The following is a 72,089-nucleotide window of genomic DNA, read 5'->3' on the forward strand; positions in this document are numbered from 1 at the left end:
CCTGCAGGTTATTGGTCGAACTGGAGGCAGCTGTGTAAAAGTTGTTTACTCCTCTCCCAGCGCCATATTATGGGAGAGCAGATGCATAGAATAAGTCTTAATTCCAGTAACTTAGTCTAGTCCGAGTTGCTCCCCACACCTTGCCAGCATTTGTTTGTTGATTTCCTTATGAAAGCCATTCTAACTGGGGTGAGGTGAAACCTCATTGTGGTTTTGATTTGCATCTCCCTGGTGGCTGATGATCCTGAGCATTTTTTCATGTGTCTGTTGGCTGTTTGGATTTCCTCTTTTGAAAAATATCTGTTTAAGTCCTTCGCTCATCTCTTAAGTGGGTTGTTTTGTTGTTGTAGAGTTTCTTGATCTTTTATAGGTTCTGGTTATTAATCCTTTATCAGTTGCATAATTTTTAAATAATTTCTCTCCCACTCTGTCGGTTGCCTCTTTACTTTCCTGACTGTTTCTTTTGCCATACAGAAGCTTCACAATTTGATGCAATCCCAGGTGTTAATTTTGGCTTTGGCTGCCTGTGCCTCTGGGGTCTTTTCCAAGAAGTCTTTGTACCAATATCTTGCAGGGTTTCTCCCATGTTCTCTAATACTTTGATGGTGTCAGGTCGTAGATTTAGATCTTTAATCCATGTTGAGTGGATTTTTGTGTAAGGTGTAAGGTAGAGGTCTTGCTTCACACTTTCGCATGTGGAAACTCAGTTTTCCCAGCAGCACTTGTTGAACAGATTGTCCTTGCTCCAGAGATTGGTTTTAGCTCCCTGATCATATACAAGTTGGTTGTAGATGGTTGGATTGATTTCTGGTATTTCTATTCTGTTCCATTGGTCTATCCATCTGCTTTGGTACCAGTACCAGGCTGTTTTGATTATAATTGCCCTTTAATATGTCTTGAAATCTGGTATTGTGACAAAGCCTCCGGCTTTGTCTTTGTTGTACAAGATTGCTTTAGCTATTCGAGGTCTCCTGTGTCTCCATATGAATTTCAGCATCATTTTTTCTAGAGCTGAGAAGAATGTCTGGTATTTTCACTGGTATTGCATTGAATCTATAAATTGCTTTTGGAAGAATGAACACTTTGATGGTATTGATCCTTCTAATCCATGAACATGTAAGATTTTTAAATTTTTTGTTATCTTCTATTTCTTTCTTTAATGTTTTATAATTCTCATCATAGAGATCTCTGACATCTTTGGTTAAGTTTATTCCAAAGTATTTGATTTTTTTTTTGTAGCTATTGTGAATGGGATTGGTCTTAGAAGTTCTTTCTCAGCTGTGGCATTGTCTGTGTATACCAAGGTTGTTGATATATGTGTATTGATTTTATATCCTGCTACTTTACTAAACTCTTCTATGAATTCCAATAGTCTCTGAGTGGTTCCCCCCCCCCCTTTTTTTTGACAGGCAGAGTTAGACAGAGAGAGAGAGAGAGACATAGAGAAAGGTCTTCTTTCTGTTGGTTCACCCCCCAAATGGCTGCTACGGCTGGAACTATGCCAATCCGAAGCCAGGAGCCAGGTGCTTCCTCCTGGTCTCCCATGCAGGTGCAGGGCCCAAGCACTTGGGCCACCCTCCACTGCACTCCCGGGCCATAGCAGAGAGGTGGACTGGAAGAGGAGCAACCAGGACAGAATCTGGTGCCCCAACCGGGACTAGAACCCGGGGTGCCGGCGCCGCAGGCAGAGGATTAGCCTAGTGAGCCACGACGCCGGCCATCTTTTTTCCCTTTTAAAGATTTATTTTATTTATTTGAAATACCGGGTTACATTGAGAGGGAGAGACATAGAGAGAGAGAGAGAGAGAGAGGTCTTCTATCTATTGATTCATTGCCCAGATGGCCACAGCAGCTGGAGCTGAGCACATCTGAAACCAGGAGCCAGGCGCTTCCTCAGGTTTCCCACATGGCTGCAGGGGCCCAAGGACTTGGGCGATCCTCCGCTGCTTTCCCAGGCACATCCAGCTGGGAGCTGGATCGGCAGTGGAGCAGTTGGTATTTGAATTAGCACCCATGTGGGATTCTGGCACTGCAGGCCAGGGCTTTAACCTGCTACACCACAGCGCCTGCCTCCTAACTCTTTTCTTATTCTGGTTAGGAATAGTTTTGAGGGGCTTCCTTTTAGTTGAAGTTTCTCTAGCATCAAGTTTTGTATTTTTCTGTGCTCCTACTTTTAGGAAAAACCAAAGCTATATCTTGATTAGTCAGGATTTAGTTAATATAAAGGGAAGCTTCTGGAATTCAGGAAACCTTTTTCCCCCTCTTAAGTGCATGGTTTTGTAGTTAAAAGTCTATTGCTTTTCATGATTAATATGCCTTTTATGACTCTAAAAAGGCTATTTTGAAGGTTGAAGTTGAGCAAGGGCTTCACTTGTTTTTCAGGTGGGTTCCTTCCTCAAGCAGTGGATGATTTAGCGTCAGTGATTTGAGGATTGCAAAGCAACCAGACTTATCCAGCCTGTAGATTTACCTGTCAGTATTCAAAATGCTGTTTTATTTGATTAATATTAGTGATATCAAAAAACCATGATAATGGCACCACCCCAATGTGATGTTTGTGTGTTAGTTTGAATTTTATAAACCATTTTCTGATGAAGTTCTTCATTATTTTCACAACTTTGCAATGCAGTTTTCTTTTTTAAAAAATATTTATTTATTTGAAAGAAGAGTTACACATAAAGAGAAGGAAAGACAGAGAAAGAGAGAGGGGAGAGAGGGGAGAGAGGGGAGAGAGGAGAGAGAGGGGGGAGAGAGAGAGAGAGAGAGAGAGAGAGAGAATGAATGAATGAGAATCTTCCATCTGCTGCTTTTACTCCCCTAATGGCTACAATGACTGGGGCTGAGACAGGCCAAAGCCAGGAGCCAGGAGCTTCCTCTGAGTCTCCCACATGGGTGCAGGGGCCCAAGCACTTGGGCCATCCTCTGCTGCTTTTCCCAAGCTCATTAGTTGGGAGGTAGATTGAAAGTGGAGCAGCCAGGAATTGAACCAGTGCCCATAAGGGATGCTGGCACCGCAGACCCTGGCTTAATGGACTTACAGCACAGTGCCAGCAGCCTCAAGGTAGTTTTTTTAAAAAAAAAACCATTTTGTAAGAGGGAATTAAGATGCAGAGGAATCCAGGGGCTAACCCCAGGCCAAAATGTGGTCAAGAGTTTTTGATTCCAGACTGGAACTGAGGCATTGTGACTGTAAGCACTCTCTGCACTTCACCAAAGTCTTGGTTCATGGATCAACAGGACCCTATAGGCACTTCGCTGGGTTGCTTCATTTTTCTTCTTGACACTTTCCCATGCCTGGTGGACCTTGGCTCTTTCCTCCATTATTGACTGATTTCCTCTGCTTATGCTGAGCTTTTCCCTCTGATTCTAGACTTGATGGTAGGTGTTTGCACCAATTCATGCCTTGCTTGGTTTCCAGGAAATCTAAGACAATCCCCCACCTTTTACATCTCCATCTGTCTTCTTACCCTGTGTATTACTATTTCTTAGTAGTGGTAATATATTGTACAAGGTTATAAACAGATTTCCTGAATGATTAATGTTGTGAATAGTGAATGCTGCCACTTTATGAAGTTCTGAATTTTAATTTTGGAGCCCAAACTTAATAACTTTACACAGAGATCTTTATTATTATTTTGGGGCCTGTTGATTTCAGTCTAGCATGGAGCTGAAGCGTTGAATTAATGCTCTTCTTAGAAATATCAAGAACATCTTAGCTCAGAGTAGACTGGGCCAAATATAGAAATAGTAGAAAACATGTTCCTTTTTTAAAATTATTTATTTGAAAGGAAGAATTACAGAGAGAGGTAGAGACAGAGAGAGGTCTTCCATCTGCTGGTTCACTCCCCAGTTGGCAGCAATGTGCTGACCTGAAGCCAGGAGCCAGGAGCTTCTTCTGGGTCTCCCATGTGGGTGTGGGGGCCCAAGGATTTGGGCCATCTTCTACTGCTATCCCAGGCCATAGCAGAGAGCTGGATTATAAGAGGAGCAGCTGGGACTAGAACTGGCACCCATAGCAGCCGGCCCTTCAGGCCATGGCTTTAATTCCGCTGTGCCACATCACCGGTCCCAAAAACATGTTCCTAAAAACTATTATCTTTCCTGCTTTGGAAGTTGCACAGTGAATTAGTTGTCCTTGTCTTCAGTACCACTTCTGCTGCTGACTCATTTATTTCACCATCTGGGCAATGGTGCAGTGCACGTTGTATGCTGTATGCCTCTTTGCCATGTTGTTTTATTAATTGTATGAGCCCATTTAAATAACATGATGGAAATTAATATTTTTTAAAGATTTATTTATTTATTTGAAAATCAGAGTTACAGAGAGAGAGAGAGAGAGAGAGAGAGAGAGAGGTCTTCCATTTGTTGGTTCCCTCCACAATTGGTTGCAATGGCTGGAGCTGCACCAATCTGAAGCCAGGAGCCAGGTGCTTCTTCTGGGTTTCCCATGCAGGTGCAGGGGCCCAAGGACTTGGGCCATCTTGCGTTGCTTTACCAGGCCATAGCAGAGGGCTGGATTGGAAGTGGAGTAGCTGGGATTCGAACTGATGCTCACATGGGATGCCAGCACTGCACATGGTGGCTTTACCCACTACACCTCAGCTGTGGCCCTGGAAATTAATATTTAAAACAGAAAGTCAATGTATGGAGATGCCTTGAAACCAACTGCTCATGATAGGTACTTAAAGCTTCAGAGTTACTTATAAACCCTGAAAAAAAAAATGGTTAAAATTCAGTTAAAACAAATGATGGGTTAAGAAAATATGTAATTAAGAAATAGATCCATGGCCTACAGAATTAATGCTGCACTGGGTCCCTTTTATGTTTACCTTGTTCTTGTGTCACAGGGAAATATGGAGATGTCAGGATTTGGGGGTGCTTGTTTAACACTTTCAGCTTAGTGATTTCTCTTGTTGGGTTGTGAAGTCTCTCTTTTTTTTTTTTTTTTTTTTTGGACAGGCAGAGTGGACAGTGAGAGAGAGAGAGACAGAGAGAAAGGTCTTCCTTTTGCCATTGGTTCACCCTCCAATGGCCGCTGCAGCCGGCGTGCTGCGGCCGGCGCACCGCGCTGATCTGATGGCCAGAGTGCTGATCCGATGGCAGGAGCCAGGTACTTATCCTGGTCTCCCATGGGGTGCAGGGCCCAAGTACCTGGGCCATCCTCCACTGCACTCCCTGGCCACAGCAGAGAGCTGGCCTGGAAGAGGGGCAGCCGGGACAGAATCCGGTGCCCCGACCGGGACTAGAACCCGGTGTGCCGGCGCCGCAAGGCAGAGGATTAGCCTAGTGAGCCATTGCGCCGGCCATGAAGTCTCTTTTATAAAAAGTGTTGAAACAGAGAGAAAAGCAAAAAGCTTAGATGACAATGGCAGTTAAAAAGGAGTATTAAATGACTTTGTGAGTTGTTAATGAATCCTGTATCACAAGGTCATATTCCAAGGCCAGCTGTTACACAAATTGTAGGCAAAGATTTAGAAATTTAATTACTTCAGTGGACAAAATAACAAAAGGTTGTGGGGTGAGAGAGAAATATTTCATCAGAGTTTTCTGTCACAGAAACAAAGGCAGAGATGTCCTCAGCAGAAATAATACAAACCAGCAACTGATTCCAGAATAATACTGTTTGCCAGAATAAAAGTGGCCCTGATGATTATCAAAAGTGGGGGGAAAAGCTGCTATAATCCAAAAGTTGTACTTTGGAAATTTATATTTATTAAATAAAAGTTGAAAAAAAAAGTGTGGGTGGACTCAGCAAGATAGAACTCGGTAGAGAGTACAGGATCAAGTTTTCAGTAATCTACCAGAATATGTTGATTCTCATAGAGGTTAGAAATTTAAAATATACTTTAAATAGCCTCTGCACCTGCCTGGGAGACCAGGAAGAGGCACCTGGCTCCTGGCTTTGGATCAGCGCAGTGCCAGCTGGCCATGGCAGCCATTTGGGGAGTGAACCAACGGAAGGAAGGCCTTTCTCTCTGTCTCGTTCTCTCACTGTCTATAACTCTACCTGTCAAATGAATTAAAAATACATATATATATATATATATATATACTTTAAATAGTAGATACACACTGCTACTTAAAAAGTTAAAGGGGCTTGCGCTATGGTATAGTGTGGGGAGCAACTCGGACTAGACTAAGTTACTGGAATTAAGACTTATTGTATGCATCTGCTCTCCCACAATATGGCGCTGGGAGAGGAGTAAACAACTTTTACATAGCTGCCTTTCACCAACTTGACAAGCTGCAGGACCTGCTCCTGATTGGAGGAGAGCAGCGTACTCGGCGTGTGGGTAGCAGAGTTGGGATTGGTGGAAGAGGACTATAAAGGAGGAGAGAGACAACATGCACCAGGAACATCTAAGGGGAACATCCGGATAACATCTGAGCAGCCCCCGAGAGAGCCGGCCGGCGGTGTGCCGCTCCCCCACGGAAGTGGGGAAAGTGGCAGGGGGAGCCGCCCTTCCACGGAGGTGGAAGGATCGGCAGCCAACCCGGGAAGAACCAGCAGCAAACCCGGGAAGGGCTGAGCAGACAAAAGAACAGCTCAGGGTCCTGTGTCGTTCCTCCACGAAGAGGGGGAGCGACATAATGGTGCCGTGACTCGGATAGGAAACCTAGACAGGGTCTTGTGTTGTTCCTCCACGAAGAGGGGGAGCGACAGTATAGTGGGTAAAGCCGCTGCCTGCAGTACCCGGCATCCCATATGGGTGCTAGTGTGAGTCTGGCTGCTCTGCTTCTGATCCAGGTCTCCACTATGGCCTGGGAAAGCAGTAGAGGATGGCCTGAGTCCTTGGGCCCCTGCGCCTGCGTTGGGGACCCGGAGGAAGCTCCTGGCTCCTAGCTTTGGATCGACACAGATCCAGCCATTGTGGCCAATTGGGGAGTGCGCCAGCAGATGGAAGACTGCTCTCTCTATGCCTCTCCTCTCTCTGTGCAACTCTGACTTTCAAATAAATAAATAAATCCTTAAAAAAATAAAAAGTTAAAATAATTTAAGCTATTTTGATTCTTTGTTGTATTTTCCATTTTTCCCCCCTTTAGACCCCCTTAATTCAGCTTTGCTTTTATGTTTCTTTTTTTTAATTTGGGAATAAAATTATTATTTGCTGTGTTACATAATCCTGTGTATGTGTAGGTGCTCAGTTGCTATTTTTAAAATTGAATGAAAGAGTCAGTTAATAATTACATGGAAAATATAGGGATTATGTTATTGCTGTTGTAATGCTTGGTAGTTTTATATTTGCATGGATTTATTATTGATAGGCCAGATTTAGGGCAAGCATTCACTGGAGTTGTGGCATTTTCAGAGTTGACTTTAGGGTTTGATGTTTCCAAGTTATAGCTGTGGAAAAGCGATGTATTTACTACTAAAAAACATACAGATTGTAGTTATCTGAACACCTTTATAATTACTATTGTTTTGGATTTTTATTTATTTGAGAGGCAGAGTTACAGACAGAGAGAGGGAGAGGCAGAGAGAAAGGCCTTCCATCTGTGGGTTCACTCCCTAGATGCCCACAGTGGCTGGAGCTGAGCCAATCCAAAGCCAGGAGCTTCTTCCAGGTCTCTCACATGGTTGCAGGGGTCCAAGAACTGCTGCTTTTCCAGGCTGTAGCAGAGAGATGGATTGGAATAGGAACAGCTGGGATTGGAACCGGTGTCCATATGGGATTCCGGTGCCACATGCAGAGGTTTAGCCTACTACACCACAGTGATAGCCCCAGCAAATACCATTTTTAAAAAATGCCTTATTTTCCAAATATCTCAGAAAATTGCTCTTCCCAAGAGCACTAGTTTAGACAATAACATCGTTCACTTGACATTATCACTAAGCTATGATTATCTTCATTTGAAGCCATTGATACTGAGATGGGAGAAGTTTAATTATGTTTCTTTAGAAGCAGCAGGGATTTTGAGTTAGTGGATCCAGCTATTTTTCTTGCTTGTTTTTGAATGGAGGTGTGATTTGGGTTCGATGAAGCCCCTAGAGCATTGAGGACACCTTGACTGAGGGCAGCATTGTGGACCAATGAATATTTTCAGTTATTCTCCAAATAATCGCACTGTTTGAATACTGTGCAGATTTTTTCAAACTAAATCACTCATTTCTAAGACTAAGAATATTGTTCAATCATAACATGTGTGGGAAGGAAAGAAGTATCACATAAAATCAAGGAAGGAAATTAACAGAAACCTCTTGAAAAGGCCACTGTGGCTTTGTAATGTGCATGTGGAGCAGAAATGAGCACTGTCACATTGTTGGGGGAAGGTAATGGGTGCTGGCCCTTACGAATACAAGGGAGGTGGTACAGAAATGGATATTTGCCAGGATCCATGCTCTTTCACATATATTCTCCCAATTAATTTCCTAAATATCTTTGAGGAATGGGAATTACTGACCCTTTAAAAAAAAATCTTAGGGCCGGCGCTGTGGTGTTGCAGTTAAAGCTGCTGCCTGCAGTGCCAACATCCCATACAGGTGCTGGCTTGAGTCCCAGCTGCTCCACTTTCTGATCCAGCTCTCTGTTATGGCCTGGGAAAGCAGTGGAGGATGGCTCAAGTGCCTGGGCCCGTGCACCCACGTGGGAGACCTAGAGGAGACTCCTGGCTCCTGGCTCTGAGTCGGTACAGCTCTGGCTGTTGGGGCTGTCTGGGGAGTGAACCATCGGATGGAAGACCTCTCTCTCTCTCTCTCTCTCTCTCTCTCTCTCTCTCTCTCTATTCTCTAACTCTGCTTTTCAAATAAATAAATAAATCTTTTTTTAAAAAATCTCTATTCATAAGAAATCAGCATGCACAGAGAGTAAGTAACCCATCTAAATTCAATTTGTTGGTGACAAAGCCAGAATTTGAGTACGGGGTGATTGTCATTCTCATCCCACCCTCTGAAGCTTCTCACATGATGTTCATTCTCTGCTGTTGGCAGGTTTCCCCTCACTTTTCTGAGTGTTTAGGTGGGAGCTAATCTTAGGGGGTTGAATTCTCTGATCATAAGAAGTAAGGGCCCCACATGGCCACCAGAACGTGCTTTGTTCTACACTGGCCGGCGGCCCACGGTCGAGGCGGAAGTCAGATTCCTGGTTTCAGTTCCCTTCCAGCTGCAGCTAACATCCTGTACCCTGCACTCTCACAGTTTGGTCTTTGGCTCCTGTTCCTACGTCTCTGAGCCTGAATTCTTGTTCTTGGTCCTTACAGTGCCTATGCCACTGATTCTGTCCTGGCTGTGTTCTCACTCCCAGACGCCTGCCCGTCAAACCCTGTGAAAAGCCAGCACTCTGTGACCCTTTGGTGCCTGCCTACCCTTTCATACTTGTGTCAGTCTCTGCGTCTCTAGCCTTAATGACCACAGACTTTTTCTGACATGATGCATGAGACATGTAATTCCTAGGCTTAGTCCTCTTCCACAAGTGCAGCAGTTTGGGCTGAAATCTGAAGTAAAGACGATAGTAATCCCATCAAGCTTTATTCATTGGGCATAACACTCACTAAGTTGTTCTGCTGGCATATCTGTAATACATTTGCAAATTTTAGCATTTCAAAAATGTAGATTATATAGGAAAATCAATTATTCTGACTAATATGATTTTTATCTTTACTTTAGGAGTTATGCTCTACCAGGTGATAAAAATAGCAAATATACTTGATACACCAAAGACTAAATATGAAATGCTTGATTTTATTTTTCTGGTTACAAAAGTTAATTTTGACATTTTACTTTTTTTTTTTATTTTTTTGACAGGCAGAGTGGACAGTGAGAGAGAGAGACAGAGAGAAAGGTCTTCCTTTGCCGTTGGTTCACCCTCCAATGGCCGCCACGGCCGGCGTACCGCGCTGATCCGATGGCAGGAGCCAGGTACTTCTCCTGGTCTCCCATGGGGTGCAGGGCCCAAGCACTTGGGCCATCCTCCACTGCACTCCCTGGCCACAGCAGAGAGCTGGCCTGGAAGAGGGGCAACCGGGACAGAATCCGGCGCCCCTACCAGGACTAGAACCTGGTATGCCGGCGCCACAAGGCAGAGGATTAGCCTATTGAGCCGTGGCGCCAGCCAATTTTGACATTTTTAAAAAAGATATATTTATTTATTTGAAATACAGATTTGCAGAGTGAGAGGTAGAGACAGAAGGAAAGAGTGAGCAAGAGAGAGGCAGAGAGATTGATCTAACATCTGCTGGCTCACTCCCCAAATAGCGACAATGGCTGGGGCGAGGCCAGAATGAAGCCAGGAACCTGGAACTCCACTGCAGTCTCCCACGTGGATTCAGAGGCCTAAGCACTTGGGCCATCTTCCACTGCCTTCCCAGGCATAGCAGCAAGGAGCTGGCTTGGAAGCAGAACATCTGGCCTTGAACCTGTGCCCATATGCAATGCTGGCATCAGAGGTGGCAGCTTACTTAACCTGCTGTGCCACAGTACCAGCCCCAATTTCAAGACTGTAAATATTAGTTACATGACTAATATTACCACATAGGTCACTTGTAGTATGTTATGGTTTTGGACCTAGAAATTATAATTATTGTGCAATTACTAGCAAAAATGTCCTCAACATAATTTTCATGCATGCATTGAGTCGGTCTGTGTACCATTCATGCTTTCTTGATCTGTTACTGCTTTCATTTTTAAAATTTTTTGAAAATAAAAAAAAATACACAATTACTCTTAGGTGTTTAATTAATACTATAACTAGTACTCAAATGGTATTTTACACTTTGTGTGTCTGTGTGGGTGCAAACTGGAAATCTTTACTTAATATATGCTAAATTGATCTTCTGTATATAAAGATAATTGAAAATTAATCTTGATGTGAATGGAAGGGGAGAGGGAGTGGAAGAGGGGAGTGTTGTGGGTGGGAGGGAAGTTATGGGGGGGGGGGAAGCTATTGTAATCCATAAGCTGTACTTTGGAAATTTATGTTCATTAAATAAAATAAAAAAGAAAAAGAAAAAAAAAGCAAAAAAAATTTTTTTGAAAATAATTTATTGTTATTTAAAAATTTTTAATTAGTTTTTAACAGAGTTAGTATAGTTTGTAGTTACAATTCTAAGACTATGATATTCCCTTCTGCCCTCCCTCCCTGTCCTTTTATTAATTTCTTTTTTCAGTTTTTGAGATAACATATTTTAAATGTATATTACAGTAAAAAGGCTAATGCTTCACCAGATAAATTTATCAAGTAGAAAGCAAAAAGATGCTAGTTTGGTGGGAGTATAGGCAACAGTTATAAGCAATAATTCAATGAAGAAAATGACCATTTTACCCATATGCAGTAAATTTTAAAGTAAATACCAATCTTTATACTTTCTTCCTTTGAAATTAAATATATATACCTATGTATGAAAGAAGAAAAGTAAATATATGGATCACATATAGCACACAAATGTTAAGATAAATAAATAAAGATAGTTTCAACTTCCACTGGTATATTAATTTTTTATTCTTTTATTTTTTAATTTTTTTTTTTGGCAGGCAGAGTTAGACAGTGAGAGAGAGAGAGAGAGAGAAAGGTCTTCCTTTTGCCGTTGGTTCACCCCACAAAGTGGCCGCTACAGCCTGCATGCTGCGCTGATCTGAAGCCAGGAGCCAGGTGCTTCCTCCTGGTCTCCTGCGCGGGTGCAGGGCCCAAGCACTTGGGCCATCCTCCACTGCACTCCCGGGCCACAGCAGAGAGCTGGCCTGGAAGAGGAGCAACCAGGACAGAATCCGGTGCCCCGACCGGGACTAGAACCCAGGGTGCCGGTGCTGCAGGCGGAGGATTAGCCTAGTGAGCCGTGGCACCAGCCTATCCACTGGTATATTAATGATGTGAGGTTTTTAGCATATCACAGATGATCTCATTTAATACAGATGAGGTTGTGCGTTGTGCACCCTTAACATTTCAGTGCTATTACTGCTCTTTTCTCTTTCATGCAAGAAAACAATTCAGAATGAATATGAGTGAGAGTGAAGTCACTGTAGGGATATCCACCACAAATAGATCAATCATCTGCTAACTTCAATACTTTTGCTGTTATTACAAGCCAGTTACTTTTGACATCTCACTGTTGATGGACACAGTAGTATATCTTAATACTGTGAGAACTCCATTCTAGATGCTGATATTTAGACTCATGATGCTTGGTAGAATTTTTCAGTTCTTCTAGTCAGTTATGATCCATGTTATTATTTTCATTAATCAAAACTTATTGGTACCTCGTATTGGAAAAGGATAAGAAAATTATGGCCCAAAACTCATTTCACTTTATTAATTTCTCCCAACAGTATTAATAATGGTTGGATTCATCAAGAGTATCTCACTATTTTGAGTTACCAATGTTGTCTTACTTAAATAGAGTCAAGAAAATAAAGTGCTGTTTTGAAATTAGAATTTTAATGGAATGTTTTCAACTTTGGTGTCCTGTATAATATATATGTAAAAATACTATATGTAAATGTCATGTATAGTAACCTGGTATCCCGATACATCATGGAAGGAGATACCTGTGAGAGCTTGCTTGGTAGTTCCAGGCTGGAAGCAGATATACAAATAAATTTCAGCTAAAGAATGGCCCTAGATTCAGGGGGTACTGCATGTGTAGTAGCCAGGGGGGAAGAGGTGGCTTCACATGGCAGACAGATCAGATTGTCAGTTCTTTTCAACTAAGGATTCAGTTTTTCATTGAAAATATCTAATATATATATATGATCTCATTTGGTAGTCATCGTAGCTCTGTGATAGATACCGAATTGGTAAAAACAAGTGAGATAACTGTCCCATATTGATTATGTTACCTATCTGACTCATACCCTAAATATGCAGTGAGCCGGGATTTAAACCTGAACTTTCAGACTTCAGTTCTGAACCTATGCCACCAATGCCAAGCGTCTTTTTATATAAGCAGACATTATTTGGGAACAAGTGGGTCAGTGAAATTTTGCTGGGTAGGGCCTCTGCCCCCAAAATGAAGATAAATGACAAACGGGAGGATAGACTGTACATAGTAATGACTTCTATCACAGGATCTGAGGCATTGAAGTCTCGCTGTTGAGATATTACATTACACAGAGATATTTGAAGAGCCTTTTCTGGTTCTTGACTATAATTCTTTCATTTATCCTTCCTCTGTAATTCCTAACACCCAATTCTCTCTTCTAATTATCTAAATTCTGCCTCTAATAAAGCCACCACCACTGATTACTTTCTGCTGATTTCTCTGATAGAGTTTTATGTGTGCTGTGCTTTGGGTGCTTAAATTTATCTCATGATAACAATAGTATAGGGATCATAACTGTTTTTATCCAGGGTCATAAAAATGTCATTTTGCACTTTAGATCTTGATCTGAGACCCTTTTCAAAGAGTCATCTGACACTTAAATTCCTTAAGAAAAACTCTAAATTCTTTTTTGATTGTCAAATCAACACATATCATATAAAATGTATAAGTAATAAAATATAGGGGCAGCCATTTGGTGTAGCAGTTAAGATACTTCTTTGCTCACATCCCATACCAGAGTGCCTGAGTTTTCCTGACTCCACTCCCATTTCTAGCTTCATGTTGATGCACACCCTGGGACACAGAAGGTCCCTGCCACCCATGTTGGAGACAGGGATTGAGTTCTAAGCTCCTGGCTTCAGTCTGAGCCACTGATGGCAGTATGGTCTTTGGGGAGTGAACCAGTAGAGGAAGCTGTCCTGTTTGGCTGCTGTTTCTCTCTGCCTTTGAACTGGAAAAAAAAATATAATCTACCTTTCATATTCTTTTTTGTTTTTAAGATGTATTTATTTATTTATTTATTTGTTTATCTTTGACAGGCAGAGTGGACAGTGAGAGAGAGAGACAGAGAGAAAGGTCTTCCTTTGCCATTGGTTCACCCTCCAATGGCTGCCGCGGTCGGCGCATCGCGCTGATCCTAAGCCAGGAGCCCGGTGCTTCTCCTGGTCTCCCATGGGGTGCAGGGCCCAAGCACTTGGGCCATCCTCCACTGCACTCCCTGGCCATAGCAGAGAGCTGGCCTGGAAGAGGGGCAACCGGGACAGAATCTGGCGCCCCGACTGGGACTAGAACCCGTTGTGCCGGCGCCACAAGGCGGAGGATTAGCCTATTGAGCCACGGTGCCAGCAAGATTTTTTTATTTTTTTGAAAGGCAGGGCCACAGAGAGGCAGAGGCAGAGAAAAAGAAAGAGAAAGAGAGAGAGGTCATCTGTCACTGGCCCACTCCCCAAATGGTCACAATGGCAAGAACTGAACTGAGCCAAGGCCAGGAGCCAGGAGATTCCTCCTGGTCTCCCATGTGGGTGCAGGGGCCCAAGGACCTGGGCCATCCTCCACTGCTTTCCTGGCCACAGCAGAGAGCTGGTTTGGAAGTGGTGCAGCCAGGACTGAAACCAGTGCCCCCATGGGATGCTGGCACTGCAGGCGGTGACTTTACCTACTATGCCACAGAGTGCCGGCCCCTACCTTCCATATTTTAATGTTAAAATTTTATGTAATTCCTTCCAGTAAAGAAAAAATTATTTTAAAACATTTTTATTTTCAAGTTTTTAAAATGACATTCTATCATATGAGTTTAATATATTTTAATCTAACACTGTCAAGAGAATGAGAAAACAGATCACAGACAAGGAAAGAGTATTTGCAAAAGACATCGCTGATAAAGACTATTATCTAAAAATATATAAAGAAGCTCTAAAACTCAATAATAAGAAAGCAACAACCCCCCAAAAAATAAAAAAAAGAAAGCAGCAACCCAATTACAAAGTGGGCAAAAGATCTATACAGATCCACTCACCCAAGCAGATTTACATATGACAGATAAACATATGAGAAGATCCTTAACCCCATTTGTCATTAGGGAATTGCAAATTCAAATAATAATGGATATCAACATCCATCTACTAGGATGGCAAAAAGCCCAAGCACTGACAATATCAAATGTTGATAAGCACTGGAGCAATGGGAACTTCTATTTATTGCTGGTGGAAATGCAGATTGGCCCCGCCACTTTGGAAGATAGTTTTGCACAAAGCTGAATATACTGTTCCCACTCCATCCAGTAATCTCGCCCCTTGGTATTTACCTAAATGAATTGAAATTGTATATACATCCAAAACTTCCCAGAGATGTTTATAGCAGCTTTAATTACAATTACTGGAAGTTGGAGGCAACTAAGATGTCCTTTACTCAGTGAATAAACTGTGGCACATTTGTATAATGAAATATTATTCAGGTATATAAAGAAAGGAAGGAATCTTACATGCAGATTTAAACAAGCCAATCTAAAAAGGCTACATAGTGTATGATTCTAACTATGTGATATTCTGGGAAAGGCAAAACAATGGAGACAATAAACACATTAGTTGATTGCCGGAGGTTGGAGTTGGGGGAGGAAGGGATGGATAGGTGGAGCACAGCTGTTTCAGAGCACTCAGAGGGCTGTGTATGGTGTGATGGTGGATGCATGCCGTTATCTAATTGTCAAAGCCTATTGGATGTATAGCACCAAGAGCAGACCCTGATGTAATCTGTGGGCGTCAGGGGATAAGATTGTGTCAGTGTTTCATCAGTGGTTGTAGATGTACTATGGGGTGAGGGATGTTGATATTGCGAGAGGTTCTGTGTTGGGGATATATGGGAACTCTCTACTTACTGCTCTAGAAAACAAAGTCTTTAAAAAACCTCTCTTTTCTCCTTTCTGCAGGCCTCTTATTAGAAAACATATCCATTTTTGGCCATTTCTTATATATATATATTTAATATGTATTTATTAGTTATTTGAAAGTCAAGTTACAGAGAGAGAGACAGAGACAGAGAGACAGAGGCAGAGACAGAGAGAGACATAGAGAGAGAGACAGAATTTTCTATCTGCTGGTTCACTGCCCAGATGACCTCAATGGCCAGGGTTGGGCCAAGCCAAAGGCAGGAGTCAGGATTATTATCCAGTCTCCCTCACAGGTAACAGGCCATGCTTCGCTGCTTTCCCCAGGCCATTAGCAGGGCACTGGATCAGAAGTAGAGCAACTGGGACACAGACCAGTCCTCATATGGGATGCCAGCATAGCAGGTAGCAGCTTTACCTGCTGTGCCATGATGCTGGCCCCTCTTATTTATATTTTTAGTTCTTGTAGGTGTAAGATGTTTCTATCTCTAGTCCTTGACTACTAAGGTTCGGGAAATTTTATTGAGCCTTTGCTTAAAATGATGAAGATTTTTAGATCACAAATGTTATTCCTTGCCAACTTTTGTTGGATATATGGTTTTTTTATTTTTTATTTTATTTATTTATTTATTTTTTGACAGAGTGGACAGAGAGAGAGACAGAGAGAAAGGTCTTCCTTTGCCGTTGGTTCACCCTCCAATGGCCGCCGCGGCCGGTGCGCTGCGGCCGGCGCACCGCGCTGATCCGATGGCAGGAGCCAGGTGCTTCTCCTGGTCTCCCATGGGGTGCAGGGCCCAAGCACCTGGGCCATCCTCCACTGCACTCCCTGGCCACAGCAGAGAGCTGGCCTGGAAGAGGGGCAACCAGGACAGAATCCGGCGCCCCGACCGGGACTAGAACCTGGTGTGCCGGCGCCACAAGGCGGAGGATTAGCCTATTGAGCCGCAGCGCCGGCCGGATATATGGTTTTTATGTGAGTTTCCATTGCAGATTTTAAACTAAATTTTAGGCATCTTAATTTTAATGTATTGTACATCTTGGGATAGTGGTGTGTTTGTCTTTCTTCTTCAATACTTCATTGCCATGGAAACAGCTCAGAGATGAGCAGGATGGCAAGTGGGGGAGAGAGGCAGTGATTTAGGGCAGCACTAAGTGAAAAGAAGGGAAGGCGATGGCATTCTCATCCTGTGGCAATGGCAATTTAAAAAGTATCTGAGGTCCTTTCACATAAAATATATCAGCAAATAGCTTTCCTTGCTTCTTGTGGCAGCCTTCTCCTGCTGTTAGAATATGAGGGCTTGAGGTTCCCTAAGTCTACCCAGAGAAGGGCCAGGATGTCTCTAAGTACAAGCACATAGTGGTAATACATTCAGTTTTATGGTATACCTCTGAAATGCCACAGAAAGTCATAACGCATTTTTCCTAATTATAATTTTAGTATTTGAAAATGTTCATACAATTAAAAAATAGATAATTTAGCCATTTTGTGGTTGGGTTGCCCCTGAAGGCTTTTTTTCTAGGCTCTGTATTCTCCTTTCTTGACAAGTTGTCCCTAGTTGACCTCACCTTAAATATGCTGGTGAATCTGTATCTTTAGTCTGCTATTCCTCTCCTGGAATGGGCACCTCAAACATGGAACCCATATTGTACCTGTCCTTTGCCTCCAGCTCGCCTTACAATGCATGACATCACCATGAAACCATTGTTCAGGCAGGACAGTTGGGTGCCATCATGCACTCTTCCCTGTTTGTCATCTCCCATACCCAGTTGGTCATCCAGTCCTGCCAATGCTCTGTGCTACGTTCTGGTAGTTCTGTGTACCTTTTCCTCCTTTGTGCACCATTGTTTCTTTTTTTTTTTTTTTTTTTTTTTTTTTTTTATCTTTTATTTAATGAATATAAATTTCCAAAGTACGACTCATGGGTTACAATGGCTTCCCCCCCCATACCGTCCCTCCCACCAACAACCCTCCCCTTTCCCACTCCCTCTCCCCTTCCATTCACATCAAGATTCATTTTCGATTATCTTAATATACAGAAGATCAGCTTAGTATACCTTAAGTAAGTATTTCAACAGTTTGCTCCCACACAGAAACATAAAGTGAAAAATAATAGATGATTTTTTTAAAATGATGATGAAATCAGATCAGACCTATTGTCATGTTTAATCCCAGTGAGAGTCAAGTTGGGAATTGAAAATTTCTTTCTTTTTTTTTTTTTTTTTTTTTTTTTTTTTTTTTTTTACAGAAGATCAGTTTAGTGTACATTAAGTAAAGATTTCAGTCGTTTGCACCCCCATAGAAACACAAAGTGAAATATACTGTTTGAGTACTCGTTATAGCATTAAGCCTCAGTGTACAGCACGTTAAGGACAGAGATCCTACATGAGGAGTAAGTGCACAGTGACTCCTGTTGTTGACTTTACCAATTGACACTCCTGTTTATGGCATCAGTAATCTCCCTATGCACCAGTTATGAGTTTCCAAGGCTATGGAAGCCCCTTGAGTTCTCCGACTCTTATCTTGTTTAGACACGGTCATAGTCAAAGTGGAGGTTCTCTCCTCCCTTCAGAGAAAGGCACCTCCCTCTTTGAAGACCTGTTCTTTCCACTGGGATCTCACTCACAGAGATCTTTTTGCCAGAGTGTCTTGGCTTTCCATGCCTGAAATACTCTCATGGGCTTTTCAGCCAGATCCGCGTGCCTTTAGGGCTGATTCTGAGGCCAGAGTGCTATTTAGGACATCCGCCATTCTATGAGTCTGCTGAGTATCTCACTTCCCATGTTGGATCACTCTCCCCTTTATTTATTCTATCGGTTGGTGTTAGCAGATACTAGACTTGTTTATGTGCTCCCTTTGACTCTTAGTCCTTTCATTATGATCAATTGTGAACTGAAATTGATCACTTGGAGTAGTGAGATGGCATTGGCACATGCCACCTTGATGGGATTGAATTGGAATCCCCTGGTATGTTTCCAACTCTACCAATTGGGGCAAGTCAGCCCGAGCATGTCCCAAATTATACATCTCTTCCCTCTCTTATTCCCACTCTTATGTTTAACAGGGATCACATTTCGGTTAATTTTCAACACTTAAGAATAACTGTGTGATAATTACAGAATTAAACCAGTCATATTAAGTAGAACAGACAAAAAAAAAAATACTATGAGGGATAATGTATTAAGTTGTCCATTAGCAGTCAGAGCTATGCTGATCAAGTCACCATTTCTCATAGTGTCCATTTCACTTCAGGAGGTTTCCTTTTTGGTGTTGAGTCAGTTGTCACCGATCAGGGAGAACATATGGTATTTGTCCCTTTGGGACTGGCTTACTTCACTCAGCATGATGTGTTCCAGATTCCTCCATTTTGTTGCAAATGACTGGATTTCGTTGTTTCTTACTGCGGTATAGTACTCTAAAGAGTACATATCCCATAATTTCTTTATCCAGTCTACCGTTGATGGGCATTTAGGTTGGTTCCAGGTCTTGGCTATTGTGAATTGTGCTGCAATAAACATTAGGGTGCAGACCGCTTTTTTGTTTATCAATTTAAACTCCTTTGGGTAAATTCCAAGGAGTGGGATGGCTGGGTCGAATGGTAGGGTTATATTCAGGTTTCTGAGGAATCTCCAGACTGATTTCCATAGTGGCTTGACCAGTTTGCATTCCCACCAACAGTGGGTTAGTGTCCCTTTTTCCCCACATCCTCGCCAGCATCTGTTGTTGGTAGATTTCTGTATGTGAGCCATTCTAACCGGGGTGAGGTGAAACCTCATTGTGGTTTTGATTTGCATTTCCCTGATTGCTAGTGACCTTGAACATTTTTTCATGTGCCTGTTGGCCATTTGGATTTCCTCTTTTGAAAAATGTCTATTGAAGTCCTTGGCCCATCTCTTAAGTGGGTTGTTGGTTTTGTTTTTGTGGAGTTTCTTGATCTCTTTGTAGATTCTGGTTATTAACCCTTTATCTGTTGCATAGTTTGCAAATATTTTTTCCCATTCTGTCGGTTGTCTCTTCACTCTCCTGACTGTTTCTTTTGCAGTACAGAAACTTCTCAATTTGATGCAATCCCAATAGTTGATTTTGGCTTTGACTGTCTGTGCCTCCCGGGTCTTTTCCAGAAATTCTTTGCCTGTGCCAATATCTTGAAGGGTTTCTCCAATGTTCTCTAATAACTTAATGGTGTCAGGACGAAGATTTAGGTCTTTAATCCACGTTGAGTGGATTTTTGTGTAAGGTGTAAGGTAGGGGTCTTGCTTCATGATTCTGCACGTGGAAATCCAGTTTTCCCAGCACCATTTATTGAATAGACTGTCCTTGCTCCAGGAATTAGTTTTAGATCCTTGATCAAATATAAGTTGGCTGTAGATGTTTGGGTTGATTTCTGGTGTTTCAATTCTGTTCCATTGGTCTATCCATCTGTTTCTGTACCAGTACCATGCTGTTTTGATTACAACTGCCCTGTAGTATGTCCTGAAGTCTGGTATTGTGATGCCTCCGGCTTTGTTTTTGTTGTACAAGATTGCTTTAGCTATTCGAGGTCTCTTGTGCCTCCATATGAATTTCAGCATCATTTTTTCTAGATCTGCGAAGAATGTCTTTGGTATCTTGATTGGGATTGCATTGAATCTATAAATTGCTTTTGGGAGAATGGACATTTTGATGATGTTGATTCTTCCAATCCATGAGCATGGAAGATTTTTCCATTTTTTGGTATCCTCTTCTATTTCTTTCTTTAAGGTTTTGTAATTTTCATCGTAGAGATCTTTAACGTCCTTGGTTAAGTTTATTCCAAGGTATTTGATTGTTTTTGTAGCTATTGTGAATGGGATTGACCTTAGCAGCTCTTTCTCAGTCATGGCATTGCTTGTGTATACAAAGGCTGTTGATTTTTGTGCATTGATTTTATATCCTGCCACTTTGCCAAACTCCTCTATGAGTTCCAATAGTCTCTTAGTAGAGTTCTTTGGATCCTCTAAGTACAGAATCATATCATCTGCAAAGAGGGATAGTTTGACTTCTTCCTTCTTGATTTGTATTCCTTTGATTTCTTTTTCTTGTCTGATGGCTCTGGCTAAAACTTCCAGAACTATGTTAAATAGCAGTGGTGAGAGTGGGCATCCCTGCCTGGTGCCAGATTTCAGTGGAAATGCTTCCAACTTTTCCCCATTCAATAGGATGCTGGCTGTGGGTTTTTTATAAATTGCTTTGATTATATTGAGGAATGTTCCTTCTATACCCAATTTGCTTAGAGTTTTCATCATGAAAGGGTGTTGAATTTTATCAAATGCTTTCTCTGCATCAATTGAGATAATCATATGGTTTTTCTTCTGCAGTCTGTTAATGTGGTGAATCACATTGATTGATTTGCGAATGTTGAACCATCCCTGCATACCAGGGATGAATCCCACTTGGTCTGGGTGGATGATTTTCCTGATGTGTTGTTGTATTCTATTGGCCAGAATTTTATTGAGGATTTTTGCGTCTATGTTCATCAGGGATATTGGTCTGTAATTTTCTTTCAGTGCTGCATCTTTCTCTGGCTTAGGGATTAAGGTGATGCTGGCTTCATAGAAAGAATTTGGGAGGATTCCCTCTTTTTCGATTGTTCTGAATAGTTTGAGAAGAAATGGGATTAGTTCTTCTTTAAATGTCTGGTAGAATTCAGCGGTGAATCCATCTGGTCCTGGGCTTTTCTTTGTTGGGAGGGCCTTTATTACTGTTTCAATTTCTGTTTCAGTTATGGGTCTATTTAGGTTTTCGATGTCTTCATGGTTCAATTTAGGTAGGTTGCATGTGTCCAGGAATCTATCCATTTCTGATAGGTTTTCCTGTTTGCTGGCGTACAGGTCCTTGTAGTAATTTCTGATGATTCTTTTTATTTCTGTGGTGTGTGTTGTTACGTTTCCTTTTTCATCTCTGATTTTATTGATTTGGGTCTTTTCTCTTCTTTTTTTAGTTAGTTGGGCCAATGGGGTGTCAATTTTGTTTATTTTTTCAAAAAACCAGCTTCTCGCTTGGCTGATTTTTTGTAATGTTTTTTTGGATTCAATCCTATTAATTTCTTCTCTGGTTTTAATTATTTCTCTTCTCCTACTAGATTTGGGTTTGGTTTGCTGCAGTTTTTCTAGGTCCTTGAGGTGCGCTGAAAGCTCATTTATTTGGTACCTTTCCAATTTCTTGGTATAGGCACCTATTGCTATAAATTTGCCTCTCAATACTGCTTTTGCTGTATCCCATAAGTTTTGATATGTTGTGTTGTTGTCTTCATTTACTTCCAGAAAGTTTTTGATTTCTCTTTTGATTTCTTGAATGACCCAGTGTTCATTCAGGAGCATGTTGTTCAGTCTCCATGTGTTTGCATACTTTCTGGGGTTTCCTGAGTTGCTAATTTCCAGCTTCATCCCGCTGTGGTCTGAGAAGCTGCATGGTATGATTCTAATTCTTTTAAATTTGCTGAGACTTGCTTTATGGCCTAGTATGTGGTCAATCCTAGAGAAGGTTCCATGCGCTGCTGAGAAGAATGTGAAGTCTGTAGATGTAGGGTTGAAAGTTCTGTATATATCTGTTAGATCCATTTGGGCTATAGTGTCATTTAAATCTGCTGTTTCCTTGTTGATCTTCTGTCCGGATGATCTGTCTATTTCTGAGAGTGGAGTATTGAAGTCCCCCAGTACTATTGTATTGGAATCTAAATCTCCCTTTAAGTCCCTTAACATATCTTTTAAATAGACCGGTGCCCTGTAATTAGGTGCATATACATTTATAATAGTTACATCTTCCTGTTGAATTGAACCCTTAATCATTATATAGTGTCCCTCTTTGTCTCTCTTAACAGTTTTTGTATTAAAGTTTATTTTGTCTGATATTAATATGGCTACACCTGCTTTTTTTTGGTTTCTGTTGGCATGGAATATCTTTTTCCAACCTTTCACTTTCAGTCTGCATGCCTCTTTGTTAGAGAGATGTGTTTCTTGTAGGCAACAAATAGTTGGGTTGTGTTCTGTGAGCCAGTCAGCTAAACGGTGTCTTTTAACTGAAGAATTCAGACCATTAATGTTCAATGTGACTATTGATACGTAGTGACTTTGCCCTGCCATTTTCCCGGAAATATTTTCTAGTATATGCTTTGAGCTTCCCATGCTCTTTTACTGGTAGGTGTTCTTCCCTTCCCTTCTTTCATATTGATGGCTGTGTTTCTGTGTTTCTGAGTGTAGCACATCTTTAAGTATCTTTTGCAGGGCCGGACGAGTGGCCACAAAGTCTTTCAATTTCTGTTTGCTATGAAAGGTCTTTATTTCACCTTCATTCACAAATGAGAGCTTGGCAGGATATAATATTCTGGGCTGGCAATTTTTCTCTCTTAGCACCTGTGCTATGTCTCGCCATTCCCTCCTAGCTTGTAGGGTTTCTGATGAGAAGTCAGCTGTGAGTCTGATTGGAGATCCTCTGAGAGTAATCTGACGTTTCTCTCTTGCACATTTTAGGATCTTTTCTTTATGTTTCACTGTGGTAAGTTTAATTACCACGTGTCGTGGTGAGGATCTCTTTTGGTCATGTTTATTGGGGGTTCTATGAGCTTCCTGTACTAGGATATCTCTGTCCTTCTCCAAACCTGGAAAGTTCTCTGCTAGTATCTCACTAAAAAGGCCTTCCAATCCTTTCTCTCTCTCCATGCCTTCAGGAACTCCTAGAACTCGAATGTTGGTTTTTTTGATAGTATCCTGTAGATTCCCAACAATATTTTTTAGGTTTCTAATTTCCTCTTCTTTTCTTTGGTTTGACTGTATGTTTTCCTGTGCTCTATCTTCTAAGTCTGATATTCTCTCTTCTGCTTCACCCATTCTGTTTTTAAGGCTTTCTAATGTGTTTGTCATTTGATCTATTGAGCTCTTCATTTCATTTTGATTTCTCTTCACTATAACACTTTCCTGTTCTACTAGTTTCTGAGTTTCATTTTGACTCTTCCTTAAAATTTCGTTTTCACGAGAGAGATTTTCAATCTTGTCCATTAAGGATTTCTGTAGTTCAAGGATTTGCTTTTGAAAACTTCTAAATGTTCTTATCATAAATTTTTTGAAATCCGTATCTTGCATTTCTTCTATCTCATCATCTTCATACTCTTGGCTTGGGGTGTTTTGCTTATTTGGAGGCATCATAGTGTCATCGTTGATCTTGCTCCCTCTATTTCTGTGTTTGTTACTCGGCATAGTTAATTCTTCTTGCGTCACTGTGCGTTTTTTTTTTCTTTCTTTTTTTTTTTTTTATTTATACTGTGTCCGTGTTAAGTGGACTGCCTGCTGTTGGAGGAGCCTTGGAGGCTTGAGATGGGTGCGGCCTGAGAGCTCTGCCTGGTTCTTCCAGGTTAAGGGTGTGCAAAGGTGACACCCTCAGGTTATGCGTGGTAAATCTCTCTCTTTTTATTTATTTATTTATTTTATTTATTCAGGGGGTAAGTAACACCGCAGGGCAAGGCTGTGCAGAATTGATGGTATTTAGCTTCCAGTCTTTGGCTCCTCTGGACTCCCACTGGGTTGCCTAGGCTACTGAATTGTAGTGACTCAGTTCCTTAGCTCTCCCCCATTGATACGTAAATCCAGAGCGCAGGCCTGCTCTTTGTCTCTTGGGAATTCTAGCCTTCCAGCCTTGTAACCTTTGCAAGGTTAGGGGGAAGAGAAACCCCGAAGCTTTTTTTTTCCTTCTTTCAGGTAGTGAGTTTGCTGCACTTTCCGGCCCCCCTCTAGATTCTGACCCCCGTTTCCTCACCAATGTCTCGGGTTATTGAGCTCACCTCCCCTTCCAGCGCCGATGTGTGGAGCGTCCCAAGTCTCCCCGCTGTTGTCTGTGTGGCATGCACTCCCCTTGGAGCACTGGGGCTTCTGCGGCTCCGTCCCGCGACTTGGCTTCCGCGCGCGCGGTGGGCGACCTTGTTCTCCCAGTAGGTCCTCCGATTCACGATTCCCGTGCAATTTTTTCCTGGTTCTTTTTTCTGCGGCTACCGTAACTCCCCTTTTATTAAACTAAATTTTCCCGGACTATCGGTGCGCGCCCTCACTATTCCGCCATCTTGGCTCCGCCACCATTGTTTCTTGATGGTCTGTCATTAGGGTTTAATTAAACACTCATGAATGATTAGCATTGTACATCCTGTGCAAAATTATCCATGCCCCCAATCTAGGTGCCTTTCAAAAAACAGCCGCAATTCTTCAGGCCAGGAACCAATCACTTCAGAGGATATAGGACACCAATGAACAACACAGGATCAATAACTAGTCCTAGGAGAATCTGGCAAATGTTGGGGTAACTCTGGGTATACTTGAGCATTTATTGGTGCATTGGAGGAAACGCTGATAGTTTATTTGGGCTGTGGGGAGGGATGACAGTACCTTGTTTTTAACCACCCACCCTTCTTTCTGGGGCATGTTTGATGTGGATCTTACTTCATTACTTATTTCCTCTCCTAACTCACACAGGTTCAGGGATTCCCTGGAGAAACTTCTATAGCAGCATTTCTTATCTGCTTATCTGTGTCCACATAGTCTTCCATGACTCAAATATTTTGAAAATGCATTGTGATATTTTAAAGCATTGCTGACTTGAATATTTTATTTTGAACTGTTCAAATTGGTCACATGTTCTTTTTTTTTTCTTTTCTTTTCTTTTTTTTTTTTTTTGACAGGCAGAGTGGACAGTGAGAGAGAGAGAGACAGAGAGAAAGGTCTTCCTTTTGCCGTTGGTTCACCCTCCAATGGCTGCCGCGGCTGGCGCGCTGTGGCCGGTGCACTGCGCTGAGCCGAAGTCAGGAGCCAGGTGCTTCTCCTGGTCTCCCATGGGGTGCAGGGCCCAAGTACTTGGGCCATCCTCCACTGCCCTCCCGGGCCACAACAGAGAGCTGGCCTGGAAGAGGCACAGCCGGGACAGAATCCGGCACCCCGACCGGCACTAGAACCTGGTGTGCCGGTGCTGCAAGGTGGAGGATTAGCCTATTGAGCTGTGGCACTGGCCCACATGTTCTGTTAATAGAACAAAGTAGACTTTTATATATGTTAGCAAAAACACATGTACCAATTTAGTTTCGTACATTTGAAAAATAGTAAGTTTTTTACTGAAAATATCTAGGTTAGCTACTTCATGAAACAGGAAGAAGAGCTTATAAGCATTTTCTATTAAAAAGTGAAAATGCCTTATACAGAATAAGAGAACTGTCTTCTATAGATGAAAATTCCTTGCAAGGAGTTTTATTACTGTACATCACACTTCTTTGATGAAATAGGAGGATTAAAAATAGACAGTTTTTGCAACACATCAACTTATATTGATGTGATCAGCCATAGTGACATCCCTCACGATGCCATCTGCAGATCTTATAATAAAGTCTGGTCAAGCTCCCACAGACAGTGTAGCCTTTGTTGGTCTACAAAGAGTGTGTTCCTGCCAAACTCCTGTCTGTACCTGGGATCTGAGTGAGACATTTTATAAGTCCAGATCATTTGTTTTGGATTCACTGTTGGAAACCTGGCTTAAGAAGGAGTGCAGCTGTTTGCCCTACTTAAAACCATGGGCTTTTGTTGACTGTAGGTGAACAAATGAGTTATCTCCAATTCAAGAATGAGGAACTCTTGGTGACTCCTGTGGAATCAACTTCTTTAGATGCGGTAGGAAAAGGACAACAGTGAACCAGTGAACAATGACTCAAAACACAACCAAGTGCTTGGACATTTTAGTCTTTAGTACAGGTGTAGCAACCATGTTGGGATGCCCTTCTTCCTGAATGCACAGCGGTTCAGGACACCTAAGGAGCTGAGAGTGTATTAGATGTTGTGTTTTCGGTTGGTGAACTCTTCTGTGCTCTGGAATTGCCTTCTTGGTAACATCACATGACCTTGAAGGATTTGTTAAATGATAACCAAGCACACACATACACACTCTATTGCTTATAGCTTTCTTTTTCTTTCTCTTTTGGTTGCAAGCAAACATAACTTCTTGCTTCTGAGTAGTTGTGTTGATTTCCTCTGAACTGCCTTTCATCAGTTTGTGTGGTGTTACTGCGAGTGTAAACTTGCAGGCACCTGTTTCCCTCCATGGAATCCAGAAAGTACAGAGCCTTCTGATTTCTGCTTCCTGAGGGTGCACATGTTGACCCACCCTGGCAGTAAGATTCTTGCTTGCTTAGGACTTCGAATCTTGAGCCCGTGATCTAAGTACACAGTGTACAGTTTGATACTGCTTGTCCTGGAGGCGCAGCTGCAGTGGCATCTAGGCCCCACTGCCTTAGCAACAAGATCTGTCTGTGCTTCTGTCTTGGTGTCCTCTGGAGTGCCCTTCATCGCTGGGTGTTCTAAGCCTGCTCCTCCAGACACTTCGCTGCTGTCACTGCGTGTTTTCTTGTGATTATTAGTTAACATTTCTGTTGCTTGCCACCAAGCCTGCATGTGTTTAAGTCTACTTGCCTACAATTGACTCCCTTTACATTTATCATTGAAGTGCCAGGAGGAATTTATGTGAGATACTCAGTTTTAGTTCCTTGTTCTGACCATTAAATTAATTTTCCCCAGTGCCACCTAGACTATTTGGAACTTAACAGATTAAGAAATTCATATTTTCCTTGACTTAATAAGACATGTAATATATTCTCCAATAATGAGATCACTCTGATATATTCATTATGATTCTGGCATAAAGGAAGGATGGTTTTTCTATGTGATGCCCATGTAACATACCTGTTTACCTCATGTTTGTAGATTCTCTCTTGCCAAGCAAACAGCATGCTGCTACCAAGATACTCCTCAGATGAATGCGAAGAATTTAACATGAAGGGTCATATGTTATCAAGCTCCAGTGATTTCTTAGAAGTCTATTATGCTTGCTCCTCTTCCCCCTCCTCCTCCAGCTGCTCCAGAGGGTGCTCCTGTCTTTGGAAAAGGCATATCACTGGGACAGGCAGGTCGCTAAACCTCAGAACTATCCATTCATGTTTGGTTTCTTGTAGATTAAATTATTACCTGGTTTAGGTCAGGTAATAATTAATTATAATAATTATCAATAATAAATTATTATTAATAAAATATTCCAACATATTATATTAATATATTACTATACAACATATTATATAATAATAGAAATATATTAATATATTATTAATATTAATAATTTATTATAACAACAACAATATTATGTGATTATAATATAATAATAATAATTAATTAATATTATTGATAAATAATCAGAGATCAGACTCTACCTGGTAGAGTCTGAAGTAAAATAGCTTTCTTTCAGTTTGAAGTGTGGTGTTACCGGAGCAAAGTTCTCTGGATTGTCTTCCCCAGGCAAAGGTAGCCTCTCTAGGATCATTGCATTTGAGAGCCAAAGGGGCCCTGAAAAGTTATCTGTGGATAACTTTTTTTTTTATCAGCAAGGAAACTGAAGTCAATAAAAGTTGTTTAGTCCGGTTAGGATTACATAGTTGTTTACAACCCATTCTTGTAATAATTGCGTTCCCATCTCTCAGAACTGGATGGTGCCTGGCTAGAGCAGGCCAGCTCTCTGTTGGTTCCCTCCTGGAAGGTTTTGCTCCCTGTCATTCTTCTCCATGGTGAAATTTTTGGCTTGCTAGTTGTCTTGTTTGTCTAGAAAAGTTAACTGTTATGAAAGTGAATAAATTTGCTTTTCTCTTTTCACATTCTGCTTAAGAAAAATTAATTGCTGGCTTTGTGAGTATACCTACATTTGACTCAACAGATAAATAATTCTTGCTTAAGAATTCCAGCGATTAATGACAAGGAAATGGTTAGAATTTTGAGACCTCTAAGGAAGGAATTTGTGACCCCTAAGTCCAGTGCCAAAGGGATCTCTGCCTGGTTATTTATCATAACCAACTACTTTTTTTTGGTCAGTTTTTCCTAGTTTTTATTTACTTTTTTTTTTTTTAAGATTTTTATTTATTTGAGAGGTAGAGTTAAAGACAGTGAGAGGGAGAGACAGAAAAGTCTTCCATCCACTGCAATGGCTGGAGCTGGCCAAATGGCTGCAATGGCTGGAGCAGGCTGATCCGAAGCCAGGAGCCAGAAGCCAGGAACTTCTTTCAGGTCTCCCATGCGGGTGCAGGGGCCCAAATGCATGGGCCATCTTCTACTGCTTTCCCAGGCCTTAACAAAGAGCAGGACAAGAAGAAGAACAGTTGAGACTAGAACTGGTACCCATATGGGATGCCAGCGCTGTAGGCAGAGGATTAACCTACTGTGCCACAGCACCGGCCCCCACAACCAACTATTAACAGTCAAGCCTTAGATCAGAGGGACCATCACCCAACCGACATCAAGATGGTGATTGGAACTGACCTTAGAAATCATTCTGACAATCAGCTAATAAGCCCATCATCCTCCTCATTGTCCCCCAGCTCCCCTTTCCTGCTTTAGCTCTCCTGCTGACGTGCAAAGTGGAAAAAGCCCTTTTGATACAGAAAAGTCTGCTTTCCCCCCAAGGCCACTAGTGTTTTGCATAATCTTGATTTTCTTGCTTCAACTCTTGGCCCAGGTAAATTGGTCTTCCAGAGATGAGCAGCATGAGCCTTTATTTTCTGGTATCAGAACTTTCCCTTAGAAAGTAAGAAAAAAATCTTACCCCTTCTGGAGTTCTTGTGTGCACAAGAGTTGTTAGGCCCTGTGAATCAAATATACCCCTCTTTATATCACAGACTTATTTCAAAGTTGTGGAACCTTTTTGGGTACCCACATGTGATACAATAGAAAATATATGTTTTTTTTTTTTTCCTACTTCCTGGCACAAAGCTCCAAAACTCTTGGAATCTATGGACTGATACAAGTGAAGTGGCAGGTGCATAGTGGTTCCTGGGTAGCTTCAGGATGGGAGCTGGTCACCAGAAAGATTGAGGGATGAAATTTTCAGGCCCCCACCCCCTGACTGTTCCCAGCCTCTGAGAAGGGGAGACTGGCTGGAGTTTGAGCTAATCACCAGTGGATGCTGATCTAATCTCCAGTGGGTGCTGAGCTAATCACCAGTGGACGCTGAGCTAATTCCTTGTGCCCACATAATGAAGCCTCTGGGAAATCCCGCAGGCTGTGAGCCTGGAGTCTCTGGGTTGATGAATCTGAGGAGGGGCTGGGGCTGAGTGGTGCCCCTTGAAAGGACATGGAGGTTCTGTGCTGCCCACCTCTGCCCTTCCTGTGTTGTATGCCTTACAACAAACTGCTAACTAAGTGAAATGTTTCCCTGGGTTCTGTGAGCCATTTTACCAGATTAGCAAAACCAAAAGATGGGATCTGGGGAGCACTGCCTTTGGCACCAAAGCAGATGAAAGATTGGGTGCACTGGGTGCCCAGTACTTGCAGTTGGCATCAGGGCTGAGAGCAGTCTATGGGGCTGAGCTGCTGGGCCTTCGAGTCTGGCACAAACTGGGTAGTTATAATCCAAATTGAATTGAATTGCAGGACAAGGTAACACATTTGCTGGTAATAGCTGAAATTTATCAAAAATTCATTGTGTTAGGCTCTGTACCAAATCCCAAGTCCTGTGCAGGAGTTATTTCATGTGGTCCTCATAGTGTACACTTTGCTACCCATAGGGCAGGCAATTTCATAGATGAGCAAACTAAGGCTAAGAGAGCTTAGCTAGTTTCCTTAACCTACGCAGTGAGTAGGAATAGAGCCAGAGCTCTGAGGGCAAGTGACATGACTAAGACCTGCTGGGGTGGTCTCCCTTTGGGATTTTGGGGCTGTGGACATTACTAAGGAAGGAGAGGGGCCGGTGCCGTGGCGCAGTAGGTTAATCCTCCACCTGCGGTGCCAGCATCCCATATGGGCACCAGGTTCTAGTCCCGGCTGCTCCTCTTCTGATCCAGCTCTCTGCTGTGGCCTGGCAAAGCAGTAGAAGACGGCCGAAGTCCTTGGGCTCCTGTACCGATATGGGAGACCCAGAAGAGACTCCTGGCTCCTGGCTCCTGGCTTTGGATCGGCGCAGCTCCAGCCATTGCGGCCATCTGGGGAGTGAACCAACAGAAGGAAGACCTTTTTCTCTGTCTCTCTCTCTCACTGTAACTCTACCTCTCATATAAATAAATAAATAATATTAAAAAAAAGAAAGGAGAATTGTCAGGGCTCAACCAAGGATTTCACAGAATGCAATGTGCATGGCCAGGTGCTGGCGAATTAGGGAGGCTCCTCCCAGTGCTCGTTATCAATAATGGCCACAGGAGGCATCTACGGCTGCTGTTGCTGCTGTGGGGACTTTGTCACTAATCTAGTCTATTTAAAAGAATTTACAGCATTGTTTTAGGATTTGGGACCTTGGGATGCTGGAGGAAATAATATTGAATGTCCTTAATACTTAGAGGGAGCAGGTGTTTGAGCTTCTCAGTAACCACATTTTCTGCCATCCTTAAACTCACCTTACACCTGATCTAGTGAAGCAGTGAAAGAGAGCTGTGTAAAGGTGAGGACAGATCAGAGACCATGGCCGCTGCTGTTCATTAGAGTTGGTGCTAATTGGCCCCAAGGGGGCAACTTTCCATAGCTCAGCTGTTAGAGCCACGGTGTTACCCTGGGTATTCCCTCCTCTGCCATTTGCTACCAAAAGATGTGTGCATTTTTTCTTGGCCAGGAGGGGCATTGAGCTGGAGTTAGCCGAACACAGTAGGAAACAGGTGTGGAGAAAGGGTGAAGAAGATAGAACAGAGTGCTTGGTATGTGGATAACTGTACTTTTAAAAAGGATTTTATTTATTTATTTGAGAGGTAGAGCTACAGACAGACAGAGGGAGAGACAGAGAGAAAGGTATGCCATCCGCAGGTTCACTCCCCAAATGGCTGCAGTGGCTGGAGCCAGGCTGGTAAGAAGTCAGAAGCGAGGAACTTCTTCCTGGTGTCCCAAGTGGGCGCAGGGGCCCACACTCTTGGGCCATCTTCTGCTGCTTTCCCAGGCCGTAGGCAGAGAGTTACATTGGAAGACAAGCAGCTGGGACACAAGTGGAGGCTTAGCCTGGTATGCCATAGCTCTGGCCCTGGGTAGTTGTGTTTTAAGTTAGAGCAGGTGTTTTGGAAAATTAACTTTGATGTAAGTCAAGCTGTTTCCATTTAAATTGTAAGATTAGTCAGATTTGTAGTTATTATTGATAAGTTAATGAGGTACAGGGTCCTCCATGTAGCCTGCATGGTCTGACCCCAACTATCTCTCCCCATCCTCTCCCACAACAGAGGTCCTCGTGCCAGCTCTGTTTCTACTTCCTGCAGGGACCTCTTTCTCACTGCTGGACCTCAGAGTCTCTTGTTCTCCATGTCAGGAACTACAACTTCCAACTCTCCCTTTAGCTATTCCTACTTAGTTCTTCCAAATTAACCTAATCATTATTTATTCAAAGAAGCATTTATTTCAAATACAAATTAGATTCTTGAGTTTATAATGATTATTTCTCAATATAATAATGAAAATTAGGCAGAAAAAGATTTTTTTTTCTCTTGAACCAGGGAACCCTGGGATGGAGCTGACTCAGGCATTACTGGCTCCAGGGACTCCAAAAGAACACCTCCTGCATTCTAGCTCTGCTCTGTTCCTCCCTCCTCTTGGCTGGGTGACTCACTTCTCATTCTCCCCCTCTGGGGCTGACTTCTACCATGTGGCATGGGGAAAGGAGGCCTGACATGAGAGAGTGCTTTATGTCTCTCATTCTGGCCTGGCTAGGCCCAGGGTTCAGGGAAGGCACAGAGCAATGTCATGGAGGTCATTCTCCCAGAGTCACATGCAGGACGTATCTGGGATGTGGGAGAGGTGGGGCAGGAGGTTTGTAAGGGAGGAAGAGGAAGAATGCACACTGGGTAAATAACAGCCAAGAGCTCCACTGTAGCCTCCAATGTGGTTTTCTCTGGAAATTTCACTTTTTTTCCATAGCACTTGCCCAATTTGAAATTTCATGTATTTTTGTGTGCTCATTTGGTAAATATGTGCTGTGTGTTCCTTCAGGTTGGCAGTCATTCTGCAGTGTTACTGGGGTGTCTCCGTGCTATGCCCATATCTGCTCCTGACTCTAGCTTCCTACTAGTATAGAGCCTGGGAGAGAGCAGGTGATGGATGACCTGGGTTGTATTCCCAGCTGCTGTGCTGGCTCCAGCCTTGTCCCAGCTGTGACTGTTGTGGACATTTAGCAAATGAACCAGTGGATGGAACTTCTCTGTCTTCTCTCTGCCTCTCACATAAACAAAAATAAGAATAAAATACTGGCACAATGTTCCCTGTTGTTTTTTGAAACACCCTTTTGAACAGAAACAAGGCTGTAGAACATAGTAGTTAGAAGCTCTTAAACCAGGATGTCTGGTTTAATTTCATGGCTTCTTTGCTTGTTGAGTAACTTTGAACAATTCACTCAATCTCTCTAAGCCTCGAATTCCTAAATTACAAAATAGCTGCAACAAAAGACACATAATTCTTATGAAATTTAAAAATGATGATAATAATGATGAGGAGAATAGCTAACATTTATTAAGTTCTTACTAAGTGTCTACACACTGTGCCAAGCATTTTCCAAGTGTTAACTTACTTACTGCTTAGCACAGTGTCTGGCATACACCTAGCATTTATTGAATGGCTACTATTATTGCATATAAATGGACACTGAGTGGTTCCTGTTTATCTGGAGTGGACCAAGAGCTTACCCAGGTTAGGGGATCCTGGTGGAGGCTGATCAGACATCTGTATGACCTGGAAGAGCGTGGGTATGGTACCGTGCCTTCTTCTCTGTGTCTGCTCCCACCTTCCTGTTCTCTGAGGGGCCATTAATCTTACATAGTTCTGTCTTTTTGGCTATCCTTGATGTTTATCCTATGGTAAGCTGCAAGCATTTGTAAGCCTAGTGATGTCTGACCATTATGATGAACTTGTTTGAGAGGGGATTAACTGATAGAATTCTCTGTGTAGATTTTCTCAAGCCCTGCATTTTTTAAAAAGACTTATTTATTTGTTTATTTGAAAGGCAGAGTTACAGAGAGGCAGAGCTAGAGACAGAGAGAGCTTCCATCTGCTGGTTCACTCCCTAAATGTCCACAGTGGCTAGAGCTGAGTGGATCTGAAGCCAGGAGCCAGGAGCTCCTTCTGGGTCTTGCACGTGGGTGCAGGGGCCCAAGGATTTGGGCCATCTTTTGCTGCTTTCCAAGGCCATAGCAGAGAGCTGGATCGGAAGTGGAACAGCCAGGACTCGAACCAACACCCAAATGCAATGCTGGCACTGCAGAGGGTGGCTTTACCTGCTCTGCTGCAGTGCCAGCCCCGTATTTTTGAAACTTTGTACTTCAGAGATTTTTCTTAAATACTAAGAACCTACTGAGATGTTTATAACTCCTCTACTCACTACTCACTAGCAAGGTCACCCAGATGTAGATCTAACAGACCTATGGGTAGGACTGAGGCAGCTTTGCTGCCTGATCAGGGTAGACGCTGTGGAGTTTTATGTGTGGGATGTGACCTTTTTTTTATGACATAAACACTCAGTGACTGTTTACTCGAAGGTAAATCCAGGGCATCTTTTGCTCCATGATACTGAGATAAACAGATTGCCACAGTGCAAACAGTGGCCCAGAGATACAGCACAGAAGCAAGAGGCCTGGGAGGAGTGAACATGGGACAGGGGTGCTGTGACAGGAGGGGCACACTGGGGCTTGCTGAGCGCAGTTTCTGGCAGATGCTCCTCTAAAGTGCACTTTCTCCAAAAGTGAACCTGCAGACTCGCTGGGCCTCCCCTTCCTCTGTGCTGTTAATGGCCCCTGCCTTTCCCTGCGATTAATTTGGTACACGGATATTTCTTGTGCCCAGCTACTTGGCCACTGTGAGCAGAGACATGTTTTTCAAAATCCATGATTGCACATGACAAATCCAATTTGAATAAGTTTAAGAAAAACGAGACTGAGTCAAGTGACTGGGAAGGGTGACGGTGCAGACAACAGAATCAAAGAGAAAAGTGCAGGAGCAGGCATTGAGGAGTAGGACACCCTTGGAGGGTTTATCTGTGCACTTGGCTCGCTTCTGCTTGTGGGATTGTTTTCATTCTGCTCTCTCAGTTCAATTTTCCCATCTTAGCTGTCCTAATGTAAAAAGCTTTGTTTCTTTTTCCCAAGGTCTGTTTTTCATTCCTCGAGGAGGATCTGAATGGCCATGGTTAACCTTGTGTCATCTGCTGACTCATCCTGTGCCCAGGAGAGTAGGTGGGCTGCGTACAGCCTGCATGTGCCAGTGTGACAGCATGATTGTGGCAGGAACCCGTCCTGGCCAGTGATGCTCTGGCTGTGAGATATTTTGGGCAGCATCACTGGAAAGGGGATATTCTGAGCAGCCAGATCTGAGACATCTGTCTCTCTGTGAGCCTAGGGTGGGTGTATTGGTGCACATGGCAAGGTCTGTTGTAAAAGTAAGAGATGGGGGCAAATGTGCTAGGAAACCACCCATTATTGCCACTGACACATGCCTCGAACACTGTGCAGCTGAATTCAGTATAAAGCAGTTCCTAGCTCCACAGCTTGTAACCAGGCCTCCCAGCAAGGCCATCTGTTGTCAGTTTGTAGGATCAGTTGTTACCCTTTCCTTCCCTATCCAGGTCTTCCCCTAACTAATGTTGAACTTACCTGCTTGGCTTTCTAACAGATGAGATCGGGTGCGTTCGGGGCCGTAGACTTGGCTTTCTAATAGAAACTATTACCTTTCCCAGCCTGCTGGCTCTCGCGAGGCTTCTCTGTTTCTGCTCATGGGAGTGAGACTGATGATGGATATGTGGGCCCAGCCTCCCCCCTCAACTGAGCTCTGACCATCTTCCCTGGCCTCGCTGTCCACTCTCTCAGCCCTTTCACCACCCTTGATTCTGTTCTCTGTCTTCCTGTTTGTTCTCATTTGCTCTTAGCCTTGTTGCTCTTCTCTGCTGCACTGGTGGAAGGAATGGCTGGAGACGTGCTGAAGAGATGAAGGCTTGCAGAGTGTAAGTGGATCTGTTCGCGGCCGCACAGCTGGTCCTTGCCAGAGAGCAGTGTCAGTCAGAGCCTTTTGACTGCAGAGTTCAGGTTCTTTTTCCTCCTGGTGTTCACTCGTGTGTTTCATAGTGTTGTGCTACCCTCCTCCCCTGACCGCCGCAGCTGGCACATACTCATACTTTGGAGGTGGGAAGTGTGTGTGACAGGGGTTTAGGGCTAATTTTGGAGAGGTGAATCTTGAATGGAAAGGAAAGGGTAGACCATTCCAGGGAACAGAAGCAGCTTGAATGAAGCAGCTGAATGAGGAGTGACTTCTGTCTTGGTTCACAAAGTCAGCCTGGGAGTGGCAGCAGCAGTTACAGTAGCCTGCAGGCAGGCGATGATGAAAACCAGTCAGCAGAGTGAGCAGCTGCTCTGCTCCAGCTCCCTCTGTGCACTGTCAGGCGTTACTTGGCTAATTCCTGTGGCAGCCCTGTGAGCGATGTGCTGCCCTTACCTCCGTCTTCCGCTGCTGAGGGAACACAGGCACAGGAGGTTAATTAACTCGCCCAAACCACACAGCCGGTGAAAGTAAAATTTGCATGCAAACTTGAACCTGTCTGATCTCGCTTTGAACCACACGCTTGGCTGCTAGAAGGTGCTACGTGAATTTGGTAAGAAGCCAAAAAAGTGGCCTCAGAAATCTGTCCACAGAGCCAATGCTATTAGTAAGAGGTATTATGTTTATCAGATGTTTTTATTTTTAAAAAGATATAGCTCTATGAAGTTTGAACGTTAATTATCAATTCAGAAATATAATGCTTTAGCCTTACATAAGAAACATAATACTGAATTAGAGCCAACTGAGCAGGTTTTGTGCAGATTATTTTGTGTTTTAATGTATCACTCAGGATGCTGCAGTAGGAGGGGTGACTCTGCCCCCAGCTGGGGTCTTGGGATCCACCTATTTCAACATTCTCTGAATCTGGATTTCTTTACCCAGTGGCAGAGACTCAGGAATCCTGTGGGTAATACATTATGTTCTGTGATAATGAGCCCTTTCCTTTGGTTCCATCTGCTGGTTTTTGCAGTGAACCTTGATGGGCTGAAGATGAGAAACCCTGGACATAGAAAGGAGCCCCTCCCCCTAGAGCTGGTTCTGTCAGATGAAGACACAGGCACACTGGCAGAGGGTGGGAGCCGCGTGTAGGGGCTGCCTGCCCAGCTCATCACTGAACCCTCACCTGTCATGGCAGCATTTGAGAGAAAACAGTGTGGCTACTAGTGTTTACTGACCAGGATCAAATACTAGTGTGCGTGAAAGACGCAAAACACCTGGGGCCCCCTTACAGAGTTCCCAGGAAGAATAAGAGCAAACAGCATCTCGTACTGTGTGTGAGCAGGGCAGTAGTTGAAACGTGTTTCATAGGCATCTCAGCAGAGCACATGAGCTGAGTGTGGGGATGGTCAGAGGGGGCTTCCCAGAGGTGGCGGGCTTCCAAGATAAAACAAGTAAAAGGTGACATAGATGACAGAGAAATCTTGGATAATTTTATTTTTAAACACTTATTTACTTTTTTATTTGAAAGGCGTGTTGGGGGGGGGGTTGGGAGGGAGAGAGAGAGAGATCATGAATCAGCTGGTTAACTCCCCAAGTGGCTGCAACAGCCACAGGTGGGGCCAGGACACAGTAACTCCATCCAGATCTACATGGGTATCAGGGACCCAGACACTTGGGCCATCATTCATTGCCTTCCCAGGTACCTCAGCAGGAGGCTGGATTAGAAGAGGCTGGATTGGAAGCAGGCATTCCAAGCAGACCAGGACTTGAACCAGTGCTCAGATATGGGCTGCTGGTGTCACAAGTGGTGACTTAAGTTGATGTGCTACAGCTCTGGGTAATTTTTAAAATTACCCAGCATTTGTTTAAGTGGTTAAGAACTGCTTGAAATGCCTGCATCCCTTATCAGAGTGCTCTGCTTCTGATTTTAGCTTCCTACTAATGCGAATCCTAGGAGACTGCAGGTGATGGCTCAAGTACTTAAGTCCCTGCCACCCACATGTGAGACCTAGATTGAGTCCTGGGCTGCTGGCTTTAGCGGGGCCTTGCCTCATTTGTTGTGAGCATCTGGGGAGTGAATCAGTGGATGGAAGTTCTCTGTCTCTATTTCAAATAAGTAAAAACTTAAAAAGAAAAAAATTATCACATCAAAGATAATTGATATTAGTATTTTGTCATATCCTTTCAGTTTCGTATTATTGCATTATATAACAAAAATTAAATCTTAAACTTGCTGTTTTGTAACTTTGATTTTAAGCAATATATGTCACTTTTCTGTCTCAACAAATCTTCAAAAATGTAACATTTTTACAATAAAAATTGTTTTTTCTCATTATTAAAGTGTAATGGTTGCAAAAAGTTAGAGGATGTACGAAATATTGTAAGGATGGAAAAAAATACTCTACCCCTCAGCAATTATTACTATTACCATTTGAGTGCATATGCTTCCCAACATTTTTGCAGGTATATATGTATGTATGTGTATATTTGCAAAACAGCAAAAAACATTTATATATAATATATATACTGTGGGGAGCAACTCGGACTAGACTAAGTTACTGGAATTAAGACTTATTCTATGCATCTGCTCTCCCACAATATGGTGCTGGGAGAGGAGGAAACAGCTTCTACACAGTTGCCTCTCGCCAATTTGATTGACTGAGCTGCAGGAGCTGATCTTGCTCCTGATTGGAGGAGAGCAGTGTACTCGGCGTGTGGGTAGCAGAGTTGGGATTGGTGGAAGAGGACTATAAAGGAGGAGAAAGACAACATGCACCAGAAACACCTGAGGAACATCTGAGCAGCCCCCGAGAGAGCCGGCCGGAGGTGTGCCGCTCCCCCGCGGAAGTGGGGAAAGTGGCAGGGGGGCCCGCCCTTCCACGGAGGTGGAGGGACGGCAGCCAACCCGGGAAGAACCAGCAGCAAACCCGGGAAGGGCCGAGCAGACAAAAGAACAGCGCAGGGTCCTGTGTCGTTCCTCCACGAAGAGGGGGAGCGACATATACTACATTTTATTCCCATAGATATTTTTTTATTTATTTATTTTATTTATTTATTTTTTTTGACAGGCAGAGTGGACAGTGAGAGAGAGAGACAGAGAGAAAGGTCTTCCTTTGCCGTTGGTTCACCCTCCAATGGCCGCCGCGGCCGGTGCGCTGCGGCCGGCGCACCGCGCTGATCCGATGGCAGGAGCCAGGAGCCAGGTGCTTTTCCTGGTCTCCCATGGGGTGCAGGGCCCAAGCACCTGGGCCATCCTCCACTGCACTCCCTGGCCACAGCAGAGAGCTGGCCTGGAAGAGGGGCAACCGGGACAGAATCCGGCGCCCCGACCGGGACTAGAACCCGGTGTGCCGGCGCCGCTAGGCGGAGGATTAGCCTAGTGAGCCGCGGCGCCAGCCTCCCATAGATATTTGATTAGTATCTTTCACCCACCAACACTACTCACCCCCAGAAAGATTTTTTTAAAAGATTTATTTATTTATTTGAAAGTCAGATTTACACAGAGAGAGAAGAGGCAAAGAAAGAGGTCTTCCATCTGATGGTTTGCTCCCCAATTGGCCGCAAAGGCCGGAGCTGTGCCGATCCGAATCCAGGAGCCAGCTTTTTCTGGGTCTCCCACGTGGGTGCAGGGGCCCAAGGACTTGAGCCATCTTCTATTGCTTTCCCAGGCCATAGCAGAGAGCTGCATCACACATGGAGCAGCTGGGTCTCAAACCAGCGCCCATATGGGAGCAAGCACTGCAGGCCAGGGATTAACTTGCTGCACCACAGTGCTGGCCCCAGAAAAAACAGATTTTTAAGCATAAAGGTGTCAACTATGTCTGTGTCATGTGTCAGAGAATTCTTAGCTCTCAGCACAGTGCCCGGCTCATGATAGGTAGTTATTTAGTGCTTAATTGTAAAGTGAATGAATGACTGTGTAATAGGTCCACCTTGTGATGGATCTTGAATTAGGAGGTAATAGGAATGCTGTCCAAGCACTTGGAAATGGGAAAGGACTTCCAGAACTACAGATGCCAGGTAGTGTTACTATCAGTGCATTAAAAACATCCAGGGGTGTGCATTTGCCTTAGTTGTTAAGTTGCTGATAGGGATGCCCATGTTCCATACTGGAGCTTCTGGGTTTGCGTCCTGGCTCCAGCGTTCTGCTAATGCAGGCCCTGGGAGGGGTGGGGGATGGCTTGAGTGGTCTTGCGTTTCCTCTCACAAAGAAAATTTAAATTTAGTTCTTGGCTTCCAGCTTCCATATGACAGTGTTTTGGCCATTGGTCTCTTTGGGAAAATGAACCAAGAATGTGCTTGCTCTCTCTCTCTCTCTCTCTCTCCCTCTCTCCCTCTCTCCCTCTCTCCCTCTCCCCCTCTCCCTCTTCCTCTCCCCTCTGTCAGTTAAACAAACAAAAAATCCAAAGCAGAAATAAAATGCAACACATCCATTTGCAACTTTTACTCAATGAAAAGTTGTGTTTTTGGCTGCATTTTAACTTCAAGATTTATGGCAACTCAAACCACCTCCTAGCACTGTCCCTGTCTCTCCAGCTAGCTCTAGGAAGGCAAGAAACATGTCCAGTTAACTTAGTATTGCCAGAACAGTGCCACGTGTGTCTTTGGTATCAACACATGTCTCGTTGAGTGTGTTGGTAGGGGGAGGAAGGTGATAGAAAATTATCTACTCGCAGACCCTGTGGTGAATAACAGATGTGTGATAGTTCTCTGATGCGACCAGAAGCTAAGACGACATCTTATTTCATTACCTCTTCTTTCCCTTATCTTGTTTGCTAGATCTGATTAAAGCAGTTGTGGTAAGAAATATGTGTGGGAAAACCGTTACGTAGCTAAGCCAGTTTTATTATAGCTCCACTGCTGCAGCAGAAGACTCTGGTGCACTCTCAGAGACATTGAAAATGCTCTGAACTCAGATGAACCAAGCAGCTATGTGGATCTAGAGATCTCACACTTTCATGTTGCTAGAAGAGATCCAAGAAGTCAACTTAGGCCGGCGCCGTGGCTCACTAGGCTAATCCTCCGCCTTGCGGCGCCAGCACACCGGGTTCTAGTCCCGGTCAGGGCGCCGGATTCTGTCCTGGTTGCCCCTCTTCCAGGCCAGCTCTCTGCTGTGGCCCGGGAGTGCAGTGGAGGATGGCCCAAGTGCTTGGGCCCTGCACCCCATGGGAGACCAGGAGAAGCACCTGGCTCCTGCCATCGGATCAGCGCGGTGTGCCGGCTGCAGCACGCCGGCCGCGGCGGCCATTGGAGGGTGAACCAACGGCAAAGGAAGACCTTTCTCTCTGTCTCTCTCTCTCACTGTCCACTCTGCCTGTCAAAAAAAAAAAAGTCAACTTAGAAATGTAGGATCTTTGGGTTAGAGTGATCTTGGGTACCAGCCAGTCCAATCTTCTCATTTTACAGGTGAAGGAAGAGCTTCTGGACGTGGAGGGGAGTAACTCAAGGTCTCATAGCAAGTCAGAGGTCCCTGCAGCTAGAACTCAGGGACCTTGGGTTCTAGGCCGATGTGGTTTGTGAGATTCTGCTGTGAGAAAGGTAAAAACTGAAGACATCCTTGAACAACAGCTGAGTATCATTTTTATCTGAGATCTGTTTGGATAAGGAGAAGAGGGGAGATTGAGGAAGTCAAGACAAAGGAAACCAGTGCAAGTGAGAACTTTGCTGCGGAATGCATCTTGTGGTTTTCACTCCTAGCAAATCCTTCGCAAGTCACTCAGAATGATTTGTTGGAATGCTACCCTGTCCTTCTTCAGCACACATGAAAAAGTGGGAGGATTGCAGTTTCAGGAATGAAATTGAAATGCATCAGACATTAGTTTTGGAAACTCACTGGCTTTTTCTCATCTAAATGAATTTAGCAAAAGAACTCAATTTTGGTCACAGGAGACTAATTAAGCATCTAGCATGAACCATAGCAAAATCCCCTAGTATGAAGTGAGGCACACACAGAGGAGCTGAGTCACAGTAATGATGAGATACGCTCACAGAATTAACTCGGCCTCTTAACTAATGGCTAGTGGAACCTAGGTGAAATGAAGAAAAAAATGTACAGTAAGGATAGGCATTTTTTTTAGAAAACAAGGAGATAACAGTTACTTATACCCCATTCCAGATTTTATTTTCATTCTCATGTTTATCCTTATTTCCCATTCTGCTTTTCAGCTGGGCTGCTACAGTGATCTCTCTTCCTAGACCCCAGTCAGCTTCCACTCCAGTTGGTGCTACACCATACCAGCAAGGTTGTGTTCTTAAGATAAGCCTTTGATGATTCCAGTCTCTGGCTCAGGACATCTCAGGCTTTTCAGTGCTGAAAGCAGTGGTTTTCAACTTCAAAGCTCTGACAGGGAGGGGGAGCTGTTAGAAATGCAAATTCCTAAACACACCCCCAAGAGAATCTGATGCCATGGATTTGGGATGCTGCCCAGAAATTTATATTTTTAACACGTTTGCAGTATATTTCTGATGCAGGTACCACAGAAACTACACTGACAAAAACTGGCCTGCATGGAGAAATGACCTCAAATTATGGGAATTCAGGTCCATGGTAGGCCAAAGAGGAGGAACAGAGATTTTTGGGAAAGATTGATCAACAAAACATCTAAAGGGATTGGATATATTAGACAGTCATGACTGGGGGAAATGTGAAACTTATGAATGGCTGTAAAGGAATTGGAAAAGCTGTCACTAATTTTTTGACTTGAGCCTGTCTGATATCTGGCAAAGTAGAAAGAACTCTGGATGAGTGTGGGTTCCACCCTCTTATGAGCTATATAATTTTTTTGGCTAGCTATTTAATTTCCCTGAGCTTCAGCTTTTCTCATTGGTTAATGGAAATGTTAATTCCTATCCTGCCTCATCATTGATTTATAAGGGTCAAGCATGTGATGGTGCTTAGAACTTTGCAGATTGCTGAATAATATCAGGTGCTCTTTACATTAGTCGTCTGTTCTCTTCACCCTCTGTTCTTTTCACCTTTACCAAGTGGCAAAAAGAATCTTGCTCAGGAGAGTAATTGCAGTTAAACAGGCTAAGCCTGTGCAGGAGAGTGTGTGTTGACATTAATCCTCTATTGCTATTTGCAAGAGGAAAGAAAAAGTCATCTAGCAGCCGAGAGCATGTTTTTGATTACCCCATGGAGTTAGGAAGCTTGGAGATCTGCTGTAGAGCTGCAGACTGGCATCTGACTTCCTCTGTATGAATTTGGCTGAGTTTAATAGTGAGAAAAGCTTAAGAAAACCCACACATGCTGAAACCCAAAAGGCTAATGAGGAGAATAGACAGCTTATGTAATTAGACCTTGTGTATTTCCCTAAAAGGAAATCATGAAATATGCACAAAATGTTGTCTCTGAAGGCGTCATAGTTACTCCATCTTGTTTTTAATTTGGAAACTATGCACATTGCCTACAGGAATTACAAGAACAGTAGCTTCTGGTGTGTTTGTAAATCGATGCCCTCACATGAATCCTGACATTTCATGCTTCAGCCCAGCCCCCAGTCACAGCAGCAGGGCACTCAGAAGGCTGGATTTGCTGGTTCTGAGCTTCCACTGCTGAGTGAGACGCTAGCTGACTTTATTCTGACATCTTGATGAGACAAGGCCTTCTAAATGTACTCTGTGTGTGTGTGTTTTGCTTTCAGCCATGTTTATTTTTCTCTGTATTGCTTGTCCACAGAGAAAACAATGAAGTGCTTTGATTTAAAAGATCTAGTGTTCTTCTCAGAGGCCTGTGGTGTCTTCAGCACACAGGACTCAACTGCACTTTACCACCTATCATCCAGGTTGGTAAAAATTGTCTTTTGCCATTTTTGCTTCATGTCATTACTGTCATTACTATATATTATTATTGTTGTTATTTTGTGTGAGGCTGAAATAACAGAAATTTATTTGCTCATGATTCAGAAGTTAGAAGTTCAAGGTCAGTGTGTGAACCGAGTTGATTTCGTCCAAGGTCTAGCTCTTTGTCTTGTGGGTGGCTGTCGTCTTCCAGTGTTTTCACTAGGGTCTTCCCTTCCTGTCTGTGTAAAGAAATAAAATACAGGCACAGGTCAAACCCCTGGGAGACTTTCCCCACCCCATCCCTGTTCCTCTCCCTCTCCACAGAAAAGAACAAAGGATTACAGAGTGAGGTGTTCATTCATTTGTGGACATGTGAACGTGGGTATCTATCTCAAATCAGGATTTACCTGGTTTTTAAAATTTAATTTAATTTTAACAACTGTAGAACATTCTTTTTCTCTTATGGAAGTTGTCGGGTTCAAAGTGAAATCACTTGTGTCACAACCTGGCCAGTGGCACTGGAGAAGGCAAGCACAGGAGGGCTCTCATACAAGCTGTCTGACAATAGGAGACTATCACAAGAAAATCTTAGCAAACCACAGTGACTACATAAGTCACACAAGGACAGCTGGTAGGATGAGGACATTAGCTGCTTGTACAGGAATAGTTGCCCAACACACTGTTTGCCAGCTCAGTTAACAGAGGAACCTGCTATAACTCAAGACTAGTCTACCTGGTAGCTATCACCAGTCCCCCGTCAGAGCTGCCAGCCCCTCCAAATACCACAAGTGTCAATGAACTTGCTTCCAAAACACCTTATGTAGCTTTTCTCCTTGCTCATTAAGATCCCAACATTTTTCATCGTTCTTTGAGTATACCAGAGGCCACCCCTGCCTGTACATGTGTCCTTGATTACAATCCTATTCTTTGTTTATTCCCAGGTAAAATCTTTTTTTATGGTGATTTGTCTGTATTTTTGACTGTATAACTTCTTTAAATAATTTCCCAACTGGTATAAGTCTTCATTTTTACTGTTTTTGATGTTTAAGAACAGTTCTTGATGATACAATTAATTTTTTAAAAAAAGTTTTTAGTAGGTGAGGCATTTAAATGGTCAAAGATCAAAATTATTTCCAAATAGTATATGATGAGAAGTTTCTCTTACCCTGATCTTATCTGCCCTGTTTCCCCATTTCCTGTTTGCTGTGATTTGTAATTTTTATTAATTTCTTTTTGTATATCTGGTGTTTTATGCACATAGAAGAAAATATGAACATATATTCTCATTTTACTGCTTTTTTTTATTTGACAGGTAGAGTTAGATAATGAGAGAGAGAGAGAGACAGAGAGAAAAGTCTTCTTTCCATTGGTTCACCCCCCAGGTGCTACAGATGGAACTATGCTGATCCGAAGCCAGGAGCCAGGTGCTTCCTCCTGGTCTCCCGTGCGGGTGCAGGGGCCCAAGCACTTGGGTCATCCTCCACTGCCTTCCTGGGCCACAGCAGAGAGCTGGACTGGAAGAGAAGCAACCGGGACAGAATCTGGCGCTCCGACCAGGACTAGAACCCGGGGTGCTGGTGCCGCAGGCGGAGGATTAGCCTAATGAGCCGCGGTGCCGGCCATACTGCCTTTTTAAAAAAAAAAAAAAAAAAGATTTATTTATTTGAATGTCAGAGTTACACAGAGAGAGAAGGAGAAGCAGAGAGAGAGAGAGAGGGAGAGAGAGAGGGGTCTTCCATCTGCTGGTTCACTCCCTGTCGCTCCCCATCTTCATGGAGGAACGACACAGGACCCTGCGTTGTTCTTTCGTCTGCTTGGCCCTTCCCGGGTTTGCTGCTGGTTCTTCCCGGGTTGGCTGCTGTCCCTCCACCTCCATGGAGGGGCGGGCCCCCTGCCACCTTCCCCACTTCCGCAGGGGAGCGGCACACCGCCGGCCAGCTCTCTCGGGGGCTGCACAGGTGTTCCTTCAGATAGATGTTCCCGGTGCATGTTGTCTCTCTCCTCCTTTATAGTCCTCTTCCACCAATCCCAACTCTGCTACCCACACGCCGAGTACGCTGCTCTCCTCCAATCAGGAGCAGGTCCTACAGTTTATTGGTTGAACTGGAGGCAGCTGTGTAGAAGCTGCCATATTGTGGGAGAGCAGATGCATAGAATAAGACTTAATTCCAGTAACTTAGTCTAGTCCGAGTTGCTCCCCACACTCCCCAGTTGCAATAGCCGGAGCTGCACCGATCTGAAGCCAGGAACCAGGAGCTTCCTTGGGGTCTCCCATGTGGGTGCAGGGGCCTGAGGATTTGGGCCATCTTCTGCTGCTTTCCCAGGCCATAGCAGAGAGCTGGATCAGAAGTGGAGCATCTGGGACTTGAACTGGCACCCACCTGGAATGCAGGCACTGCCGGCAGCAGCTTTACCCGCTACACCACAGTGCCCACATCTTTACTGCTTTTTTTTTAAAAGATTTTATTTATTTATTTGAGAGGTAGAGTTATAGACAATGAGAGGGAGAGACAGAGAGAAAGGTCTTCCTTCCGTTGGTTCACTCCCCAAATGGCTGCAACAGCTAGAGCTGTGCGGATCTGAAGCCAGGAACCAGGAGCTTCTTCTGGGTCTCCCATGCAGGTGCAGGGGCCCAAGGACTTAGGCTATCTTCTGCTTTCCCAGACCATAGCAGAGAGCTGGATTGTAAGAGGAACAGCCAGGACTAGAACTGGCGCCCATATGGGATGCCAGTGCTGCAGGTGAAGGATTAACCTACTGTGCCATGGTGCCGGTCCCATCCTTTACTGCTTTTTAAACTGAGAATATTTTGTGTTCTGTATTCATTGTTCTTTACCATTTTTTACCACTTCCATGTGTTCTGGCAATCTTTCTGTATCAGTATACATTTATACATCACTATGTAGACATCTCGTTTTCAAAATAATTTCATATTTTTATGGTTGCATAATGTTTCATCCAGCAGATATTAGTACATAAGATGCTCCTTTGTTCTATTTTTAAAGTTACAAATTACTGTATTGCTTGGGTGTAAGATATCTTTCAGCCATACTCCAGCATATCCCCATTGTTGGACATCTGAGTCATTTTGTAATTTCTCTATTCAAATAATCTTGTAAAGAATAATCTCTTACATGTATGGCTTCATATGTGCAGGTAGAAAAGCATTTGAACATATGCAATGTGTATTCATGGTAAACTTTTTTGACAAACTAGGAATAGATGAAAATTTCCTTCACTTGATTAATAGCTACAGGTAACATCATGCTTAATATTACAAACTTGAATGTTTTCTCTCTGTAAATGTGAAAGGATACAAGGTTGTTTCCTCTTGCCAGTTTTAGTCAATATTGTATGGGAGATTCTAATCAGTCCAATAATGTAAGAATAAGAAATACAGGGGCCAGCGCTGTGGTGTAGCAGGTAAAGCTGTTGCCTGCAATGCTGGCATCCCATATGAGTGCCAGTTCAAGCCTTGGCTGCTCCACTTCTGATCCAGCTCTCTGGTACGGCCTGAGAAAGCAGAAGGTGGCCTAAGTCCTTGGGCCACTGCACCTACGTGGGAGACCTGGAAGAGTCTCCTGTCTCCTGACTTTGGATTGGCCCAACTCTGCCCATTGTGGCCATCTTGGTAATGAACCTGTGGGTAGAAGACCTTTCTCTCTCTCTCTCTTTTTCTGCATTTGCCTCCCTGTAACTTTGCCTTTCAAATAAATAAGTAAATCTTAAAAAAAACATTGGGAAGGTAAGAAGAAAATTGTGTTCATGGGTGATATGATTTATATGTAGGAAATCTTAAGGGATATTACAAAAAGGTGCTAGAACTATTAAATGAATTTAGCAAGATCACAAGGTACATGATCAAAACCCCCAAATTAATTGTATTTTTGCATGCTAGTAATAAATAATACAAAAATAAAATCAAGATAATAAAATAATTTACATTAGAGCCAAAAAGAATAAAATATGTAGGCATACATTTAACAAAAAGTGTGATAACTGCATGCTGAAAGCTATAAAATATTGCTAAGAGAAAGTAATGAAAACCTAAATAAGTGCAGAGATACACTATGTTCATGGATTGGAAGAATCAATTTAGTTAAAATGGAAGGTCTCCTAAGATTGATCTATATAGTCAACATTCTCCTAATCAAAATCTTAGTAGGATTTTATAGAAACTGAGAAACAGATTCTAAAATTTAAATGGAACTGCTCATAAATAAATTCATAAAACCCAGGAACAATGTTGAAGACTCTATGCTACTTAGTTATCAAAGCTTACTAAAAAGCCACAGTGATCCAGCTTGTGTGCTGCTAGCTGCACAAACTGTGGACCAATAAGACGGAATTAAGCTCATAAATAAACCTGTACATTTACAATTACTTGATTTTTGACAAAAATGCAAGACAATTCAGTGGGAAAAATGAGTGCTTTCAATAAATTAAGCTGGAGCAGTTGGGTGAGTATTAGTCAAGACTGTTCAAAGAGACAGAACAAGTAATGTACATGAGGGTAGTTCACAAAGTTCATAGAGTTAAAAGGTGTGGGGAGCAACTCGGACTAGACTAAGTTACTGGAATTAAGACTTATTCTATGCATCTGCTCTCCCACAATATGGCGCTGAGAAGGGAGTAACAGCTTCTACACAGCTGCCTCCAGTTCCACCAATAAACTGTAGGACCTGCTCCTGATTGGAGGAGAGCAGCATACTCAGCGTGTGGGTAGCAGAGTTGGGATTGGTGAAAGAGGACTATAAAGGAGGAGAGAGACGGCATGCACCAGGAACATCTAAGGGGAACACCTGTGCAGCCCCCGAGAGAGCTGGCCGGCGGTGTGCCGCTCCCCTGCGGAAGTGGGGAAAGTGGCCAGGGGGAACCGCCCTTCCACGGAGGTGGAAGGGTCGGTAACCAACCCGGGAAGAACCAGCAGCAAACCCGGGGAGGGCCGAGCAGACAAAAGAACAGTGCAGGGTCCTGTGTCGTTCCTCCACGAAGAGGGGGAGCGACATAATGGTGCCGTGACTCGGATAGGAAACTTAGGAGGGAAGAAACGGGAAGAAGTGGGAAAATACCGGAGAGAGAGATTAGCAAAGAGCCTAGGGAAAAGCCGGACGGAAAAGGTGCCGGAAGAAGCTATCAAAAGCCTAGGCATAGACTCAGATACGGACTACGGGGGGAAGCTGGGAGAAATCTCTAAGGTCGAAAGCGAAAGTGAAAGCTAGAACAAACAGACTCGGATACGGACTGTGGGGAGAAGCCAGGAGAAATGAGGGAGGAACATTGTTGGAAGAAAACTTAGGGAAACATACCAGGTAGAGAAAAATGTTAGGGAGGATGAAGCCGCAAGTGCAGGCTGAAGCGGAGACGTAAGCTATCTTGGGATTCTTCAAATCAGCCCGGGGAGCAAAAGGCGAAAATCTGGAACCAGAGGCAGAGAAGTGGGCCGCCAGGTTGGAATTCGCCAGGTTAGTCCGGGGAACTTGGACTGAATGCCGGTGGCGGAAACGTGAGCTACGCTGTGTGATTCGCGGAAGCCGCCGCGTGCAGAGAGAGCACGGGGCGTGAATAGATAGGGAACGCGGGGCTGGCGCGAAGGCCGTGGTGCGGGCGCGAAGGGCGTGGAGACCGCGGAGCGCGCGAAGCCGAGCCGCGCAGAGCCGGGAACCCGCCGCAGGGCGGGCGCCGGGAAGCCGCGCAGATGAGAGAAGCGCGGGCTGAAGCGGCGCAAAGCCGGGAAGCCACTGCGGGGCGATGAGGCGCCGGGAAGCAGCCTCAGGGCGGGTGCCGCGAAACCACGGGGATAAGAGAAATACAAGTTTAGAAGTAAAATGAGAGAAATAGGAATGCTGGCAGATAGAAGTAAAATGGGAGAGATAGGAATGCCCGGAGATAGAGAAATAGAGAAAAATAAGGCCTCCCCTCAACATGGCAATGAGAGAGCTTGGATTCGGTCTGCCTGATTAGGGAGGTGGTGAGCACCTGCGGGCGGCTAGCAGCTTATGCGCCGCAGGTCACCGAAGACAGGCCCAAATCAACATCAATAAGTCTCCCCACAATACCGCAATGAGAAGGCTTGGATTCGGTCTGCCTGATTGATAGGGCTTGTAAGCACCTGCAGGCAGTTCTAGCAGAGCAGAGCATGCGCTGCAGGGCACCGAACACAGGCACGCATCAGCGCCTAAAAACCTCCTCACAACATGGCGAAGAGAGGACCCGGACTCGGTTTGCCTGATTGGTAGGGCTTGTAAGCACCTGTGGGCAACTCTAGCAAGCAGAGCAGAGTGTGTGCCGCGGGGCACCGAAGACAGGCGCGTATCAACACCAAAAATAAAAAGAAAGGGGGATCTGTGGGGAGCAACTCGGACTAGACTAAGTTACTGGAATTAAGACTTATTCTATGCATCTGCTCTCCCACAATATGGCGCTGAGAAGGGAGTAACAGCTTCTACACAGCTGCCTCCAGTTCCACCAATAAACTGTAGGACCTGCTCCTGATTGGAGGAGAGCAGCATACTCGGCATGTGGGTAGCAGAGTTGGGATTGGTGGAAGAGGACTATAAAGGAGGAGAGAGACAACATGCACCAGGAACATCTAAGGGGAACACCTGTGCAGCCCCGAGAGAGCCGGCCGGCGGTGTGCCGCTCCCCTGCGGAAGTGGGGAAAGTGGCCAGGGGGAACCGCCCTTCCACGGAGGTGGAAGGGTCGGTAACCAACCCGGGAAGAACCAGCAGCAAACCCGGGGAGGGCCGAGCAGACAAAAGAACAGTGCAGGGTCCTGTGTCGTTCCTCCACGAAGAGGGGGAGCGACAAAAAGTAAGTTTATTTTGGTGCAGAAGAAATTTCAAAGGCATGTGTACTTTTCTCATAATATTAATTTTCCATGAATATCTTGAGAGCCTTCATGTGTATGGCCTCCAGTGCTTTTTGCCTCCAAATAAACTTACAAGTAAATCAGTTTTCTAAGAAGCTTTAACAAAATTTATTCTTCGTTTATTGTCATCTAGTTGGAAGGCAGAGTGACAGAGTGAGAGAGTGACAGTGAGAGGAGAAATACAGAGAGAGAAAGAGAGAGATAAAGCTTCCATCTTGGTATTCACTCCTCAAATGACTGCAACAGCTAGGGCTGACCCAGTCCAAAGCCAGGAGCCAGGATTTCCATCTGGGTCTCCCACAAGAGTGGCAGGGACAGAAGTACTTGGGCATCTTCCATTGCCTTTCCAGGCACATTGGCCAGAAGCTGGATCAGAAGCAGAGTAGGTGGGACTCAATGGCACTCCGCTGTGGGAAGCTGGCATCACAAGCTGCAGCTTTACCCACTGCACCACAATGCTGGGCTCTGTCATGAAGTTTTGGAAGTACTCTTGTGTATAGAAAGATAGTTATATAAAGAGGATTTATTAGAGGAATTGGCTCACAATATTATAGAGGCTGAGAAGTCCTGTGATAGGCTATCAGCCAGCTGGGGAAGCAGGAAAGTCAGTGCTGTGGCTCAGTTCAGGTCTGAAGGTCTCAGCTTAGGGAAGGCCATGATTTAACTCTCAGTCCCAGACCAAAGGCCTTAGGAACTTGGGGACCACTAGTGAAATTCTTAGAGTCCAGATGCTGGAGAATTTGGATTTTTATGTTAAGTGCAGAAAAAGAAGGGCATCCTCACTCCAGGGGAGAAAACAAATTTGCCTGTACTTTTTTGTTTACGCAGACCCTCAGAAGATTGCATGTTGCTCCCCACACTGAGGGCCATCTTCCCTACTTAGTCTGTTGACTCACATGACAGTCTCCTCCTGAAACACCGTCACAGACACACCAGATGTCAGGCTTCACCTGCTGTCTGGTGTCCCTTAATCCAGTCAAGGTGACAGCTAAAATTATCATTACAGTAGGCATCTGTAAAAAATAAACAAATCTTAGCACTTATTTCACGTCATATATAAAATTCTAGTAAAAATAGACCATAAATCTAAATGTGAGAGCTAAAATTACAATACTTCTAGAATTAAAGAGGGGAACAGATTTGTGACTGTGGATTTAGGCAATTATTTCTTAGATTGGACACAAAAATACATGAATAATAGAAAGTAAAACTTGTGCTTTAAAAAAGATGACACTATGAAAATGTAAAAAAAGCAAGCTAAATAAAAGGGAGAAAATATTTGCAAATTATGTCTGATAATGGACTTAATGTCCAGAATATGAAAATTCTCAAATAATCTGAAGATACAAAACACAGTTTAAAAGTCATCAAAATTTGGCCAGAAACCTCACCTGTAAAGATTGCTGAAATGGAAATAAGCACAGATGCTGAATACTATCAGGCATTAGGGAAATTCGCATTAAAATTCCTGTGAGATATCAGTACGTAATTCATAAAATATATGTGATCAAAAAGGAATGTGCATTACCGAGCTAATGAAGAAACAAACTGGAAACCTCATACTTTGATGATGGAAATGGAAAACAATATAGCCACTTTGAATAACTGCCTAGCAGTTTCCTGAAAAGTTGAATGTATGGTTATTACACAACTCAGTAATTTCTTTTCCATATAGCTGCCCAAGAGAAACAAAATCCTGTGTCCACATGAAGACTTGTATCTGAATGTTCATGTCATTCGTAATACCTGTAAATGGGAGATACTCCAAATTTCCATTGCTATTGTGTGGGGATGGTTGTGTCCCCAGAGGTTCATGTGCTGCCAGCTTGGTCCCCAGTGTAGCAGTGTGGAGGTGGTGGAGCCTTTAGGAAGTAGAGCCTAATGAAAGGTCATGTCACTGGGGCTCCCCCTTAGAAGGGGTTAATGTGTTCCTGTAAGTGAGTTGCTATAAAAGAGAGCAAGGCTAGCTCTTGAATTCTGGAATCCTGTCCTGCCTATGTGACTGTTCCTCTTTCTGTCACACATGCTCCCTCCATGTTGCCATCTGCCATATTGTGCTATATCCATAAGGCCCTTGGCAGACTTGTGGTCTTAACTTGGACTTTCACCTTCCAAAACTGTGAGCTAATCTCTTTTCTTTATGTATTACACAGCCTCATATATTTTTTGATAGCAGCAGAAAACAGACTAAGACATCCATCAGCTAGGAATAGGTAAAAGGTAGCAAAGGGGCTGGCGCTGCCTGTAGTGCCGGCATCCCACATGGGCACCAGCTTGAGAGTTGGCTGATCCACTTTCGATCCAGCTCTCTGCTATGGCCTGGGATAGCAGTAGAAGATGGCCCAAGTCCTCAGGTCCCCAAACCCACGTGGGAGACCCAGAAAAAGCTCCTGGCTCCTGGTTTCGGATTGCCACAGCTCCAGCTGTTGCAGCCATCTGGGGTGTGAACCAGCAGATGGAAGACCCTCTGTCTCTACCTCTCTCTGAAACTCTGCCTTTCAAATAAATAAATAAATAAATCTTTAAAAAAAAAGATATTAAATCTACACAATGGAATCACATTCAGTATAAAGAAGGGCAAACTACTGTGCATGCAACCATGTGAATGAACTTTAGAAACATACAAAGGGAAAGAATCCAGACAGAAAGAAAATGCATTTTGCATGATCCCATTTCTATGAAATTTTAAGAAAAGGCAAAACACAGAGAAAGAAAGGTCATTGGTTGCCTGGGGCTGGAAATAGGAACAAGGACTGATGGCAAAAGAACACTAGGGGGCTGGCACCGGGGCTCACTTGGCTAATCCTCCACCTGTGGTGCTGGCACCCCGGGTTCTAGTCCCGGTTGGGGTGCCAGGTTCTGTCCTGGTTGCTCCTTTTCCAGTCCAGCTCTCTGCTGTGGCCTGGGAGTGCAGTGAAGGATGGCCCAAGTGCTTGGGCCCTGCACCCGTGTGGGAGACCAGGAGGAAGCACCTGGCTCCTGGCTTCGGATCAGTGCAGCGTGCCGGCCACAACGCACTGGCTGTAGCGGCCACTCTGGGGGTGAACCAATGGATAAAGGAAGACCTTTCTCGCATTCTCTCTCTCACTGTCTAACTTTGCCTGTCAAAAAAAAAAAAAAAAAAAAAAAAACAAAAAAAACAAAAAAAACAACAACAAAAAAACAAAAAACACCAATGACTTTTTGAGCGATGGAAATTTGTTAAAGCTTGATTGTGGTGATGGTTGCACTCATTTGCACTGTGTGCTCCTAGTGGGTTAATTTTACCATATCATACTTTAAAATGTTACTAAGAAAGGGTATGTTTCCAAAGAGAAAGGTATGCAAACACGATGAAAGTTTAGAAGGGTTTCTATGTGATTATTTCTTTGTTCTTCCTTTTAAAGGGAGTAGGTCCTTTTCTTCTGTTAAATGGTGGTCCTGTCTGTGGTCTTGGGAGGGACTCTTCCCCAGAGCAGACGTGCATTGCAGCTCCTGCTGAGGTGCATTGCAGCTCCTGCTGAGTCTCTTCCTCAGCCGAGGCGGTTGCTAGGAAGAGCAGGCTCAGCTGGGGGGGGCCGAGGCTTCCGGGGCAGCTCCCCTCAGGAAGAGCAGGCTCAGCTGGGGGGGGGCCGAGGCTTCCGGGGCAGCTCCCCTCAGGAAGAGCAGGCTCAGCTGGGGGGGGCGCGAGGCTTCCGGGGCAGCTCCCCTCAGGAAGAGCAGGCGCAGCTGGGGGGGGCGCGAGGCTTCCGGGGCAGCTCCCCTCAGGAAGAGCAGGCTCAGCTGGGGGGGGCGCGAGGCTTCCGGGGCAGCTCCCCTCAGGAAGAGCAGGCTCAGCTGGGGGGGGCGCGAGGCTTCCGGGGCAGCTCCCCTCAGGAAGAGCAGGCTCAGCTGGGGGGGGCGCGAGGCTTCCGGGGCAGCTCCCCTCAGGAAGAGCAGGCTCAGCTGGGGGGGGGGGGCGAGGCTTCCGGGGCAGCTCCCCTCAGGAAGAGCAGGCTCAGCTGGGGGGGGCACGAGGCTTCCGGGGCAGGCTCCCCTCAGGTTTTCCTCTGATTACTCCAGCTGAGCACACAAGAAGAAAGGCAAAGCCACAGGGAGGCATATTAATTAAAATGTCTTCTTTTTGTGGGGCCATTGTCGGTCTCCTCACTTTTAGGAGGTTATAGTATGGATTTACACTTCATTATTTTCTTCCGTCTGCAGCACAGTTGCATAATGAAAGTATCCCACATTTTAATTTTCGGGAATAGTCACTTGGGTAGATAAGCAGGAGTATCTAATTACCAGTGGGGGTCAGAGAAGAAAAAGTTTCTTCTTGCAAGTGAGACTATTGGGAACTATCTGAAGTGGAGCTTTTACTAAGTTAATAGATGACTTCCCTCAGAGCAATTATTGCACATTTCCTGTTTCCTTCTGCTGTAGCTCACTTAGATGTGGTGGGGAAATCTTGTCCTTTGAGCTTGTTGTTGTCTAGCTGCATGTTACTCCATAGGAGATAAACCAACAGTCATGAAAAGAATCCCATTCATTGAATTTATCTCCACTGTTTGTTTAAATTTTCACTGTCAATTAATAAAGAACAGGAGAAGCATGTCTCTTAGGGAATATAAAGAAACTATTGCTTTGATTGTATCTGCTGCAATTGTTGAATGCATTTTTCATTTGACCAATGTTTCTATCTCTTTTACCACAAGGAGGAAAAAGAAAGCAAGCCTAAAAAAAAAAAAAAAAGGAAAGACATCATCAGCTTAAACTCGTTATTATTCAGGAGCATTTTTTGATGTTTTAATTTAAAGATCACTCTATTCTTTGTAAGATCAGAGACTTGTATTTCTGGAACCATATGCTGCTTTGGATCTGTGAATGGAAACCCTGTGGATCACAGTGGGAGTCAAAGCAGAGATCCTGGCAGATTGGTGCTGTCTTCAGTATGTTGCACAAGGCGTTTTTTACTTGGTTTTCCTGAGAAGTATAATCTGCATGTATTAAGGCCACATGTTAGGCATGAATGTTTCCTCCCGTGTTTGGGGAGACAAAAGCCCATGAGTTACAGTCATCTCCTAGTTGACTTGTCAGTACTAGTGTTGCTCAGGATTCTGCTCTCAGAGTAGCTGCATCATCCCCTGGATGGCAGCTTGATGGAAAGCTTTCTCCTCTTCTCCAGATAAGAAGGTAATTTCTTCTCTGGAAGTTCATTCCTTCCTCAAAAACCTTTCCTTGGCCTATTTATTCTTTCTGTCTTGCCCTCTCATCTCTAAGCCTTATCTATCTGTGTGAGCACAGTTCAGTCTTTTTTATGAAATCATCCCCTTGAGTTGAGCCCAGACTTTTCTGAACTCTTGATCCTGCATTTGTCTCATAGAATTCACTTCTAGATTATGACTGGCCCTGAAGGTTGTTTAAACAGAACTTTCCTTTTGTGATGTGAAACTCTTCAGACCAATTAAATTAAGTAGAGTTTGCCTGAGTAAAAAAAAATTTAAAAAAAGCAAAAATAACAAAAGATGTTACATAAATTGAATAGCTTCCAGAGAACATGGTCTGACAGTATTTATAGAAGAACAGAAGGGAAACATAGAAAACAACTCAACTGGCTACCACTTAGTCCTCCAGTCACTTGGTTACAGCTTAACTAGGCAGTTGTTTACAGCTTAGTCAGTTAGCTAGAAGGCCTCTTTTAACCAACTGTAGCTCAGTCATTGTGAGTAAACTCTATACTGGTTTAGTCTGTTGGATGCAGTACAAATGCCCAGCCTGAATCCATGGCCTCCTACAAAATTTTATTTCACAGTAATCATCTTCTAAGACCGGCCGTGTATGTCTCTGTTCAGGAATAAGGTTGGAGTAGAAGTTTGCCATGGAGTCTCTGGGAAGGTTTGTTGTCCTGTCAAGCTGCCAGGTGTTGAGATGGACAGTTAGGATAGTGAATCAAACTGAAAGTAACCATCCAGAATTTATTGGTTTATTGTGACAAAGAGCAAGAGGCATAAAGTGGCCATTGGATTCCTCGTATTCTGTTTTCTTTCCCGTGGAACAGCACTGAGTAAGGGTCAAGGGGTAACAGTGTGGATGGGGAAATATTTTATTATCGAGGGGTCCCAAATAGAGAAGACTCCTGTCTTTTTTTATGGACTCAGAAAAGGAGGACCAGGAAAGTAGAGAAGTACTAAGTCAGAATGGAGTAGCCAAGGCTCATGGTAAGGAGGCCTGTGAGTGGGCACGAGGGATGCTGACATGCATATGAATAGGGGGTTGTCTCAGTACAGAAAATTGCATTGAACTGGCTGTGCACCAAGTCTGACGTAGGGAGGGAAGCCCCCTCCTCCGCCATGAAGCCTGCCTAAAAAAGCCTTGCAGTTGCCTGTGGTTGGCCTGATCACTCAGAAGTAAAATTTTGGCTTAGAGCTGGACTCCTTTTCATCTTCCATTAAGCTGGGATAGCATCTCTTAGACGGAGCCATAAAAGCCCACGTGGGTCCCTGAAGGAGCTGTTGAGGGAATTCAGGAGCCTTGGATCTAGGCAAACCACAGCAGATGCGTGCTTCTGGACTTGATTTGTGTGAGAAGAAATACGTTCCCAAAATTTGTGCTGTCATAGGCACATTTTCTGCTCCTTGTAGCCTAAAGTATTTATTTATTTATTTATTTATTTATTTATTTATTTTGTTTTATTTGACAGGCAGAGTTAGACAGTGAGAGAGAGAAAGAGAGAGAGACAGAGTGAAAGGTCTTCTTCCTTTGGTTCATCCCCCAAATGGCCGCTACGGCTGGGGTGCTGCGCCGATCCAAAGCCAGGAGCCAGGTGCTTCCTCCTGGTCTCCCACGCAGGTGCAGGGCCCAAGCACTTGGGCCATCCTTCACTGCACTCCCGGGTCACAGCAGAGAGCTGGCCTAGAAGAGCAGCAACTGGGGCAGAATCTGGTGCCCCAACTGGGACTAGAACCTGGGGTGCCGGCGCCACAGGCAGAGGATTAGCCAAGTGAGCCGCGGCACCGGCCGCCTAAAGTATTTTTAATTGATGTGCCATTTAATAATATAGTGCTTTGTACTTTTATATAACTCATTGTCTAAATTGTCATGTACAGTTGTGGTATCCAAAAACCAATCTCAGCTGTCGTGTTCCACTGTGTTATATCCTAGTAATCTTAGTGCAATTCAGAGTTGGTGACTAATATGCTTTTAAAAATTATTTATTAGAGAGAGAGAGAGGAGAGGGGGAAAGGGGGAGGGGGAGGGGAGGGGAGGGGAGAAAATGCTCCCATCTGCTGGTTCACTCCTTAAAAGCTGGAAAATCCTGGGGCTGGACTGGGCTGAATCTGGGAACTCAATCCAGGTCTCCCACATGGGTGGAAGGGAAGCAATTGTTTGAGCCATCATTTCTGCCTCCCAGAGTGTACATTAGCAAGAAACTCTTTTCCATAGTAAAGGCATAGGTGATGAAAATTAATGTGTTCTTAGTTTATTTTTTAGTGTTCAAAAAGAGTGATTATTGAGGGGCCGGTGCCGTGGCTCACTTGGTTAATCCTCCGCCTGAGGCGCTGGCATCCCATATGGGTGCCGTGTTCTAGTCCCAGTTGCTCCTCTTCCAGTCCAGCTCTCTGCTGTGGCCCAGGAGGGCAGTGGAGGATGGCCCAAGTGCTTGGGCTCCTGCACCCGCATGGGAGACCAGGAAGAAGCACCTGGCTCCTGGCTTTGGATTGGTGCAGTGCCGGCCATGGTGGCCATTTGGGGAGTGAACCAGTGGAAGGAAGAACTTTCTCTCTCTCTCTCTCTCTCTCTCTCTCTCTCTCTCTCTCTCTCTACCTGTCAAATAAAAAAGAGTGATATTGAGCCAGATTCTCAGTTTTAAAAACCACGATCATTTCCTTGAAATTAAAGGCCATGACCTGGGTCCTCCTAATAGTCTCTGATTACATAAACAGGTAAAGATCAGTTCTTTGGAATATTCCACACTGCTTTCCTGGTGTGCATAGCTCCTTGTGTGTTTGTTACTTCTGTTACCTGTGAGAAAACAAATGCTAGGTTCATACATGGGATGAGTCTAGTGGAAACTGCTGAATGCTTCCTCTAAATTGTTCCATCCGAACATTGGTCAGTTTCCTTTAGGTTAGTGGGAATTAGAGATTTCTCATGACTGTATTTTTCAGGGGAAGTACCCTGGACATTAGGCACAGCTCCTCTCTTATTGACCAGTATTATATAGGCTTCATCAGTTTGTTAATAAGTTTTTTGAGAGCCTTGGAATTGTTGATTTTATTGATCTTTCCTTGGCTTAAGTACAGCAATTGATTATGCCCTAGATATACACTGCTGGCTTCTGATACTTACATAAAACTTGTACCTTGTTTCCTGACACCAGTGCCAGAATCCACATCATTAGAGAGTTTCTAGGCAGAGTAGATAACTTCAGGGACCGAATATGGTGTGTTCAGGTTCTCATTGTTAATATGTGTCTTGATGACTTAATCTTATTCCTGGATGAGTCAAATTATTACTTCCCTGCTACAGAGAATAGAAGGGTAAACACTTGCTTAAATGCTGATGATAGAGTTTTTATTATTTTAAGTTTAGAGCAGTCTGCATGGAAGGTGGCCCTATGATCTTATTACTTTAAATGAGTTACTTCAAAAATTATCAGTTTTGGCAGAAGTCCCTTAGCATTTAGTTGGCCAAGAGCTAAAGCTCCTATACAGAAATGTTAACTCACCTACTTCTCACAGGTTTTGTTTTAGTTACTGCTAGGTTATCTTAAAAAAGCTCATCAGTAGATAACAGTACTTGAAATTCTATATTATATGGGCACTGTTTTGAGCTTATTAGTATCTACTAACATAAGTTTTCAGGTTGAAATTAATATAGACTTTTATATCATAGAATAATTGTGATAATGATGATAATTAGAGCTAAAATTTACTGAATGTTTGGTGCCATAAAGCAGTGTGCCAAGCAGTTATATACATTTTCTCCTTTGATTCTCACCACAACCTGTTAAAGAATGTAGAACTTTGGAGTCTCTTACTAGCAAACTCTGCCTTCTTTTCTGGGGAAGCCTTATCTATATCAGTAAATATTACTTTGGCCCATCTCTGTGTGCCAGGCAGTGGGGTCTTCTCCTGTCTCGTGCCCTATGGTAGCTTCCTGAGTTTCTTAACAAAACATTAACCCTTCTCTTTACTTAAATGCATGTAACACATGATTCTGCCATTAGTAACTTAGAATGGAGTGGACATAGTTGTCATCTGCCCATTTCTTGCTAGGAATTTGGCTTTGAGGAATACCTGTGCATTTCAAGAAGTTTGTGGAAAAATGGAATTAAAAGACAAGTTTATTTTGATGTAAAAAATTGAAACCATGCATAGTTTCTTTCAGCAGCAGTCATCACACTGTACTGTGATCCTTTTTCCACAGGTTGAATATACATCTCAAACCTGAGCAGAATTCTTTATTCACTTTTATTACCAGCACATCTCTCTGTCTTCCCAGTCTCCATGTCATTATCATCCCTCACCCAGATGCCTAATACAAAAATCTGGAGACCACTTTGATTTCCCTCTTGTCCTCATGCTGATCATTAAATTAACAGCACATTCTTTATCCCACAGCTTAAATATATCCCCCAAACTTTCCTTTTTCTTCAGCTAACTGGTCTGCCTACCTCCATGCATATTTTCTTTTTTTTAATTATTTTTATTTATTTGGAAGACAGAGTTGAGAGAGAGAGACAGAGATAGAGAGGTCTCCCATCCACTGGTTAACTCCCCAAATAGCCACAATGACTGGATTGGTCCCAGCAGAAGGCAGGAACCATGAGCTTTTTCCAAGTCTCCAATGTAGGTTCCAGAGGCCCAAGCACTTGGGCCATCCTCTGCTGTTTTCCCAGGCCATTAGCAGGGAGCTGGATCAGATTTGGAGCAGCCAGGATTCAAACCCACGCCCACATGGCATGCCGGCTCTGTGGGTCAGGGCTTTAACCCACTGTGCCAGTGCCAGCCCCCATGCATGCTTTCTTTCAATTCGTTCTCAGACAGTGGTCAGAGTTCACCCTTCAAAGTGTGAGACAGATGATGTTACCCTAGGTCAGTGACCTATAGGTTGGTGTACTCCCTCCCTCCCTCCCCCCCTCCCTTCCTTCCTTCTTAAGATTCGCATATTTATTTGAAAGGTAGAGATACAGAGAGAAGGAGAGAGACAGAGAGAGAGGGCGAGATCTTCTATCCATTGGTTCACTCCTCAAATGGCCACAATGGCCAGGGCTGGGCCAGGCTGAAGGCAGTAGTGGAGAGCTACATCCTGGTCTCCCAGGTTGGTGCAGGAGCCCAAGCACTTGGACTGTCTTCCATTGCTTTCCCAGGTGCATTAGCAGGGGGCTGGATCAGAAGTGGAGCAGCCAGGACACAGACCAGTGCCCATATGGGATACCAGCACTGCAGGCAGAGTCTTAACCTTCTGTGCCACTGTGCTGGCCCCAGTTTCTTCTTTCAAGGAGACAATCCAAACACTGCATTGTGGTGGGCAATCACCTGCATGATGTAATCCACGCCTCCTTCATTTTCCACAGGCTCCCTAATTTTCCAGGCTTCACTTTTCTAGATTTCTTTCTGTTTCTCAACCATACCAGGCTTGTTTCTTTCTCAAGACCACAACAAGATGTGGTTTTCTCTGTGAGTATGGTAGAAGATGAAAGATTTGGATTCTCTCCTACCCCCGTATTCTGTTAGCGTCTTCCATTCCAAATACATAAACAAACTAAATGTAAAGTTGGCTTGCTGTTCAGATGCAGCCTCAAGTTGAAAATCATTCTCTAGCTTCCAACCATACTGCTGCCAGAATCTTTCTACTCCATGCTTGTCAAGACTCACTTAAAAGTCTGCTCTTCAGGGAGGCCTGTCTTGATCGATTGTAGCACCTTGCCAGCTCGATGGTGCCACCTTGTTTTGGTCACATTGAAAAAATTGTCTTGTGTATTTGTTTGCCTGTGATCTAGCCTCCCTGGAGTTCATGCACTGTGACAGTAGAAGCCTTGTGTGCTTCATGCACTGTTTCCCAGCATCCCAGTAATACTGTGCTCATGGCAGACTCTCAACGTGCAGCTGTTGAGTGGATGAATACCCAATCTCTTTTCTTCAGTAGGCAGTGAACTCCTGAAGGCATCTATTGTGTTTTGCATTTTGGTATCCTCACTGTTTTGTACAGAGTCTTTAGCACAGAGTAGGAAATGAGTAAAAGTTGATTTATATTGACTTAAATTTGCCTTATGTTGTTATCTGTGTGACCTTGAACCCCTCAACTTCTTTGAATCTCATGTCTCAGGGTTATTGTCAAGATGAAAGGAGGGTACAAGATCCAAGATGGTGGAATAGGGAGGGAACTTACTGCTCTAGTCTAGGGGAAGATAGTTTAAAAAAAGCAGAAAGAGTATAGTTTCAGGGAAGAATTAGCGAGAAAATGGCAGAGGAAACTCCACGCAAATTAGATGGACATTGTGGACTCACTTGGAGGGTGTGGTTGTGCACACCTCAGGACCCCAGCAGCCAAAAGCCTCAGCACCAGCTCTGGAAAGTAAGGTGAGACCAGACTGCAGCAACCCAAGCCACTGGCAATAAAACTGTGGGGAGAGCCTGGCATGAGTCCAGCTTGGAGCCCCATGGGGGACAGGGTATCTGCCAAACTAGAGGAGAAAAAAAGGGGGCACGTTTTTCTCCCCCTAGCCACCCTGCCCTGGCAACCTGTAACAAGCTGAGAGGGTAGACATAATTTTGGACATACGTAATAGCTGTGCCAGCTTGTGTCCTTCTGCCTAACAACCGGTGGAGCAGAGAAGCCTGAGTCTGGCTGAGAGAATTGACAGGGGGCTGGGTGCTTGTGACTGGGAGGCTTGTGTATCAGGACTGTGAAAATACTCTGACTGTGTTAGAGGGCACAGGGTGTGACTGGGGCTGTGGACAGTCACCGTGGGTGGCTCCACATACTCGGGGCTCCCTGATTCCCTGGTGAGGGTCATTGCTGCAGGATCTATGCTTATACCGAGGACTGCACAGATTCTTTGTGTGGTTCCTGGGCAGTGGGGATGAATATTGTACTGCCTGGGTCTAGTGCCCAGGCACTGGTCTCCTTTGAAAAGAGGAGGTAAGTGTGAGACTGTGCAAACAGAGAAGAACACCCCCCCCCCCCAGTAAAAACAAACAAACCAACTAAAAGAGCAGATTTACCACACCGAACCTGGGTGTTACTTTGGACATTGACTTCACCCTGGAGCACTGAATGTAGCTACCTGGCCATACCCACCACACACCTCTGGGTATTCACTGAAAAAGCAGACACTCTACCAAGCCACAGAGGCACAGTCCAAAGATAAAAGGGAAAAAACAAAACAAAAAAGAAATGAACAAATATCTCCACAAATACCAAATAATAAACACAGCAGTTCAAGAAACAAGAATAGGGAAGACAATATGATGTCCCTATAAGGATACAATACTTCAGTACTAGATGTGAAGATGAAGAGATTGAAGAAATGCGAGAAATGGAATTCAAAAAATTGATTGTAGGATTACTTAAAAGTGTTTAGAAGGAAATCCACAAACAAATGAAATCCATACATTACATGAAAGAAAATTGAGATCTTAAAGAGAAACTAAAACTAAATCTTGGAAATACAACAGCTCTGGAAAGTGAGGTGAGACCAGACTGCAGCACAAATAAAAAATGTGGTGGAAAGCCTTAACGATAGACTTGGTGAAGCAGAAGAAAGAATATTCAAGTTATAAGACAAATCACTGGAAATTTTACAGTGAGACCTCCCCCCCCCCAAAAAAAAGAAGAAATAAGAAAACTAAAAAACAGCTTTGGAGATCTATAGGGTACTATCAAGTGACCCAATATATGGGTCTTAGGAGTTCATGAAGGTGTAGATAGATAGAATGGATTAGAAGGCCCTTTTTAGTGAAGTAATTACAGAAAACTTCCCTAATTTGGAGAGAGGAAGGGCCGTCCAAGTACAGGAAGCACATAGAACTTCAAATAGACATGACCAGAAAGGATCTGTACCACATCACATTGTAGTCAAACTCTCCACAGTAAAACATAGACAAAATATTCTAAAATGTGCAAGAGAGAAACCCCAGACTTCTTTTGGAGGATCTCCAAACAGAATCACAGCTGACATCTCATCAGAAACCCTACAGGCTAGGAGAGAATGATGAGATATAGTTCAGGTCTTAAGAGGAAAAAAAGTCTGTCAACCCAGAATAGTGTACCTGCAAAGTACTCATTTATGAATGAAGGTGAAATAAAATCCTTCCTTAGAAACAGAAATTGAAAGAAATTGTCAGCACCCATCTTGTCTTACAAAAGATGTTCGAGGATGTGCTACACATAGAAACACAGAAACTTGGTCATCACTGTGAAAGAAGGTGAAGACAGAACATCTCCCAATAAAACTACAGAGGAAATCCAAAGTAAACAATAGGAATATTTATGGGAAAATGGCAGTGCCAAGTCAGTACTTACCAACAGTCATCTTGAATGTAAATGGCCTCAACTTTCCAGTTAAAAGATACAGACTGGCTGGATGGATTAAAAAATAAATCCTGTCCATTTGCTGCTACGAGAAACACATCTCATCAACAAAGATACACTCAGATTGAAAGTGAAAGAATGGGAAAAGATATTCCATGCTAATAGAAAGAAACCAAAAAAGAACTGGTGTAGCCATCCTAACATCAGACAAAATAGATTTTAACACAAAAAATGTTAAAAGAGACCAATAAAAGCACCATGTAATGATGAAAGGATCAATTCAACAGGAAGATGTGGCCATTGTAAATTTATGTCCACCTATATAGAGATCACCTGGCTATTTAAAAGAAATGTTAATGGATCTAAAGGGAGACATAGACTCTAATCCACTAGTAATGGAGGACTTCAATACCCCACTTTCAGCAATGGACGTATCAACCAGACAGAAAATCAGCAAGGAAACAACAGAGTTAATCAAGACTACAGACCAAATGGACCAAACAGATATCTACAGAACTTTTCATCCTACAGATGCAGAATAACCATCCTTTTACCAGTGCGTGGAACTTTGTCTAGGAGAGACCACATGCTAGGGCATAAAGGAAGTCTCAACAAATTCAAATAATTGAAATAATACCATGCATCTTCTCTGACCACAATGAAGCTGTAAATGAACAGCTCAAGAATCTGTAGAACATATGCAAACACATGGAGGCTGAACAACATGCTCCTGAATGAACAGCGAGTCATTGAAGAAATCAAAAGAGAAACAAAAAATGACTGGTAATGAATATAGATGACAATACAACATATCAAAACTTACAGGATACAGCAAAAACAGTGTTAAGAGGAAAGTTTATAGCAAATGTTGCCTACATCAAGAAATTGGAAAGGTACCAAATAAATAAGCTAGCAATGCAACTAAAGGATCTAGAAAAACAACAGCAAACCAAATGCGAATTAGTAGGAGAAAAGAAATAATTTTAATTAGAGAAGAGATAAGCAAAATTGAAACACAAAGATAATACAAAAGATCAGCAAAATAAACTTTTTTTGAAAAAATAAATAAAATTGACACATCATTGGTCCAACTAATCAAAAGAAGGAGGAAAAAGACACAAATCAATAAAATTAGAGATGAAAAAGGCAATGTAATAATAGGCACCACAGAAATAAAAAGAATCATCAGAAACTCCAAAGAGCTATATGCCAACAAACTGGGAAACTTAGAAGAAATGGATAGATTCCTAGACATATACAACCTATTGAAATTGACCCATGAAGACACAGAACAAGTAAACCAGTAACAAAGGCAGAAATTGAATCAGTAATAAAGATCCACCCAACAAAGAAAATCCCAGGTCTGGATAGCTTCATTGCTGACTTCTACCAGACATTTAAAGAAGAACTACAATTATTCTCAAACTATTCAAAACAATTGAAAGGGAGGGAATCCTTCAAAATTCTTTCATTGAAGCCAGCATCACCTTAATTTCTAAACCTGAAAAAGATACAACAAAGATAGAGAATGATAGACCAAATTCCCTGATGAAGATAGATGCAAAAATCCTTAACAACATACTAGCAAATTGAATCCAACAACACATCAGAAAGATCATTCACCCAGACCAAGTGGGATTTATCCTTGGAATTGCAGGGGTGGTTCAATATTCACAAAGCAACAATGTGATGCATCACATTAACAAACTGATGAACAAAAACCATATGATTATCTCAATAGATGCAGAGAAAGCATTTGATAAAATACAACATCCTTTCTTCATTAAAACTCTAAGCAAATTGTGTCCAAAGGAACATTTCTCAACACAGTCAAGGTAATTTATGACAAACCCATGGCCAGCATCCTATTGAATGAGGAAAAATTGGAAGCCTTCCAACTGAGATCTGAAACCAGATAAGGATGCCCACTGTCACCATTGCTATTTAATATAGTCCTGAAAGTTTTAGCCAGAGCTGTTAGGCAAGAAAAAGAAATCAAATGGATACAAATTGGGAAGGATGAAGTCATACTATCCTAGTTGCAGATGACATATAGGGGATCCAAAAGACTCTACTAAGAAACTATTGGAACTCATAGAATATTTTGGCAAAGTGGCAGGATATAAAATCAACACACAAGAATCAATAGCCTTTGTATATACAGACAGTGCCACAACTGAGAAAGAACTTTTAAGGTTAATTACATTCATAATAGTTACAAAAAACCCCAAATACAGTGGAATAAATTTAGCCAAAGATGTCAAAGTTCTCTACATTGAGAATTGCAAAACATTAAAGAAACAGAAAAAGATACAAAAATTGAAAAATCTTCCCTGTTCATGGATGAAAGAATCAATATCATCAAAATGTCCATACAACCAGAAGCAGTTTACAGATTCAATGGGATACCAATCAAAATACCAACAACATTTTTCTCAAATATAGAAAAATTGATACCTAAATTCGTATGGAAACATAGGATACCCCGAATAGCTAAGCAATCTTATATAACAAAAATAAACCTGGGAGCATCACAATACCAGATTTCAAGATATACTACAGGGCAGATATAATCAAAACCACCTGGTACTGGTATAAAAACAGATGGATAGACTGGTGCAACAGAATAGAAACGCCGGAAATCAATATGTGCATCTGCAACCAGCTTATCTTTGACCAAGCTAAAATCAACCCCTGGAGCAAGGACAGTCTCTTCAGCAAATGGTGTTGGGAAAGCTGGGTCTCCACATGCAGAAATATGAAGAAAGACCTCTAACTTACACCTCATACAGAAAATCCTCAAAATAGAGTAAAGATTATTAGAGAACATTGGGGAAACCCTGCAAGACATTGGCATAGGAAAAGACTTCTTGGAAAAGACCCCAGAGACACAGGTAATCAAAGCCAAGATTGACAAATGGGATTACATCAAATTGAGAAGCTGCTGTACTGCAAAACAAACACTCAGCAAAATGAAAAGACAACTGACAGAATGGGAGCAATATTTGTAAACTATGCAATTGAAAAGGATTGATAATCAGAATATATAAAGAGATCAAGAAACTAAACAACAACAAAACAAATAACCCAGTCAAGAAATGGGCAAAGGACTTAAATAGGCAGTTCTTAAAAGAAGAAATCAAAATGGACAACAAACATATGAAAAAATGCTCAGGATCACTAAGCACCAGGGAAATGCAAATCAAAACCACAATGAGGTTTCACCTCACTTGTGTTAGGATGGCTTTCATACAAAAATCAACAAACAACAAATTCTGGTAGGATTGTGGGGAAAAGGTACCGTAATCCACTGTTGGTGGTAATGTAATCTGGTGCAGCCATTGTGGAAGACAGTATGGAGAAACCTCAGAAGTCTGAATGTAGACCTACCACATGACCCAGCCATCCCATTCCTGGGAATTTACCCAAGGAAGATGAAATCAGCATATGAAAGAGTTATCTGTACCCCCATATTTATTGCAGCTCAATTTACATTAACTAAGATATGGAATCAAGCCCATCAACTGAAGAGTGAGTAAAGAAATTATGGGGGCTAGCACCGTGGCTCAATAGGCTAATCCTCCACCTCTGGCACTAGCACCCTGGGTTCTAGTCCTGGTCGGGGTGCCAGATTCTGTCCTGGTTGCTCCTCTTCCAGTCCAGCTCTCTGCTGTGGCCTGGGAGTGCAGTGGAGGATGGCCCAAGTGCTTGGGCCCTGCACCCCATGGGAGACCAGGAGAAGCACCTGGCTCCTGGCTTTGGATCAGCGCAGTGCGCTGGCTGCAGCACCTGCTGCAGCGGCCATTGGAGGGTGAACCAATGGAAATGGAAGACCTTTCTCTCTGTCTCTCTCTCTCTAACTCTGCCTGTCAAAAAAAAGAAATTATGGGATATGTAGACCATGGAATTCTATGCAGTGATAAAAAAACCAACTAACCAACCAAACAAAATCTGGTCTTTGCAACAAAAAGGATTAAACTGAAAACTGTCATACTTAGTGAAATAAGCCAGTCCCAAAAGGACAAATACCATATGTTTCCCTTACCCTCAGTAACTAATAGAGCACCTAAAAAAATCTATAGAAGTGAAATTGACACTTTCAGGAGCAATGACTTTGAATAGCCCTTGGCATTACTATTGAGGAACAGTTTTTTTTTACATTATTTGTTGAACTATTTTCTTAACAGAGTTAATCATATATGTATATAGTTAATTGAAAATATATGTTAGTAAAAAATAAGAATGGGAATAGGAGAGGGAGGAGGAAGAGTGGTGGGAGGGCAAGTGTAGTGGGAAGAACCACCATGCTTCTAAAGTTGTAATTATGAAATGTATGAAGTTTGTATTCCTTAAATAAAAAGTTTCTGGGGGAAAGAAAGATTAAATGAGGTGCAAGGGTACTGCACTCTAGAAATATTGGGGATGTTGTTATCGTTGGTTGCTTTTCCCCTAAACATGCCAGCAGAGTGGTACCTTCCTCAGCACTAACAAAGCTACCCCTTAGTGGCCTTCAAAGGACTGAGATGCATCATATGGTAAATTCTCAGGAGGTTAGAATGATGTTATGACGACTCTTTTGCTTCTGAACTGTTTATAGTTAGTCAAGCTGCTTGGTAACTTGGAGCTCCCGACAGACACATCACTGTTGCCAACACAGTTCTTATTTTCCCTGTGCTTCCCTAGTGTTTCCATTAGCCATGTAATAGAGTTTTCGCCAGCTAAATTATTAGCATCCAACTGTTCCTATGTTAATGCCTGTGTTCAGTTCATTAAAAAAAGAAAAAACTCCTGATACCAATTCTTAGTTCATTTAAAAATGGTTTAAAGCTCAGGGAATACTTTTTTTTATTAAAAAAATCATTCAGCTCAGGGAGTTTTTCTCAGCTGGGGCTGAGGATCTCCACAATTATCAATGGTTATCTGGAAAAGTTCAATTGGAGTGCAATTCGCTGATGTGGTATTAAGCATCACAGCTACTGGAGCTGTATTTTTCAAGGAGTTCTGAAGTGAAGGCTGGAGAAAATTGATTTTGCAGATGCTTAGATGAAAGGAGTCTCTTTAGATTAGGCAGAAAAAGGACGTTTGAGATAATCTCAGTCTGGGCCAATGGTGATTTTACACCAGCCAGAGAACAGGAGCACAGTGGGGCTGTAGGAGGTGTTAGCATGGGTCCAAGGGCATAGAAGATCAGGGAGAATCTGAGGGGAAGTAAGTGCCAGCCCAGGTAGGTTTGGATAATTTATTTATTTATTTTTTTGACAGGCAGAGTAGACAGTGAGAGAGAGACAGAGAGAAAGGTCTTCCTTTTGCCATTGGTTCACCCTCCAATGGCCGCCACGGCTGCTGGGCTGCGGTTGGCGCATCGTGCTGATCTGAAGCCAGGAGCTAGGTACTTCTCCTGGTCTCCCATGTGGGTGCAGGGCCCAAGGACTTGGGCCATCCTCCACTACACTCCCGGGCCATGTCAGAGAGCTGGCCTGGAAGAGGGGCAACCGGGACAGAATCCGGCGCCCTGACCAGGACTAGAACCCAGTGTGCCGGTGCTGCAGGCGAAGGATTAGCCTATTGAGCTGTGGCGCCAGCTAATAATTTATTTTTAGTTTTCTCTTTCCTGTTTTAGTTGTTTAAAATCCGGAGTCTTTGATCCAGGATCTCTGTTCTCTTGTCCTACTTTGTATGTTTTAACTTTTCTTACCGCTTGCCTCTGCATAGCATCTGCATCTGCTCAGTGATACTGTTAGTAGTTTCATGGCCAAGCTGACACCCTACTCAGTGGGTACTGAGTGAGTAGAGCCTGGTTTTGTTCAGGTCTTATGTTTGTATGTTTATTGGGATCTTCTGGGAATATTATTCTTGATCCTAAGATCATAATGATTGTGAACTTAGATTTTCAGACATCTTATCTTAAAACACCAATTTTTCAAACTTTCCACACATTCACTTTCCATAGGCATATATCAACTCCTTCCAACTGAGATCTGAAACCAGACAAGGATGCCCACTGTCACCATTGCTATTTAATATAGTTCTGAAAGTTTTAGCCAGAGCCATTAGGGAAGAAAAAGAAATCAAATGGATACAAATTGGGAAGGATGAAGTCATACTATCCTAGTTGCAGATGACATATAGGGGATCCAAAAGACTCTACTAAGAAACTATTGGAATTCATAGAATATTTTGGCAAAGTGGCAGGATATAAAATCAACACACAAGAATGGACCAAGTCAGGCTTGAGTCAGGTCAGTGAGCAGCGAGTTGTGGTGATAGAGAACTGTGAAGGGCACTACTGTGGCATATTCAGGACCTCTTCCTCCATTTCAATTTTGGTGCCTCCCAAAATGGCTTTCCTAAATTGTGCTGAGTCAGGAGACAGGAATTCACTATAACCCCCAGCTTGTTGAAATGCTTGGGACCAGAAGCTTTTTGCATTTTGGGTTTTTCTCTAGATTTTGAAATATGTGCATGTGCATAATGAGATATTTTGGAGATGGAGTCCAAGTCTAAATGTGAGATGTGTTTATGTTTCATATACAGCTTAAACAGATAGCCTGAGGTAATTTTATGTGATAGCATACATAATTTTGTGCATAAAAAGTTTCATGGTGTGAAAATTTTCCACTTGTAACATCATATTGATGCTCAGAAAGTTTTAGATTTTGGAGCCTTCCGGATTTTGGATTTTCAGATTAGGGATTGCCCAACCTACACATCGACAGACTGTTACTAATGGACTGGGCTTGATGTTCTAACAACTCAGGTCCCATTTTCTGATTTAACAGAACTGATTGACTTCTCCAAATCACGTATGTTTCTTAACTTCATAGAACATTAGGTCCACCTCATGTGAAATTGTTTTTAATAGATCAAAAATGGTGAAATAGTGGTTATTTTATATAAAGTTGATAACAATAGTTATTTATAAATAATATTTATAGAATAGCTAATATTTTTATACTTAACATGTTAATTATAGCATTTATTCAGGTTAATACAAACAATACAAGCAAACAGAAGCAATATTCAAGTTCGTACAAGGCTTATGATTGCTCTTGAGTTGATAGGTCTATACTTGGTGCCTGGCATTGTTCAGCATGCTTTACCTGGGTCCTGGGTGGTTTCAATAAAATCTTTTTTTTTTTAACAGGCAGAGTGGATAGTGAGAGAGAGAGAGACAGAGAGAAAGGTCTTCCTTTGCCATTGGTTCACCCTCCAATGGCCGCCATGGCTGGCACGCTGTGGCTGGTGCACTGCGCTGATCCGAAGTCAGGAGCCAGGTGCTTCTCCTGGTCTCCCATGGGGTGCATGGCCCAAGGACTTGGGCCATCCTACACTGCACTCCCTGGCCATAGCAGAGAGCTGGCCTGGGAGAGGGGCAACTGGGAAAGAATCTGGCGCCCCGACCGTGACTAGAACCTGGTGTGCCGGCACCGCTAGGTGGAGGATTAGCCTATTGAGCCGCGGTGCCGGCCTCAATGAAATCTTACAAACGCCGTTTGAGCTACTAATTTCCCCTTATTTGGGTGAGTCTCTGGAAAGATCCTCAGTAGTTGCCTGAAACGACTCAGATAGTATGGATTCCGATATATGCTATGTTGTTTCCCACATGCCCTGCAGGGTTGCCACACAGTTCCAGAGTCAGTCTGTCCTTCCACATGTTACACCTTGGTGCCTTCTTTGTATCATTCCTTTTGAGCTTTGTAGCCATGAGTAAGTAAAATAAGAGTTACTGCCATACAAAGTGATACTGCTGTAGTTGATCTGATAGCTGAGGAGGCTACTAGTGGCTATTAGGTAGGTAGAGTGCTAAGCGTGGATGAGCTGGACAGTGGGATGATTCTCATCTGGGTGGGGCTGGGTGGCTTAGTATGAGATTTCATCATTATACTCAGAATGGCATGCAACTTAAAACATTATTTCCAGAATTTCAATTTAATTTTTTTGGACAGTGTTTGGGCATTAAGAATCGAAACCACAGAAAATGGAAAGTGAATCTTGTAGAGTTTAAGCACATTATCCACAGTAACACAGCCCTGGGGGATGAGCCAGGATGGACCCTAAGTTGTTGTCTGGGAACCTGTGCCCTTTAGGCCATCCTGCCTTGTGTAGATGCAGACAGGTCTACTCTAACCTCATTAGGCAAGTGTTCAGTTGAAAACCAGTGCTTCAAGTTCTCCCCTGGATGAGGCTTTCTGAAGAGACTACAGATATGCATAAAAACATAGACTGTTTAAGTTTAAACATAGACTGTCTAACATAGACTGTTAAGTTTACCAAGGGTTCAGGTGGGGAAAGGCTGAATGGGCAGAGCA

General features: G+C 43.3%; 1 long non-coding RNA gene across 1 annotated transcript; it reads left to right on the forward strand.

Moving 5' to 3' along the window:
* The first annotated feature begins 38,703 nt into the window (after positions 1–38,703).
* Positions 38,704–56,915, forward strand: LOC138843993 (uncharacterized). Its single transcript, XR_011379287.1, has 3 exons — positions 38,704–41,167; positions 41,795–41,871; positions 43,308–56,915. It is a non-coding gene; the product is annotated as an uncharacterized lncRNA (long non-coding RNA).
* Positions 56,916–72,089: the final 15,174 nt, after the last annotated feature.

The sequence above is a fragment of the Oryctolagus cuniculus genome, chromosome 10 (assembly GCF_964237555.1).
Source record: "Oryctolagus cuniculus chromosome 10, mOryCun1.1, whole genome shotgun sequence".
Taxonomy (NCBI): Eukaryota; Metazoa; Chordata; class Mammalia; order Lagomorpha; family Leporidae; genus Oryctolagus; species Oryctolagus cuniculus.